The sequence below is a fragment of the Rhipicephalus sanguineus genome, chromosome 1, assembly GCF_013339695.2.
Source record: "Rhipicephalus sanguineus isolate Rsan-2018 chromosome 1, BIME_Rsan_1.4, whole genome shotgun sequence".
In the NCBI taxonomy this organism is placed as follows: Eukaryota; Metazoa; Arthropoda; class Arachnida; order Ixodida; family Ixodidae; genus Rhipicephalus; species Rhipicephalus sanguineus.
In genome coordinates this window covers 68,593,150-68,662,653 of record NC_051176.1, presented here as the reverse complement: position 1 = coordinate 68,662,653, position 69,504 = coordinate 68,593,150, and the positions used below count along the sequence as shown (strand labels likewise).

At 45.7% G+C, this 69,504-nt stretch overlaps 2 protein-coding genes and 23 non-coding genes across 25 annotated transcripts; 24 read left to right on the top strand and 1 right to left on the bottom strand.

Annotated features, from left to right (window-relative positions):
* The first annotated feature begins 35,047 nt into the window (after window positions 1-35,047).
* On the top strand, window positions 35,048-35,129 carry Trnas-cga (transfer RNA serine (anticodon CGA)). The gene has a single exon. It is a non-coding gene; the product is annotated as a tRNA-Ser (tRNA).
* An 85-nt stretch (window positions 35,130-35,214) lies between these two features.
* Window positions 35,215-35,296, top strand: Trnas-cga (transfer RNA serine (anticodon CGA)). Its single transcript has one exon. It is a non-coding gene; the product is annotated as a tRNA-Ser (tRNA).
* Window positions 35,297-35,381: 85 nt separating this feature from the next.
* Window positions 35,382-35,463, top strand: Trnas-cga (transfer RNA serine (anticodon CGA)). Its single transcript has one exon. It is a non-coding gene; the product is annotated as a tRNA-Ser (tRNA).
* An 85-nt stretch (window positions 35,464-35,548) lies between these two features.
* On the top strand, window positions 35,549-35,630 carry Trnas-cga (transfer RNA serine (anticodon CGA)). Its single transcript has one exon. It is a non-coding gene; the product is annotated as a tRNA-Ser (tRNA).
* An 85-nt stretch (window positions 35,631-35,715) lies between these two features.
* Trnas-cga (transfer RNA serine (anticodon CGA)) lies at window positions 35,716-35,797 on the top strand. The gene has a single exon. It is a non-coding gene; the product is annotated as a tRNA-Ser (tRNA).
* Window positions 35,798-35,882: 85 nt separating this feature from the next.
* Window positions 35,883-35,964, top strand: Trnas-cga (transfer RNA serine (anticodon CGA)). The gene has a single exon. It is a non-coding gene; the product is annotated as a tRNA-Ser (tRNA).
* Window positions 35,965-36,049: 85 nt separating this feature from the next.
* Window positions 36,050-36,131, top strand: Trnas-cga (transfer RNA serine (anticodon CGA)). The gene has a single exon. It is a non-coding gene; the product is annotated as a tRNA-Ser (tRNA).
* Window positions 36,132-36,216: 85 nt separating this feature from the next.
* On the top strand, window positions 36,217-36,298 carry Trnas-cga (transfer RNA serine (anticodon CGA)). The gene has a single exon. It is a non-coding gene; the product is annotated as a tRNA-Ser (tRNA).
* Window positions 36,299-36,383: 85 nt separating this feature from the next.
* Trnas-cga (transfer RNA serine (anticodon CGA)) lies at window positions 36,384-36,465 on the top strand. Its single transcript has one exon. It is a non-coding gene; the product is annotated as a tRNA-Ser (tRNA).
* An 85-nt stretch (window positions 36,466-36,550) lies between these two features.
* Window positions 36,551-36,632, top strand: Trnas-cga (transfer RNA serine (anticodon CGA)). Its single transcript has one exon. It is a non-coding gene; the product is annotated as a tRNA-Ser (tRNA).
* Window positions 36,633-36,767: 135 nt separating this feature from the next.
* LOC119396034 (uncharacterized) lies at window positions 36,768-37,976 on the top strand. Its single transcript, XM_037663116.1, has one exon. It carries the CDS (start codon window positions 36,768-36,770, stop codon window positions 37,974-37,976), a length of 1,209 nt encoding a protein of 402 aa, XP_037519044.1.
* Window positions 37,977-41,699: 3,723 nt separating this feature from the next.
* On the top strand, window positions 41,700-41,781 carry Trnas-cga (transfer RNA serine (anticodon CGA)). Its single transcript has one exon. It is a non-coding gene; the product is annotated as a tRNA-Ser (tRNA).
* Window positions 41,782-41,866: 85 nt separating this feature from the next.
* Trnas-cga (transfer RNA serine (anticodon CGA)) lies at window positions 41,867-41,948 on the top strand. The gene has a single exon. It is a non-coding gene; the product is annotated as a tRNA-Ser (tRNA).
* An 85-nt stretch (window positions 41,949-42,033) lies between these two features.
* Window positions 42,034-42,115, top strand: Trnas-cga (transfer RNA serine (anticodon CGA)). The gene has a single exon. It is a non-coding gene; the product is annotated as a tRNA-Ser (tRNA).
* An 85-nt stretch (window positions 42,116-42,200) lies between these two features.
* On the top strand, window positions 42,201-42,282 carry Trnas-cga (transfer RNA serine (anticodon CGA)). Its single transcript has one exon. It is a non-coding gene; the product is annotated as a tRNA-Ser (tRNA).
* Window positions 42,283-42,367: 85 nt separating this feature from the next.
* Trnas-cga (transfer RNA serine (anticodon CGA)) lies at window positions 42,368-42,449 on the top strand. The gene has a single exon. It is a non-coding gene; the product is annotated as a tRNA-Ser (tRNA).
* Window positions 42,450-43,809: 1,360 nt separating this feature from the next.
* Window positions 43,810-43,891, top strand: Trnas-cga (transfer RNA serine (anticodon CGA)). The gene has a single exon. It is a non-coding gene; the product is annotated as a tRNA-Ser (tRNA).
* Window positions 43,892-43,976: 85 nt separating this feature from the next.
* Window positions 43,977-44,058, top strand: Trnas-cga (transfer RNA serine (anticodon CGA)). Its single transcript has one exon. It is a non-coding gene; the product is annotated as a tRNA-Ser (tRNA).
* An 85-nt stretch (window positions 44,059-44,143) lies between these two features.
* Window positions 44,144-44,225, top strand: Trnas-cga (transfer RNA serine (anticodon CGA)). The gene has a single exon. It is a non-coding gene; the product is annotated as a tRNA-Ser (tRNA).
* An 86-nt stretch (window positions 44,226-44,311) lies between these two features.
* On the top strand, window positions 44,312-44,393 carry Trnas-cga (transfer RNA serine (anticodon CGA)). Its single transcript has one exon. It is a non-coding gene; the product is annotated as a tRNA-Ser (tRNA).
* An 85-nt stretch (window positions 44,394-44,478) lies between these two features.
* On the top strand, window positions 44,479-44,560 carry Trnas-cga (transfer RNA serine (anticodon CGA)). The gene has a single exon. It is a non-coding gene; the product is annotated as a tRNA-Ser (tRNA).
* Window positions 44,561-44,645: 85 nt separating this feature from the next.
* On the top strand, window positions 44,646-44,727 carry Trnas-cga (transfer RNA serine (anticodon CGA)). Its single transcript has one exon. It is a non-coding gene; the product is annotated as a tRNA-Ser (tRNA).
* Window positions 44,728-44,812: 85 nt separating this feature from the next.
* On the top strand, window positions 44,813-44,894 carry Trnas-cga (transfer RNA serine (anticodon CGA)). The gene has a single exon. It is a non-coding gene; the product is annotated as a tRNA-Ser (tRNA).
* Window positions 44,895-44,979: 85 nt separating this feature from the next.
* Trnas-cga (transfer RNA serine (anticodon CGA)) lies at window positions 44,980-45,061 on the top strand. The gene has a single exon. It is a non-coding gene; the product is annotated as a tRNA-Ser (tRNA).
* A 3,941-nt stretch (window positions 45,062-49,002) lies between these two features.
* Window positions 49,003-54,419, bottom strand: LOC119395941 (hemicentin-1). Its single transcript, XM_037663002.2, has 3 exons — window positions 54,113-54,419; window positions 49,933-50,162; window positions 49,003-49,017 (listed from the first exon to the last, which is right to left on the bottom strand). The coding sequence occupies exons 1-3, from the start codon at window positions 54,417-54,419 to the stop codon at window positions 49,003-49,005; spliced, it is 552 nt and encodes a 183-aa protein (XP_037518930.2).
* Window positions 54,420-69,504: the final 15,085 nt, after the last annotated feature.

Genomic DNA, 69,504 nt, shown 5'->3' with positions numbered 1-69,504 from the left:
GCCAGCTGTGGCCACTGTCGCTGTAGACCCTGGCTCTGGCAGTAGTGATGATGGCACAATAGCGAGAACCGCGAAGCGGCGTGGCATACGTTGCGGAACCACCTCCCCCCCCCCCCCTCCCCAGTGACAAGGGCAAACCACTGGCAGTCGTAAAATAGTGATAAAAAAATTAGGGTAGCTACACACGAGTGGTGAGAAGAAGCTGGTGACCTTCCCCTGCTCCTTTCCCTTCTCCTCACATTCACTTCCCTTTCCCACCCCCCTGCTATGCTGTAGTATACATGGCTATGCTTTACGCTCTCCCTGCTCATCATCCTCTCTCAATCCCTTTCTATACTATGCATTACATGGCTATGCTATGCTTTCTTTCTGTCTTTCTTTCTATCTCTCTTTGTCTGTTTCTTTCTCTTTCTTTCTGCCTTTCACTCTTTCTATCTTTTTCTCGTCCTCCCGCCTATAGAAACGCAATCTTATGGTTCCCATAAATGCTTCTGCCAGCTGCCTGGATAGCCGAGTGATTACGACCCTCGCCTTCGGACCGTGGATACCCGTATTCGAGTCCGTCTTCGGCTAGAAATTTCATTTTATTTATTTCGTCTGCTCTCCACTTTTCATCTCCTCGCCTTCCTCCTCTCCACTTCGCCGAGCAGCGTTTTCGCTTAACTCTCGCCTTTCTCCTCTTTCCCGCCTCCCTCCATCAGCATTCTTCGTTTTACTAGGCTTTACTATCTCCCACCCCAGGCTCCAACCTCCTTCCCCGCCCCTCTCCATCGCTCTCCTTCGCTCCGCTCTCTTCCTCGGTTTCGCTTCCCCTCGCACTTGTTGTACTCGGTAGTGGGGTTGCAAATTCATGTGGCAAATACCCGCCCGAGTAGTTTAGGCGAACGACACACGGACCAAGCTCAAGCTTAAATAAGGCAGCTTCGCACTAGGGGTGCCAAGCCTGAGTGAAATGCGGAGCTGGGCAGCCTTCTTTGTTTCTCTTCGGTTTTCTCTTTCTTCCGTCTTCTTATCTTCCCTTTTCTCTTTTCCAGTTTTTTTGTCTTTTTGTCTTTATTTCTATTTTTCTTCCTATTTTCCCCTTTCTTTTTCTCTCTTTCTATCTCTCGCTTGCTTCCTCTTTTTTTCATTTTTTTATACGTGGTTTTTCCTACGTTACGCCAAGTGACGACAGCATACGACAGCCCGGACCCCTAAAGTCCTCCGCACTTAATACCATCATCAAGGCGCTAGAAGAACAAGAGGAAGACGACTTCTCCTTGGCGCGAGCTCGCGCTTAATATGTTACAGATGGCTATGCTATACGTGATTTTGCCTGCGTTACGCCAAGCGATGACAGCATACGACGGCCCGGGCCTCTAAAGTGCTCCGCACTTAACAGCTCTGCTGTTAAAAAATGCTGTCAGGATGGTCACATGGTCGCGGCCAACGAATGGTTTCGCAATGCCGGCAACATTCCCTGCAGCCGGCTGCCAGCAACAGATCTGGGCTGGCTGGTAGCAATTTCCTTTAAATGATTTCTATGCGCAGCTGTAAGCATTGTAGCTGGCAGCTTTGGCGATGTCTGAAGCCTTACGCATCGTATATCACTCCGGAAAAATGGCATCGGCAAAAAGAAAAGAACTGTTTGGTGCAATGATGAACCTTCATCATGACGAAATAGTGAGGACTCATTTTGACAAAAGCTCTATACACGAGGCACACTGTGTCTCGCCGAAAAATTAAAAAAAAATTAATGCTGGTTTTCTGCCGCAAGCATACGTTAAGTATTACCCAACATGTGGTATCCATTCGTTTCATAGAGCGCGTGTTTTTTTTTTTTTTTTTTTGGCACTTTACAAGGCTGCTACCATTGCTTAGTGAACAAACTTTACAGTGAAAACACATTTTTAGTGCGCAGAACGCTTTGAAGAAGGTTTTCCTTGTTAAGTATGTTTTACCAACCAGCCCAAGCGGTCACTTTGTTTCCATGACCAAACTTGACTCTTCTGAAACCCCATACCAACAAAAGTTACTGATCTTTGGCTGATACAAGGAAAACAGTCTTACCTGGAGGCTCAGCCTTGATTGCCGTAGGAGAAAGCCGGTTGACAGGATAGCCAGCTTTGTCAGTGCCGACAACCTTGGAGTGGAGCAATAATTCGAAAGCTTTTGTACTGATCACTTGTACCAATGAAACTGTCGATATTATGGTAAAACGTGCAGACACGGACTCAAAACAAATAAACCAGACAACACAGACGCTGACGAACAAGAAAGCCGACAGAAAAACATATCTGCGTATGCTCAGGTACGGCAGCGCCACCCGTCAATAGAGGCACACGGGCGCGCAAGGCATAACTGTTACGGCATTTCACCTTTACACGAGTTAATGACGGGAGGCGCTGCTCCGATCGCCGGAGTGTGCGCACGAGTTCACTTCGGCTTCCGCGTTATTCAACGTTCTTGCCACGCTTTTTTTATGATTTCAACGTTATACTTGTGCACAACGAAATCCCGAAGACACAAGGACTCTGTGGACACTTTTTTGGACGTAGTGAATGTTTATTTACACGTTTTTCAACGCATTTTCTGTCGTCGCTGGGCCGCCGCCTCGCTAGCCCTAATGAGTGCAATCTTCCCTCCGACGTGGCGCGCGCTCGCTAACGCGCGCCGCAGCTGGCACAGTGATCTTTTCCACGTCGTTGTCGCCGCTTCGGCGGCATTTCCTCGCTAAACAGTGGAATATCAAGTGTCGAGGGAGGACGTCACACCAGACCAAGGCTGGCAAACCACCCCGTCTCGCCGAGCCGTAACACGAAATGTAGGCCCCAAACCTACGCTGCCATATGACGCTTGTTGCATATCGAGTCGTTGCACCTATGCCTCGCCATTGTTAGGGCCCACGATGCTAGTCCTATTAGCTGGCCACCTCCGGTTCTTCGTGGTAGCGTGCCGTAGTGATGGCGCTAACCATGGGCATCTGAGGACGGCGATGACGGTCGGGCAGAGACGAAGCGAGGACGTTGTCATAAAACTGTTTATTTTACGAAATTTAGGAAGAGAAGCAAAATAGAGAAGGTACATAAAAAAACAGTTCAGAAACATCATCGAGTCATCTGCTCTGCAGCTGGTTAAAAGCGGCTCTCATACAATAGCACTGCCCTCCTGGCCAGTCACAGGAGTCCTTGAATTTTAGTCTCTGCAATTGGCAGAGTCCGGTCATGTGGTGTAGCAAAGGGAGGAGACATACACATGATCAGTCTAGCAGCGGGCCGCTGTGATCAGAAGATGAAAGCGCGCTCCTCTAGCTACGTGGTCAAGCCTCCCTGGAACACCACCTGCAGGATTGCTGAAGAGGCATCCAATGACCACTTAAAGGAGCAGTGACATCAACTTTGCGCATGTCGCATTTTTTGCGTCCCGTGTAGTTATCGACCCCCCCCCCCCCCCGTACCGATTAACCACTGATAATGCCACGGGGGGATGAATAAACGTATGTAATATTGATTAGTATGACCAGTAACGAGCGCGGTTCAAAACGAGTGCAAAGGCCGCCACTTTGCAGCACTGGCAGCGCTGCCGCGCGGTCACACCCGCGGTCACGCCCTGAAAGGGTCCCCATCTGATCGCGCGGCCACACAAAACGGTGACGCGAGCTTAAGCTGTTATTTCTTCTGCTGGGCGAGCACGTATAGTCATGTCTTCGTCACCACCGCCGTTATCAGTGTCTACAAGTGATGAAGAAAATACTGAGGTATTGGAAATCGCTGTGATTCCCGACGTCGCGAACCATTCTCGTTTTATTCCTCTGCAACGAAGCGTTCTGAAATCCACGCCGCTGCGAGCAGCGACGAGTAGAGCCCGGCCTCATATAAGACAACCTGCTACGTCTCGTACACGCGTTTGTTCTCTGCCACTGTACCTATGTCGCCGTCATACAGAATTCGCTACGCGCCCGAGCGCGATAAACTCAACGCCCTTATTCGAAAGATAGTGAAACGGGCCCTCGGCCTCCCGTTCACCACTTCGCCGCACAGACTCCTCAAGATCGGCGTGCTTAACAACCTAGAAGAGATCACCGAGGCTCAGGAGCGAGCGCAGGTGATCCAACTCAAGACAGCCAAGGCGGGCCGCCACGTTCCGTGGGAGCTCGGCTTCTCCTCGACGACTAGGGACGCCGGTACCCTCCGAGATCTGAGACCTCATCAGGATCGCTCCCATTCCACGAAATGTGCATCCCGACCAGAACAGAGGCAGGTGCCTTGCCCGGGCGACCGCCCTTTTCAAGCGCCCTTCTCAAGGTATATACTGGCGAAAGCTAAAGTTTCTGCAGGCGTTTAAAACATCGCAGACAGCAGAATAATCATACAGCCAAGACCCACGCAGTGACCAATGCCCTCACAGAGCATGCCAAGAAGACGTATCAAGAGATAACGTGTGACAACGCGCGTATCGTGGCGACGTAGAAACGGACAACGAGCCTCCATCTCGAATCACTTATAAGTAATTTATACAATGAATAATACACATCATCTGGCACTTTAAACAACGTGTACCTCCGAACTTTGCGTCATCCGCTCAACGCTGCATAAATGCCTTCAACTTAGCCAATATTCCATTGTGAACAAGGCAGCGCTTAGGAATCCGTACAGACCCCGAAACATCGTTATGCTTTGTTAATAACGTTAACTATGTTAAAACAAAACAAGAGAACACTTCACGATCAGCACGGATCCCGCAACGTTCTTTCACGTTGTTTTAGCATTGCCCAGTGGCGTCGCTATTAACAATGCCTTTACCTGACGAAACGTGGTCCGTCGAATTCTTGGCTGCATTAGCAGTCTAAGACTGCTATATTTAGTATCTTACCCGTATAGACTTTTTAAAAAACACGCTCATTGACACTTAGAGCCAATCAGGGCACTGTATAAAACTAAATCATCATCAGCCTGTCTACGCCCACTGCAGGGCAAAGGCCTCTCCCATGTTCCGCCAATCAACCCGGTCCTGTGCTTTCTGCTGCCACGTTATACCTACAAATTTCTTAATCTCATCTACCCACCTAATTTTCTGTCGCCCCCTCACGCGTTTGCCATCTCTTGGAATCCAGTCAGTTACCCTTAATGACCACCGGTTATCCTGCCGACGTGCCCGGCCCATATCCATTTCTTCTTCTTGATTTCAACTATGATGTCCTTAACCCCCGTTTGTTCCCAGACCCACTCTGCTCTCTTCCTGTCTCTTAAGGTTACACCTATCATTTTCCTTTCCATCGCTCACTGCGTCGTCCTCAATTTAAGTTGAACCCTCTTTGTAAGTCTCCAGGTTTCTGATCCGTAGGTAAGTACCGGTAAGATGCAGCTGTTATATACCTTCCTCTTGAGGGATAGTGGTAGATTGCCATTCATGATTTCATAATGTTTGCCGAATGAGCTCCATCCCATCCTTATTCTTCTAGTTATTTCACTCTCATGGTTTGGCTCCGCGGTTACTACCTGTCCTAAGTAGACGTACTCCTTTACAACTTCCAGTGTCTCGCCACCTATCGCAAAGCGCTGTTCTCTGCCAAGATTGTTCCACACTACTTTAGTTTCACATTACTTTCAGGGCCGTAGATTGGGAAGAATTAGGGATAACAGTTAATAGAGAGTATCTCAGTAACCTGCGATTCGCTGATGACATTGCATTGATGAGTAACGCGGGAGACGAAAACAGCTCATGATTACTGAACTGGATACGGAAAGTAGAAGAGTAGGTCTGAAAATTAATACGCATAAAACTAAATATATACTCCAAAATTATTCTAGAATTGTTCGTAAGAGCAAACTATAGTCAATCATGACGCTACCTACATGATTAGCAAAGGCGGCCAATGAATGGCGAAGGGCAATTACGAGCATAATGATATCGGGATACAGCTCCTGCTTAATATGCTACAGCACTCGCAAAGTGGCATAAAACGTTGGAGCGTTTTAAAGTACACAGACAGACATACTCACACACAAACGCACATAGACACACACAATGACAACCGCACTACATTTGCTTTACAAAATGCTCATTACCGGCTTCAGAAGGATGCGACCAACATGTTTTCTTCACTGGCGGAGCCGTTTGCTAATGAAGTTATGGCGCTATATTGACACAAGAGTGTTCAAACTAAGCTCGGTTCAAACGGTAACACGCAGTTCAAAAACACAATTTAATGAACTAAAGTAAGTTGGGCGAACTCGTGCCTGAAATAGAAACAGGAGATCCCCGAGCAACTCTGAGAACAGTCCTCTTTTTCCTCTAAATCTAAGTCTCTGCTTATTTCGCGTGGGTCGCGCGCAGCTGCTACGGCCTGGGTCAAGCAGGCACGTGCTCTCTGCCACACATTTTGTTTCGCACGGTTGCCACAAACAATAGGGATGGCGTACGAATTGGTCCTGTATGCATGTGTCACACAGTACTCTTCATTCCGCGATGATATGCATGGTGTGTTCTTTTTGCTGAATAATGAGCCCAGTACACAAGTGCATGAGCTAGCTGCAATGCTCAGCAACCTCGGCTAGCCAGGCTCACTGACCTTCGAAACAGCACTATCGAGGCGTTTGCGCAGTCAATTTAGCAATGCCACCGCAATAAGAAAGCTGCTCAATCGCAACGAAATAAGCGTACTTTGAGGTAGAAAAAGTCGTCCGGTGGAACAAACGTGCTGCTAGCGTTGTATAGGGTCAGCCGACGTGACAGCGGGTGAAGGGGCAGCTTGGCGAGTTGGTCACCTCGGATGCTGACCACCTGAAGTTCCTTGAGCACCGTTGTACTGGTGCCATTCACCAGGACGTGTGTAGGAGTGCCTGTTTAAAAAAATAAAGGAGACACATAGCCCCTGCATGGTGCATGTCGGTGTAACACACAACGGCACAGGCAAAAGGAGCAGCAGACACTATAGAAACTATCGGAGATGAAAATATCAGACACAACAGATTAAGTTACCTGGGCAGCAGTAATCGTACAAGCAATGCGTTAGAGACCATCCGACAGGTTTTTTTTAAATGCGAAGCATTTCTTAGCGAACCTCAGGCAGTTTGGCCGTTTCTATCTATGTATCTATCTATCTATCTATCTAGCCGCCTAGGTGTGGGCGCTCTCCAGGTCGTCTCCGTAACTTGTAATATACCAAAATTGGCATAACAGGGGATCAGTGGATGACGAACACGATCCACTGGTCATGACATGAATAACGCAAAATACCTGTCGCGTACGTCATGAAACCCTTTCTCTCAGTCACGTGTGTCACATACCCGCATACCAGAGTTCATGTTTTGCGGATATGCTCCACAGGTGATACAGTGTCTCAACCAACACAGTAACCGCGAACACACACACATGGACACCCAAGTAAAGTGATAATAATAATAATTCTTGGAGTTTTATGTCCCAAAACCATGATATGATTATTAGAGACGCCGTAGCGAAGGGCTCCGGAAATTTTGACCATCTGGTATTCCTGAACGTGTGCCGAGTCGTACAGTACACGGGAATCTAGCATCTTGCCTCCATCGAAATTCGACCACCGCGGCCGGGATCGAACCCGCGACCTTCGGGTCAGCAGCCGAGCACCGTAACCGCTACACCACCGCGGCGTACGCAACGAAAGCGAGGAAGCTGAAGACAGAACAGCCATGGAAGACGCTCAACTACGATCCACTCGACCACGTGGTCCGCAGCGTGGACAACGTGGATTACAAAAAAACCGGGGTCAATGCTTCCTACAATAAATCTGCCGAGAGAACCGGGCCTCTCATCATTACCGGTGATTTCAACGTTGATTTATCAAAACCCAACACGCCTGGTACTTATACTGCGTGAAAGACGGCTTGGATGTCGACAGGGCATCAAAAGACCTCGCTGCCACGTTCAGGACAAGAGGCATCACAGATCATTTGATCGTAAGTGGCAACGAGGATTTCCACCAACTGTACTATACCTCGCACTTAACTGCACTTGACCCCTCGACGAACGGATCCGAATAACAAGCCCGGTCCAGCTGCTGGGGCTCAGTGATCACGGTGATGATGACCTTCTTCAAGAACTGTCAAGAACCCCTTCCGCACATGCACACGGGTTCGTGCGTGCGTTCTCCGTCATAACAGACAAGTACAAGCATAACAAATGTAACTGCAACTGTGACTGTAGGGTACATGCAGTGCGCCTGCGCGTGCCACTCGGCTGTGCATATATGTAGGGAAACTTTTCTGAATGAAGCTTAGTTGCGAGTAACGCCTGTCCTGTGCATCTGTGTTCCTTCTTTGTCTTGTTCGGATTCGCGCTATCCAGTACTGAAGAATATAAGAACTACATATCAGCTTACCGCGTCTGGTGTTGGTAACATCCATGTTGCTGTTGGCACTGTTACGTAAGTGTAAACAACTGATTACATAATACATTTGCAACTCTTCAACATATGAGTGTGCGTATACCACTTGCGCATTTCTCTAGCGTCATTCCGTAACGTTTCGGTCAATGTGAAAAATTACGCTACAGTCACCATCCCGGGCATGCTTCGCATAACATCGATTCCCACGGTACGTGGGATCTGCCGAATTTTTTTATACTCGAGTTTTTAGTCCAAAATCACTTCGTGGATGTCATAACACGAGGCTTCAGCTGGACTCAGTGGGAGAATTGGTCACGTTCGATTCTGGCCAGGCGTTCTTCGGCTCCACGGCGCTTGTACGCGTTTGCTTCGGCAAGTCGGACTTGGCGTTCCTTGTCCGTTACGGCATCGGGCCTATGACACTTGTAGCACGTTTTTTTGGAAATTTCAAGCACGCTTGGCGTTGTACGTGCGCCTCGAATGTACTTTCGCACAACACTGCGCTGCTTGGCAGAGCCAAATCGTCCCTCTTTTTACAGCATAGATGTTATGCTCGGGGTTTGCCGCGTGTCGTACAAAAAAAAAATTACTACACCATCAGCCTGCACGCGCTCCCTTCTTCGTCTGCGTCCTCCTCTTCAGCTTCGCTCCCAGAACTCGTGCGCCGATATCTCCGGCGCAGGATGCAACAACTCTGATGGGTGAGAGAAGGAGCACAGAGAGAGAGAAAGAAAGAGCGAAAAAGAGCGAGAGAAAAAGAAATAAACGTAAAGAAAAAGAGAAATCCTTGGGGACAAATGTTTCTTGGCGAGGTGGGATTCGAACCCGCTTACCCACGATCCGAAGGCGAGTGCGTTAACCACTCGGCTATCCAGGCACTCTAGCAGAGCGTCGCATATAGCCTTGTATAGTATAGCAAGGGCGTAGGAAAGGAAAGTGAGCTTGAGGAGGAGGAAAAGGAGGAGGGGAGAACGAGTACAGAACGAGAAAGAGATACAAAGAAAGAAATAGAGAGAATAGATAGAAAGAACGGGAAGAAAGAGAGAAAAAGATAGAAGGCGAGAGATCGACTACAGGAAGAAAAAAAGAAAGGAAGAAAGAAAGAAAGAGAGAAAGAAAGAAAGAGAGAAAGAAAGAAAATCAAATAAATAAATCGAGAAAGAAAGAAGGAAAGTGTCTAAATAGAGATAACATAGAAAGACGGATGAAGAAAGAGAAACGGAGAAATAGAAAGGAAAAGAAGAAATAGACAAAAAGGTAGAAGGCGATAGAACGACTGCAGAGAGAAAGAGAGAAAGACATAGAATGAAAGCGAAAAATAGACAGCAAAAAGGGAAGAAAGAGAGAAAGAGATTGAAAGACACAGAAAGAAATCGACAGAGAGAGAAAGAGATAGAAAGGCACATACAAGATAAAGATATAAAAAAAGAAAGATCACGCATAGCCGTGGATAGTATAGAATATCATGGGGTGGGAAAGAGAGAGGTGAGCGGGTGAAAGCCTAGCCAAGCCAGGACCAGCTAGGTGCCGACCAGCTCTGCTGTGACCCAGCCTTGCGCGACTTAGCGTAAGCTGGGCTATTTTCTTGCAATTCTTATTTGCTATTCGATGGCATGTACTATCATTACATGAGCAAGATCGAAAAAGAAAGTTGACATTCCTTTTAGCTAAAACTAAGGAGAGCCCTGAAAAAGCCTACGCTCTCACACTTCATTCACTTATTCAAACTTCATTGTCTTTGATCCACTTTAATACTTCAAATGCTGAGTGGCAAGGACATGAATGTGGTTGTAACTTAGTAAAGGAAAATTTCAGTCAATTCAAAGTAAACTTAATGGGAATCAACGGGAGAAAACGTTTCATGCTTAAGATGCATTTTCATTTCTGCACACCCGATGATTCACCGCAAAACTCACCACTGAGCGGTGTCCGATGCGTGTGCCGCATACTGTCAGCGGGCTGCCGCGAGAAGCCATGCCGAAACCCAGCCTCGCTGACTCCCGTAGCGCGAACAGTGTGGCTACCGTCGGCGCTGGAAACGCGTAACTGCCAGCGCCCAGCCGCAGGCTCCCTCACCAGAACAGCCAGCGCATTCTCCACGTCCAGGGCAACGTCCGCGTCGGCACCGGGAATAAGTTCCTTGCCTAAAAAGGGCGTGGCACAAAGAAATACAGGATGACTTATACAAAAATTGCAGAGTTTTGTAGACTATACCGCATTCATTTTCGACACTATTGTTTATTTGGGCTTATGCACACTGCAAGTACAAAAAAGCCCGTGGGCTGACCTATGGTGAAGATTGAAGTTGATTAGCGCACCTCGATTTCTTGGTTTTTCGATCATTTGACGACAATTTATAATTTATAAGGGTTTTTGACAGCTGTATAATATTATTACTTAAATGCCATGTTTAATAACGCAACGCGTTTTATTCGACGTTTCAGTTCAGGAAAAGCCTGAGTGGTCCATTGTCTAAAGCAGGGGCATTAGCGTACATCAAGTAATAGGCATATTCTGGACGATTTCATTATAAAGAAACATAACAATAATAATAATAATAATAATAATAATAATAATAATAATAATAATAATAATAATAATAATAATAATAATAATAATAATAAAGTTGTCTTTACTTCTCCCATGCGAAACAGAAGACATGACCACAGACCAAAAGATACAAAACTGTAATTTGAGTGCGCCTGAGGCCCAACAGAATGCATTCATACGACATACATTCCAGAGAAACAATACGCAGTCAACAACAAACTCGATAACAGTATACACACAGGTGTAAGGTTACAAGAAAACTAGAACTGTGCATGTTGCAACAAAATTGAAATACTGCACTGGTATAACAAAGACACACAAACAAAAAACGAGAAGCCTATACATTGCACCTTACAAAACATTTTTTATGTTCTTTAGGTGGTGAGTATCCGACTGTCATCTGCTTTATATGTGTTTAAAATCGTTGGCAGAAGGGATTGCAGAGTTTGATTTCCGTAAGTGGTTCTTGTACGAGGAACAGTCCACTTATGAGCACTTCTAGTACAAGCAAATTTGTCTTTTAAGGTTAAAGTATCTAAAGACATCAAAAACTCATTTACGGTAGGTGGTGAAAATCTAAAGAAATACAATAGCCGATGTTCAAAAGTATTGGTAATGCGGATAATCTTATATTTAACAAAGAACTCGCTAGTGTGTGCTCTATAACTAATGCCAGCAATATGCCTCACGGCTTTCTTTTGTAATACCATTAGTAGTCTGTTAAGGTTAGTTTTTGATGTTGTGCCCCAAACCAAATAACGATAATTAATGCGCGATTGAAAGACAGCATGATAGATTGTTAGTTTTAAGCAGGCAGAGAAATCAAATCGACATCTTGAAAGAAAACCAATGGGCTGATGCAACTTCTTTTCAATGTGAGCTACGTGATTTGTCCGTCTCATCCACGAATAAAAAACTACTCCAAGTGACTTAAAAGAATCTGTTATGTCTATTCGATATTCGTAAAGCACAAGGTGGTTTGTAGGGGCAACTACTATATTTATGGGCCGAAAGAGGACAGCTTTTCTTTTCTAGTGTTTATGAGCATCCCATTTGCCCTTGACTATTCATTCAACGATTGAAGAACAGCATTTTCACTCCGCACAAGCTCGTCGGGGGTGTGGCCGCTAAGAAATATACTCATATCGTCGGCATAGAGAATGAACTGTGGGTCACTCGAAATGTTAATTATATCATCAATATGAACATTAAAAATAAAAGGGCCGAGTAGGCTACCTTGGGGAACGCCGCATTTGATTGACCGCAGAGCCGATAACTGACCATCAAGAACGACTGCTTGTCCACGTTGCTTTAAGTGCGCCCGAAAAACGTCAAGACAAGGACCTCGTATAGCATACTTATTCAGCTTATGAATCAAAATCTCATGATTTAAGAGGCCAAACGCCTTAGTGAAATCTATGAACATTCCAAGCGTTAATTTTTCTGGTCAATATTACGCAAAATAAATTATTTTTGTAACAACAAAGGAGACGCGGTTGATTTTCCTTTACAAAATCCAAACTAGAAATTTGTTATCATCGTATGTTTTTGAAAAAACTCTCTTCAATACTCTTTCAATAAATTTTTTTCAAAGGCTTGTGAAACTAAAACCAGCACAGAAATCGGACTATAGTCAGACAAAATATTTTGTTCACCACCTTTGAAAATAACAGGAACCTTCGCGGTTTTCATTCCTTTGGGGAATATTGCCGGTGCAATGCATGGATTGAATATATGTACTAAACAAGGAGCTAAATTATGAGCAACAAGCTTGACTGGCTTTAGTTGTAGCCCATTGTAATCTATAGCGGAAATCGTTTTAAGGTTCATTAGCGCTGAAAATACCTCATCATTGTCAGTGTCATGAAATACTACGGATTCACTCACAGTGTTTGAAACGAAACTGAGCGCTCTTGGTGCGCATCCACAAAATGCAAAAGAGAGGAGATAATAAAACGAGAGAAAGGCAGGGAGGTTAACCAGAATTGTAGCATCCGGTTTGCTACCCTACACTAAGGGGAGGGGAAAAAAGGAAAGAAAGATGGAAAGGACAGCGGAGAGAAGAGCAGGCGCGCGATAAAAAAAGAAGATATAAACAAAAGGAAGCTGTAGAGCGGGAGTACTAAAGCCTATTCAATAGGCCACTGGCACGCAAAAAGTTCAGTAAGGCCTTAAATGATTTTCGCTGTGCAGACAGTTCGGGTCGGCATTCTAGCACTGCCTGTTCCGACAGGGCTCTGTCGTCAGGGCGGGCCAACACAGCAGCTAACGACAGTCTGTGTGAGCTGTAGCGAGGGCAGCGACAAAGAACGTGGTCTATCGTTTCTTCGCTGTCACACTCGCTGCAAGCAGCACTCTCTGCCATGCCGATGCGGGAGGCAAAAGATTTGGTGAAAGCAACACCAAGCCACAGTCGACAAAGCACCGTTGCCTCTAGTCGAGAGAGTCCGGACGGAGGCCGAAGTCGACGACACGGGTCCAGTCTATGCAGTCGTGTGTGCTGTAAACTTGGAGTGTTCCACAAGGATTTTATGTCTTCATTGGCAATCTCTCGAATTTTCATCGCAGCATCCGTTCTTCAATGGGATGGATTCTTGTACGCCGTCTTCGTGTGCAGTTCGAGCAGCAGCGTCGGCATGTTCACTCCCCAATATGCCGCAGTGACTTGGAAGCCACTGAAAGGCGATATCATGTCCTTGCTCGATGAGGTGATGGAGCAGCTCAGTAATTTCCAACACTAGCTGCTCGTGAGGTCCACGGCATAAGGCATATATCAGGCACTGCAGAGCTGCCGTGAACATGCTCCATTTCTTGGGTGGTTGGTCATGAATTACTCTAAGTGCGCTATGCAGAGCAGCAAGTTCCGCAGCTGTCGATGTAGTCTGGTGGGATAGCCTTATCTTCACGGTGGTTGTTTTTGCAGGATAGGTCACTGACCCTGCAGACCCAACAACGGTGGTTGAGGCGTCAGTATATAGATGGCTATGATCGCTGTACGTCTCGTACAACAAAAGAAGAGAAAGCTGCTTGAGCGCTGGAGACGAAAGCTGTGCTTTTGACCTTATACCTGGAACCGTGAGTCCAACTTGTGGATGAGTCATACACCATGGGGGAGTTGGAACTCTTTCTGGAGCTGTATATCCTGTTGGTAGGCGTGTACGGTAGGACAGGACTGTCTGACAAAATGAGGCACGAGGTCGGTCTTCAGGCAGAGAGGCTAAATGATTGGTACGGGCGCGACCAAGATGCCTCACGTGTGCTCTGAGCGCTTCCATTATAATATGCGTCTTGGCCGGGCAGTCGTTTGCAATCGCAATGGTCTCAGCTGTTGACGAACACCGCGGTAGCCCCCGACAAACTCTAAGAGCCATAGCCTGAACGCTTTCGAGTGTGCGAATATTGGTTCTGCAGGTATTGGTCAGCACATCCAAGCTGTATCGCAAGTAGCCGTGAAAAAGCGTCTTGTACAGTTGCATCATTGCATGTACTGAGGTCCCCCAGGCTTTCCCTCCAAGATACTTGAACAGATGGGCAATGTCCGTCAGGCGCCTCTTTAGGTAGGCCATGTGAGTATCCCAGCAGAGGTCCCTATCAATGATTACACCTAAAAATCTGTGCGTCCTGACATAAGGTATGACTTGTCCGTCTATAGATATAGCGTATGGTTTCATTGGCTTTCGGCTAAAAGCAACCAATGCACATTTCGCTGGCGAGATCTTGAGACCTTGTTCATTGAGGTACATCGATATCAACGTCGCAGCTTTCTGAACCCTTGCGCGTACCTGAGGCCGAGTCACGCCAGATGCCCAGACGCAGATGTCGTGAGCATACATTGATAGCTCGACCACACTCGGTAGTCGTTCCACAAGACCAATGAGTATGAGGTTCAAGAGAGCTGGACTCAAGACGCCACCTTGCGGAACTCCACGGTGTGTGTGATGTTGGGAGGTTGGACCATCTTCAGTGTTCACAAATAGAGTCCTTCCTTGTAAGATCTGCCGCTTGGTACCGCTTCTTAAGCCTGCAAAAGTCTCCCCTAGAGATTACCTCTTACCAACCCATTGCTCTGGCAAGTTGCGTTGGAAAGGTAATGGAGCGAATGATCCTCGCCAGACTAGAATGGTACCTTAGAGAGAGAGAGAGACTCTTTATTGGAAAAACAGAGATTTTTGCCGGCGTCAGTATATAACCGCTGGCATGCTACTCTGTGTAGGGATGGGGAAGGGGGTTGACAGACTAAAGAAGAGAGATAAGGAAATAATAATAAAAAGAAAGAATATAAAAAAAATGAAATGCGCAAGTGAACCTGATAGAAATTTTTACAACGAGTGTGTCAGGTAAGTGAAGCCTTTGCTGTATGGAATAATCGTGCAATCATTAAAGCTTTCCTACTAGGCCAATGTTTGACAAGTAATTAAACAGGAACTGTAAAACCCGTCGCTGTTTAGAAGGGCCGGGCACTGGGCCTAATATGTTGGGCAACGTTAATTGATCGTGACAAATCATGTCCATTTGTCTCTCAAACACTGCTCTCTCATCGCGGTACGCGGAGCAGTCCAGTAATATGTGCTCTACTGTCTCTATGCTGCCACAGTTATCACAGCAGGGACTAGTGGTGCGCCCTATGCGGTACAAATAACTGTTCGTGTATGCCACGTTCAGTCGAAGACGATGGTACAGTGTCTCAAGTTGGCGAGGAAGTGTTGGGGAAATTTTCGCTCTCACTTCTGGGTCAATGCAACGCAGACAGTTATCTTGTTGGAGCGGCAGATTCCAGAGGCGGTCATTTTCTTGATAGGCATATTTTTTTGCGATGTTCGAGGCGTCGACTTTAGTAAAAAATATTCTTCTGAATTTCCGGTACTGGAGTCCATTTCGGGCTGCTTCGTCCGCTTTCTCGTTTCCTGAAATACCAACATGGCCAGGTATCCATTGGAACTTAATGTAATGTCCATCAATCTTAGCCTTGTGATGAAGATAGGCGATATCAGATGCTACACTTGGGTGATTACCATGCTTGTGCCTGTTCCATATACTTTGTAGGGCTGCTTTAGAATCTGTAAATATCACCCATGTTTTTGGCAGTTGCTGTCGTAGTATAAACTTAAGAGCCTCTTCAATGCCATATAGCTCAGCTGACGTAGAAGATGTCGCTCTCTCAAGACGATACGAGAGGGATTTTCCTGTTGAGGGCACAAAAACTCCATATGACGATCGACGTTGGCTTGTAGAACCATCTGTGAATATGTGCGTTTCGGCTGCGTATTCTTTATACATATACTCCAACGCTATCTGATGAATTGCTGCTTGGGGCATTTTCCTTTTTGCACTAATTCCGGGGATATACGGCACAATTTCTAGTGGTGACAGTGTCCAGGGTGGGATGTTCTTTGGCATAATAGGTGACGTCTGAGCAGGGATCGTAATACGTGCGCCTATGCTTCCGACGGCCTGCCCGAAACTAGATGTAGCACTGGCTTTAGAAATATTCTTTAGAAAGTGGTTCTTGTTGTGAAGAACGTGTCTGAGGTGAATCCGAAGTGTCTCCTGCGAAGCTATCACTTCAAGAGGCAGACATCCGGCTTCTGCTACAGTTGCTACTCGAGACGATCCCTTTGGAAGGCCGAGAAATATTCGAAGACAGTTGTTACGTGCCGCTTCAAGTTTTCTCTTGCTTGTATAAGACATATTATGCAGGATGGGCAGGTAATAACGCAAGGTACCGTCGACGTAGGCCTTTTGAAGGAGCACCATTGTTCGGCAGTTGCTGCCCCACTGTGACCCGGCTAAAAATCGGAATACGTGCGACGCCGACGAAATCTTCTCAGCCAGTTTCTTCACTTGAGGAGACCATGTGAGATTCCTATCAATCGTCACCCCAAGAAACCTTTGTGTCTTCACGTATGGAAGGGTGCGACCACCCAACACTAGTGGGTATTTTTCCATTCTTCTCCTCGAGAAAGCCATAGCAACGCTTTTGTCGGGGGACAGTTTGAGACCTCTTGAATTTAGGTAGGCAGATATGTTTGCCAGCGCTCTCTGGAGACGTTGTTGGGTGTTTCTTCGGGAACGCGCCGCACTCCAAATGCAGATATCGTCCGCATACAGTGTGATGCTGACGCCACGGGGCAGGTTTCTTTTCAGATGGATAAGCACTAGATTAAATAATACCGGGCTCAACACAGCTCCTTGTGGTACTCCCTTTTCGACGGCATGGAACGTTGTAGGGCCCTCCGGTGTACACATGAAAAGTTGGCGCCCTTGAAGATAATCTGCAATCCATGCGTAAAGCCGTCCTCCAAGACCAAGGGTTTCCAAAGCGTCAAGTATTGCTTTGTGATAGACGGAATCATATGCGGCCTTAATGTCTAAAAATAACGCAGTAGGTGTGTTTCCGCAAGCCAATTCTTCTTCAACTGATGAGATCAAGGCAATGACATTGTCAATGGCAGACCTATTTTGACGGAAGCCATTCATTTCCTCCGGGTAAATTTTCTTAGTTTCCAGAAACCAGTCAAGACGTTTGTGAATCATTTTTTCGAATAGCTTCCCTACGCAACTAAGCAGAGATATGGGTCTGAAGGAGGCGTAATTTGTTGGCTGCTTTCCCGGCTTCAATATAGGAATAACTTTAGCAAGTTTCCATTCCTTAGGAACCTCCCCATTTATCCACGAGGCGTTATAGTACTCCAGAAGACGTAGGCGAGATGTGGGGCTTAAGTTTGCGAGGGCTGCATAACTCACGCCGTCATGACCAGGAGTTGATCGCTTGTTCGTGTCGCTGATTGCTGCCTTGAGCTCGTCAACTGTGAAAAGTTCCTCTAAGTCAGGAAAGGTCGCTCGAGGTGTACAAGTCTGATGATTTGCAATGTTCAGAGATGGCGTTGCCCCGCTGGAAAGGAGCCTGCAGTACTGCTCTGCCACCTCTTTCAGCGATGCGCGCTCATGTAGTGACAGCGCAAGAAAAGGGTAAAGCTGTTGCGGCTCCTTGCGAATGCCTCTGATGACTCGCCAGATTTTGCTCAGCGGTTTTCGTATATCCAGCGTACCACAAAAGTCTTTCCATCTTTTTCGGTTCAGTTTGGTTAAGTAACGTCGTATGTGTCTTTGTGCCCGTCGGCAAGCTCTGAGGTCTTCGATACTTTTTGTACGTAGAGCCTTCCTTTCGGCACGCCTTCGAATGGCACATAATCTTTCGAATTCTTCGTCGTTAGTTGGTAGATTACATCGTTTAACGACAGAGCGAGTGCTTTTTTGGAGGCAATGAGCTATTGTCGGTATTAATTCTGCATTCGTAGTCGAGGCTGTGATCCCTTTGTCTACCGCTGCTGTGTAAGCGTCCCAGTCTACCGACTTCAGTGTCACTTTCTTGGGCGACGTCCGAAGATGACGGGCAGAGATTAGGATAGGGTAGTGATCGCTTCCTCGAGTCTCGAAGTCTGTACACCATCCAAACATTTGGACCACTTGACTTGAGACGAATGTGACATCGATGCAGCTGACAGTCTTCGGATTTTTCAGGTAAGTTATGCTGCCATCATTTAAGGGCTCTATATTGTATTTTGCAAGAAGTTTGGCCAGCTTAGCACCACGAGCACATGTATAAGAACTGCCCCAGATCTCATTATGTGCGTTGAAATCGCCACAAATAATATGCGGAGACTGAGTGCTTGTCAACAAGTTTTCGAGTCTTGATACGTCGAACGGTGATCCTGGTTCCAAGTAGACGCCGATTAGGGTAAACACTTGAGATGCAATCATTGTGGTTGCGCAAACATATTCATTCTTGTCATGTGGTCCAACGTCAATCACAGATGCAGGCACATCGTTTCGAAATCCAATGAGGAGTCGGCTAATTCCGCTTTGTCGCCTGGAATGATGAAAATAATAACCTTGTAACCTAAACTGCTCGCCGACGCGAGACTCGGAAATGACCATGAACGGGAAACGGTACACTCGCGCTAGATACTTAAAGTCTGGTAACTTGGACTGCAAACCGCGAGCATTCCACTGGAAAATAGTACATGTACGGAAGTGCTTGTTGGTGGACACAGCTGGCGAGTCGATTGGTAGCGAATCCATGGTTGTTACTCAGAAGAACCACGGCGTTGCGCCGTGGGAGAAGTCGTCACTAGTGGTTCAAAAGCCAGGACTGCCTGCACCTGTGGGATGTCTTTCAACGATGGGTTGGCACATAGGAGAGCCTTGATTGCCGCGAACATCATGGGAATCAGCATACTTGATATGTCCTGTATGGTGCTGCCACCCAACAGCTTTTCTTGGCTCTTCCTATTCTGTTGCGACTTTGGGGACATTTGTTGTTGACTTGCATCTGGATCACTTGAGGACTTTTCTTGGCTCTTTGCAGATGATGGTCTTTTCTGGTTTCCTTTCACGACTGAGGCAAATGACTTTTTCGAGGTTGTGTCGCTGCGCTGGATTTGCTGCTCTTGCTGCTTTTGATTTGTAGATGTGAATATCACATCCGGATTCGGCGGCGGTTCTCGTCGTTTTCGCGCTTTTCCCTGGAATTGCTCCATTGTCCGTGCTAGAGTAGCTGCTTTCTTTTTGGGGCACCCGCCATATGATGCAGCATGGTCAGCTCCACAGTTTGCACATCGAGGCTGAGAACGTGACGTACACTCCTTGTGCGTATGTGCGCCAGCGCATATCTTGCAGCGGATGGGGCCGTTGCAGTATTTCGCTATATGCCCATGCCTTTGACATCTGAAACACTGAGTAGCGGATCCTATATATTCCGTTACAGGATAACTGCAGAATCCAAATGACACTCGGCTTGGTAAAGGGGCGTCTTTAGAGAATTCGAGGATGACCGAACGTCTTCGGGTCTCCGTTACAACGCCATCTTCGTTTGGAATGTAAGCAACTTGCCTTTTAGCAGATATAACCCCTTGTTCGCTCAAATACTCCTTGAGGTCGTCATCTGAGTACTCAACAGGGACGTCTTGTATCCTCCCGTACGTGGCAGAGTAGGAGTACGGAACTCGTGCTTCTACTGCAATACCCGCCAGGTCTGTCACCGCGAGGAGGCGATTAGCTGCAGGAACTGAAGACATTGTCACCATGAGGCTGCCATCCTTGTTGAGACGATGGCTGAGTACCTTTTCTTGGGCTGTTGTCACGACTGCAGAAGCCAGGAGATTTGGGTTGACTTTCCAGAAGCTTCTGTTAGGTTGAGTTGGCTTGAATATGACAGGAACACCTGCAGCTCTTTTCTTTTTGTAGGAGACAACAGTGAAGGCTGCCTGGTCCATCTCTTCGTTGTCTTCTGTAGACGCCCTTGACTGAGCGTCATCCTCACGCAGCCGTTTTCTTGCTTGTTCATCTTCTTTGTGGTCTACAGAATGAATCTGCTGACCTGATGCCTGATTACTTGCGGTGGATGCCATTAGAGCATCATGAAGGGCGGGCGACAACGGAGGGCCGCCGCGCTGCTGCTTCTGGCCAACACGTTTCGGGAGTCGATCGCTGTACTTGCGTCGCAGGACGGTGACCCCCAGACCGTCCTTCGTTGATGTCGAGGCACAAATATTAAAAGATGAACTCTACTTTTGCTAAAAAAGACTGAAAATTACAGACGAGCGTTGAGAAGCCAGCCTTTCATACGTCTTCTCGAATGGTACCTTGAATACTCGTATTATCTCGTAATATCTCGTAGTATGGTACCTTGAATACTCGTATTATCTCGTAATATCTCGTAGTATGGTACCTTGAATACTACGAGATATATCCGAACGCCATGGCTGGTTTTCGACGTCACCGATGTTCCATTGACAGTGTTATCGATCTTGTCACGTATGTCCAACATCAAAAGACATGTAAAAGATTATCTGTTGCCATGTTCCTTGATGTAAAAGGAGCGTACGACAACGTTCTGTATGACGCCATCCTAGAAGCCATGGGATCAGTGGGCCTAGGTGGTCAACTATATCGTTGGACACACAGTCACAAGGTGCAAAGCTTGTAAAGAATCAGCTGACAAGAATCAAACTTGTCAGCTAAATAAGACACGGAGATCGCATTACCTTCGATGATCAGATCGCCAAGGGCGTTTCATTTACTCTTTCTTAGAAATGTGTCGTTTGGACATTTACGAAACAATTTCGATTTGTTTTTGTTTTTATCGAAGAAACGGTTTTGAAATGCAGGTTCTTACTTGCGGAGCTCTTTGTTCAGTTTATTTTGATAAGATTTAAACAGCTTCAGGTCAACAGGATCGCGGGTGACCATAAAACGTTTGAAAGGCTTACTCTTGCGTTTGATCAAACAACAAGAATTCCCCACCACGCACGGACACTTTAAATAAGGAAGCATTTTTGAACCCACTTCAAAACAGTATGTCTCTGGAGAGAATATGAAGGTTCTGGGGTCAATCCCCAATTGTGGAAATTTGTTTTTTCGTCCACTTTAATTTCATATCTTTCTATGTCATATTTATTATAATTCAAATAAAATATAGAAACAACGCCCCCTATGCTTTCGCTGAGTTTATACAGTTGTGTCTAATAAAAAAACAGGCACTTCGATTAATTTCCCTACTTTGTTTTTTAACAGCGGAACTGTTTAAGCTCTGAGAAAGTCGGTAAGTCGCGAACAAACATTATCATCATCATGAACTGGCACGCGATCTCTTCGTCCTCTTCTTCGTCTTCTGCTTCGCTCCCAGAACACGTGCGCCGATTTGTCCGGCGTGGGATGCAAAACTCTGATGGGCGAGAGAACAAGTACAGAGAGAAAGAGAGATAAATATAGAAAGAGAAAAGAACAAGAGGGAAAGAAAGAAAAATAAAGAAATAGAGAGACAGAAGAAGACAGAAACACGGAGAAAGAACTACACAGAGAGAGAATGATAGAAAGAGAGAGAAAAAGGAAGCAAGAAATAGTGAGAGCAAAAAAAAGAGAGAGAGAGAGAATCAAAGAAACAGAGCGAGAGAGAGAGAGATCGAAAGAAAGAGGAAGCGAGAAATAGAGAGACAGGCAGAAAGAAAGGGAAGAAAGAGAAAGAATGATAGAAAGAGCGAGAAAGAGAAAGGACAGCGAAAGATAGAAAGAGAAATAAACATAGACAAAAAAGAGATAGAAAAAGAGAACGAACGAGATCGAAAGAGAGGAAGAAAGAGAGAAAAAAATAAAGAGAAGCGAGGAAGGCCGCCCAACTCCACACTTCCTTCGGGCTTGGCTCCACTAGTGCGAAGCTGTTTTAATTTTTTTTTTTTGCATAGAAAGTACTAGTATAACAGATTGGTTTAATGAAACGGAGACGCATTAACATCTCTGTTTATTGATTAACATTTAACATTCAAAGAATAATTTACCCGCGCTTTCGAGAATTTTGGCTAATATAATGAAGTTAGGGTTGAAACGTATTACCATAGGCGATGTTTAATGGTCCTTCTATGTCCTTTTGTGAAGCTCAGTGCTTCTCAATTTAATAAGTTCTAGGGGCATGTGGATATTCGAAAATTTGTAACAACGAATCGAATAGCGTTCTATTCGATTCTGTACTCGGATTTATTAGTGCATATTCGAAACATCGATTATTTTCCGAATAATCAGCACCGACGGGAAAGCTCCAATGAAACAAAACGTTAGAACAGCGAGGTGTCACTTTCGTTGTTTTCATCCCTGTACGACCAAAATGCCTGCAGCCCAAGCTTTTACGGGATTATCGATGATCTGTTGATCATCGGACGTAAGGCATTTTCGTTTAAATCTCTATTGTAATCAAAGCGATAGTGTTATCAATCCACTATCATCACCATAAGATTGGTGGCTTTGTTTCTATTTTTGGTTACACATAAGAATCTTCTGTCATGTTGCAATGAATAACGACAAACGCAAGTGTGGTGTTCGTATAAATTTTTCATACAGATACAGTAGACGACATTGATGATTACCTGCTTTTCGCAACACTGATGGTTACCAGCATGGGGCGCTAAGCCCACTGCTGTGATAATTTCTTTATCTCTTTGATTACATATTAGCTGTGTGTGTGGAGTTCGGTTCAACATTGTTTAAACTTAATATCTTAGTACTATTTAAAAGCTGATGTAAAAGTAGCCCCTCGAATACTGTACTCACTGCTTTACTCCCCCCTACATTTACAATATATCTCGAAGACTCTTGTCGCTTATGTATGCGACCTTGCATCAGTTTTGTAGATCAAAACAATCGCAATATCCATGTGTTAAAATCTGTTGATATTTGCTTGAAATAAAATATTCTGGAATTGGGCTGTTTCCTTTACTATTCGAAAACTATTCGAATAGTATTCGTTATGTATTAGATTCAGTGTCCTCATTACTCGATTAGTACAGTAAAATTTCGTTAATTCGAACTCGAAGGGGACTATAAAATTGTTGAAATTGAGCGGAGTTCGAATTAGCGGGGGGCAGTGGGGGGGGGGGGGGGGTGGCAGTGCTAGAATGATCGGACATCGCACCACACTGCGCGGGCAGAATCCAAAGAAGCCACCTCTGGACTCGTCATCGCGAATTAGGCGCTACTGCACGTTTGTGGCAGGTTATTACAAACCTGCCTAAGAGCTTTGTAATGGTTTCTTTAGTTACATTATTCGGATAATATTGCTAAAAGAAAATGCACTAGAATGTGTTGTCAACTCTGCTCGGCTAATATGGACTGGGCGCGTAAATAACTAAATAAATATACTGAAGGGTCGACAGTTGTAGCGGCAGTATATCTGTTTTGACGAGAGTGGGTGAAGCTAGGGAACAAAAATGCAGCCGCAAAGCAGTTTTTCGTTTTCCTTTTTTAACGATCCAAATTTGTCAGTAACGTTACGCGATACACATCACAAAGTGCGATATCTGTTGGTTTCATTCACAAACCGACAAGTATTGCGTACTAACGTAAACATCGACTTCAGCAGGGCAGAAAGGAGAAGAAAATGCGAGATTTCATTTTTAAAAAACGCCAGCTCTTATTAGGGTTAACAATTTCGATGCACTAATTCGCAGTAGTCAAAAAGTACAATTTGGTGGAGAGAACGTTCACGCTGCTTTCAGATACATCAGTACCTATCAAAAAAAAAAAGTGGCGGCAAGCTCACCAATGTTGCCTGTGCTATCTTCCTTAATGTCTAGGTGCCGTTCCTTTCGTTTTCTATGCATCCACAATGCGGTCGATATTATAGAGTTATCACAGGCTCTAGAGGAAAAGCTCCCCATAGGGCCCATGCATTACAATCTCTGACCACCAGGGCTCCGCCATTGGCGCCTTTTGCACTACGCTGCGAGCATTCCCAGCCCCTGAGACGCGTGCTTGAATTGACGGTATAACTCCGCTTTCCTCGCAATTAATGAAAGTGAATGCACGTAAAGCAGATCTAAGTACATGTGAACAGAAAGCGCAGGCGACAACGCACTGCGACTCACAAATCAGCCACATGACGCGCAATCGCCCGTGTTCTCGATCTCAAGTGGATATGGTGGCGCCATCTAGCAAAAACGCCTGCAAACGCACCTTCCTGTACCATGAGTCCTGGTCAGAGTAAATTGTCTAAAGAGCCTTGAATCTTTCCTAAAAATATTCGAAATAAACATTAAACGCTTTCCGCACGCTTCTAATTCGTCAAAATGCCCGTATTTGATTTGTGTTGCTGACGCTGAATAGCGCTAATGCTAGTCGATTTGTAAATAACTGCAAAGGCGACAGTGACAATGGTAAGGTAATGGCGGTGTTGTTGTGGTCAGTGCTCTTTCGGGCCAGCTTTTCCTTAGAGTCTGCACTAACTCTAAGGTCGATATATTAAAATACTGAGAAAGAAAATTATCGCAAATCATGTACGCTCAGATAGATTTATACGTACCGCGCGTGCGAATTCACGCAAAACTTGGTAACGGCAGACGCTGCATAATAATTCCATCATCTAAAACAAAGCCCTTCGTGCAGTCGGTGCTAGCCATCCTACTTCCACACGTGTTTTATTTTTATGTACTCGGATTCAGCCGCCAGAGCTCAAGGGCTCGTGACCGACGCCTAGGTGGGGATATTAGCCCAAATCCCCGAAGAACTCGCCGGACTTTCTTTTTTTAATAAAGTTGCTCTCTCTCTCGGATTTCACCCGCAAAGACCGTCAGCAACGCTCGGCGCAGGCCGCACCGCAATGCTTCAGAAGCTTCCTGATTGTGTGAGATCATTCCGTTAAGGTTGCGCGCAGGACGCGAATAGTCTAGTTCATCCGAGAGCTTACGCGACCACCAGAGATAACGCTAAAATCTTCGATAGCACATGTATAAAAGCCGACGCGCTTTTCCGCTTGGCAGATTACTCGACGGCCGACAGCTGACGGCCGACAGCTGCTCACGCCGCTATCAGTCCACAGCCTGTATCGCTTGTATGTTGAGCTTCCATTTTCCGGGCACAAGTTCGCCCAAATAAAGAGTTTCGTATTTCACCGTCTTTTAGCCGCCTTCTTCAGCGTCACGACACGTCAGAATACATATGAAAAATTGGACACAGAGAAAGTTGGTCTGAACAAGCATAGGTTTGTTCATAATAGCAACAAAATACGAAACGTAACCACCACACAAACACAAAGTACCAAGCACAAACCCTAAAGTGGTTACTTTTCATAAACTATATGTTACACTTACTGAAATTCAAAAAATAATGCGTAACCATCAAGGAAGGACTCGAGACAGAAAAGAAAAAGGCTGCCTAGAGTCCTTCCTTGATTGTTACGCGCCTCTTTTTGTATTCCAGTAAGCATGCACCAACTTGCCCAACAACAAGGTTTAATATGTTGCTCATGTGGCTAAATCGAGCATGTGCCTTCCAGAGACTACCGATGTCATCACTTGTTACTGATTGAAGCGATTCTCTATTTTGCATAGAGAAAATAAAGGTGCGCTGTTCCTTGTGACATGAGGGGCAACTTTATAGGTATAAGCTTTGGATATTTCAGTTTTTTATTTCATTGATGTATACTTATGCACCACATTCGCCCTGCCAGCATTGGTTAGCTCTCACATATAGCGTAGTGCCGCGTGACATGTGCCGGTGCTTGTAGCAGACAACAGTTGTGTCGCATTTGCGGCTCCCTTCATTCATGCTACGTTTCATGCGGTGCTTATCTCATACAGCACTTTCGTTATGTAGTTACATATCTTCTCTTGCGTACTTCATAATTTTCTGCTCTGTTTACTTCTCCGCAAATAGGCTTTAGTGTTTGTCATGTGGACAACATCTGAATTTCGCCATTTGCAGAAGTAGTTTTCAGATGGGCGGCACGAAGCTGTGCACGTGTAGGGCACGGTGACTAAACAGGCTGGAAGCACATTGGTACCCGAGGTATTTGGTAACTTTAAATTTTCGGTCACCTAATTTCGGGCAGCAATCATTAAGTAGTAATTGGTTCTAGTAATAAAAAGCTTTCAAATAAACGTTATCTGCAAACGCGGTGGAGGACGAGAATAGTAAACTACTTTTTTTGTAGTATGGCACATTTTTTGTAGTATGGCACGTTAGAAGTACTACCGACTAATCTTTCAATATTACGTTATTTATATTTGAACTACCGGCACCAATGATATAAACTTCTATGCAGTAAAGTGAGTTTGGCGAGCACACTCACCGGCGAGTGCGTTCTACAGCAAGTGTCGCTGCGTTACCGTTTGACAGCGTGTGTATGACACTAGCGTCAAGTGTACTCGCTCAAGGTGCACTTTACCCGTGTGGCAGTGTTATTAAGTGACCGTCATCTCCTGCTTTGCTTCGCCCAAATGCATACGGTTCCCGGTGTGCAATACTATTTTCCCACATTTGGACTATACGGTACGTCACGGCGACGGCAAAACATTACCAGAAGTATTCCTACAATTGATGTTGCAATGAAATCTCAAAATGGCATATTCCTAAGGCAGATGATTGAGGCAAGTCCTTTATCAGCATATGTCGTGCATACACATAGGCTTTCAACAGCTGAAGCAGATTACTGTAGTACAAGGGGGTTATTCGCCATTCCGAACAGATTCAACGTGCATGGTGCACAGCAGCAATCTGTTTACTGGACAAGAAATCTGTGTAATGCCACAAAAGAAAATAGATTTGTTGCATTAAACACGACGTAGGGTTGAGGTAAATTTTATCCAGAAAAATTGATAGCTTTGTAGCCTACCTTGGGGATCGCTGAGAACAAGGTGTGGACGATCTCCAGAAACGGAGACCATGAGTTCACGGAGCGTGCTGTCAACGTTTAGTTCCAGCAGTTGTGTGTCTTCAGAATGCGCATCCACTGACACCAGACTGACTTTGTTAGGCTGCATTGATGCTTTCACGAAACTAATCACCTAAAAAGAAGAAAACAGGGAGCACATAGTAACCTTTACGCAACTTAGAATAATAGGTCGAAGCTTCATTGAATTCATAAGCGTCGGCGCATGCGCCGTGATACAGTCTTCAGTGCGCTCTTATCGCTACATCAAGCGCAAAGCAATGTGTGTGTTTATGCTGCCCACTTTTTCATATCTTTTGTTAAGAATAATGTGCAGCTGCAGCACAAAACAATATTCAGGGTATGATTTTCTTTTAGACCGTGGATATTTTTCATAAAAAAGCTATGACCATATGGCGCCTGCGGTGTTCGCACAAAACTCAACAACAAAGTGGAAATTCGTTGGCCCTGATAAAATATACCTTTGGCCCTGATAAAATATACCTTAAGAATACTAATTAGCAAAAATTGTTAATAAATTTTTAATACGAACTCGATGGGTGTTTCTTATTAGAGAATTTTGTAAGGCGTCACAATTCACGGCATATGACCAACTTTGCTCATGTTGATAGCAATTAGTTAAACAATAAATTGTCTTGAATTACTCTCTTCATTGCAACTTTAGCACGGCCAAAGTATTTCCACCTCGCCGTAGGGCTTGTCTGCGAGAATGGCAGCTTGCTTATGGTCATTCCTTCTTTTATAAATAATTGGCCTTGTTTTCAGGAAGCACGTCTAAATAAAGGAACGAAATATGTCTGCTGTTTGAGAACCAATAAAGGGCTAGCATTTTTTTTTTTGCGAAATATGACCAAGTTTTACTAATTTCCTTAAGTGTGCCCTGATATTCTTATTATTGTTATTAGGGGATTTATGCTTACGACTTGAGTGTTATTTGCATGAATGTATAAAAAAACTTTCTTTTATTTCAAGCCGCTAATTTTCTTTAATGAATTGCAATGCGCTGTTTTATCCCTTCAATTAAACGACAACAGAAGCGAACACTGCTTGCCTGTTAAAAAGCAATGTTAACATAAAGAATTAGCAAAATTTTGCTAGCGAAGTTTAGGTAATCAAGTTCGGCCGCATGCCGGAATAGCCGAAATTTTTCTTCGTCTCGCTTTGTCCTTCTCGTTGTTTAAGAACGTAGAAGCAGGCGTCCTTAACGCAGGATTGCTCAAGACAGCAAAAACGCATTTAACAAAGTGAGTCTGTTCTCTACAGAACGTTACAACGTATGCAGCATACACAAACATAGAAACTCTTCTATAAATTTCAACGCATCAGAATAAGCAAGAAAAAGGAAACTAACTTTAATATGATACTAAAATGACCGAAGCATGGCATGGTCTCCTACCACTGATACATAAATAAACCGCGTGTCCCAGCTAACTCGGACCGAGATCAAAAAAAACAGCCATACGCTTTGGGAAAGCTGTACCTTGTAGGAGGATCGAAAGGTGGGCCAGTTGGTAATTCATTTTCTTCGTTCAGCGAACTGGGAGCGCGGAAAATACACAACGGACGAAGCGAGGAACCACACAAGACGAGCGCTCGTCTTGTGTGGTTCCTCGCTTCGTCCGTTGTGTATTTTCCGCGCTCCCAGTTCGCTGAACGAAGAAAAAAGCTGTACCTGCTGTATATTGGCGGTAGTCGTGTGTACTTAAAACTTGTAGTTTTTCTTTACTAAGTATTCATTAATTATTTACATTTAATTAGCCAACTTCCTCATTATTGCTTGAATCGGCTAAGCATTACGGAGACCCTTAAATTGGTTTTGAAATTTTGACAGCAGTTACCGTGAGCTGGAAAAATGCCAACATTATACTAATACACAAGAGAGGAGACATAAAATACATAAAGAATTACGTACCCATAGGCTTACTTTCTCTGATATGCAAGATATTTACAAAGGCTTTTTCACACAGGATAGGCGGAACACTTGACTTCGACCAACCTAGAGAACAAGCTGGTTTCAGGAAAGGCACGATGGATCACATTCATGTGAGCATTCAGGTAATGGAGGCAGCTACTGAATACAACGAACCCCTTTATTTAGCTTTCATGGACTACGAAAAGACATTAGACTCACTAGAGATACCAGGAGTCTTAAAAGCACTCAGTCGACAAGGAGAACCTAAAACTTGTGTCAATACCTCGGCGGGCATCCACAAATACTCACAGCTACCTTACTTGTCCACAAAAAAAGCGATAAAATTACGGTAAAAGGGGAGTGAGACAAGGAGATGGAATATCCCCAGTAATGTTCACTGCATGCTTAGAGAAAGTATTTAACGAGCTAGACAGGGAAGGAGCAGGAATCAAGGTTAATAGAGAAGGTATGAGCAACCTACGATTTGCAGGTGACACATTACTCATCAGTAACAATGGCAACAAATTGCAAAAAAAAATGATTGAGCGATTAAAGCGAGAAAGTATTAAAGCAGGCCCAAAAATAATTATGATCAATACAAAGGTAATTGAATAGCCTGGCGAAAGAGAAAAACTTCACGATTGGAAACCATACATTGGAGCGTATAAAGAAAACGTATACCTAAGACAACTACTAAAAGAAGCGTATTATCACCAAAAAGAAATTCACCGAAGAATAAGAATGGGCTGGAGCGCATTCGGCAGGCACTCCCACATAATGCCTGGAAGTCAGCCAATGTCGTTAAAGCGAAAAGTATACGATCACTGCATACTGCCAGTTCTAACATGTGGGGCTGAAACATGGAGGATAACAAAGCAAGTAGAGAAAAATTTGAGGACCACGCAGTGTGACATGGGACGAAAAATTATACTAGTAACATTGAGAGATCGGAGGACGTCAGCATGGGCCAGGGAACAAAAAGGGGTAGCCCATATCCTAGTCGACATCAAGTGGGAGAAATGGACCTGGGCTGGCCACGTAATGCGTAGGACAGACAACCGGTGGACCGAAAGAGCCAAGGGATGAGAGACAGTTACGAAGGGACGGGAACCACAGTCGACGAAGGCAGAGATGGAGTGACGAAATTAAGAAGTTCGCAGGGATAAAATGGAATCAGCTCGAGCAGGGTAGGGTTAACTGAAGATCATTGGGAGATGCCTTCATGCTGCAGTTGACATAAACAGGCTGAGAATGATGATGATGATGATGATGACAACTTTCCTGGAGCGCATGGTTCTTTTCAAATATTGGTGCGAGTTAGCTGGAACACCCGGTACATGAAGGAATTAGCGCTTACTTCGTTTCACACTATTTTCCCGCATTTGAACTGCACTTGGGTTGCCGAGGCTTTTCGCGTTGCATATGTACGCCTGCTTGCGATATGTACCGTGAAATATCTTGTCCTAATAACGCATCATTATTGCCGTGATTTGCTCCTACTCTGGCTATTTGAAGCTTTCTGCATTCTAGCACCATTGATAATTTAAAATGCACACAGTACCACTATTTTGCCTACGGAGCAACGTATCATTATTGCTCTATGAATAGGAGCAAAGGGTGGTTGTTGATGTCGTAACTGACAGTGATTGGCAGAGATGGATAAGGTTAGAGCGTGTAAGACGTAAGACAGATAACTAGCGCTGAATTAAGAGTTATGTCAGAAGGAAAGCGAAGCGCAGTTGATGTTAGGGAATCAGTGCGGTGAAATGAGCAACGCTGTGGCAATTGCATGGTGTCATCAAGCACGAGGCATGAAAAATTCAAGATCGATTAGAAAAACCTGCATGCAGGAGTTGAGTAAACTAGGATGATGCATCTGTTGCTGCTTACAGTGTTTGCAATGATAATAATGATGACCACTATGGTTGCGACATGGACACCTAATGGTCAGCTTACTTCTTTCACGTCCGTCTCGCGTAGGCGAAACACGTGACCAGAGCTGGCTGCTGCAATTCGTTGAAATGCCAGGAGGCCCGGGTGACTGGAATCACCGCAATCCCCCGTTAAAACGAACACCACCTGAAATAAAAATATATGGGCACAACGTTTATTGCGTCTAAGGTAACCGGTGATCTTGTGCACTTCGTAAATAACTTAAGATTAGGAAACACATTATCAAATGAAACACGAAAATCATCATGCGGGTTTTTGCAGAAGCATCAAGCTGGTCGCTCTCAAACTGCATACAAGCTAATGGAAAGGTAATATTTGTCGCTGCCAGTGCATCTCATTTAATTATTGTTATTGCATTTCAAAAAAAGTCAAGTCTTGTAAAAATTAACGTTCATTTATTCCATTTTCCTCTTCAATAAAACTAAAAAAACACGACATCATGTTAGAAACTGTGTAACTCAGTATTCAAGTTATTCCTCAAATCTGTATACTGTTACGTAAATAAATGTGCGCATATTCCACTCTATGAAGTTCGACGAGCAGCGAAGCTGTTGAGCCACACACACAGAGGCGACATAGCGGAAGTCCGTTTGGCATCAATGGCCAGGTTGTGAAAGTGCCCACCAATGTTCAAACCATTGAGCAGAGTCTACTGCGACACATGGACGACGACGCCGCCTTCTACGCGCACATTAAGCGATGTTTGTTCGCCAAGCCCACCTACAAGACCGCATTCTCCGCTTCGTGAAATGAGTAGGCTTCACTGCAACTCGTAATGTGGCAAAGCCAGCTCACAAATACCATACCAAGCTTAAGCAGATCCCTTTAAAGTCGCCATCACTTCTGAACACAAATGCAATGTTTGGACGACATTTTCTCAGCGGCTATACAAGCCGTCTTGCAGCAAAATATGAGGACCCTCGGACTTTTCTTATTATTCTATTAATTATTTGCTGTTGACCCAAGACCCGCGCATGTCTTGGCAGAACGTAGATGCAGCAGCTAGCTGTTGCACGGCCGCTGGGTCAAGCGTTTTGATATATAAGTTCTTCCCCTGCTTTCTAGGGGGAGCTACATAAGCACACACACACACACACACACACACACACACACCACACACACACACACACACACACACACACACACACTACCCACAGGGCGCGCGGTCTATTTTATTTACACATTTTTACGTAGTGGTTCTTCCACTGCTCCCTAGGAGGCGCTAGGGGTTTTCTGTCGGCGGACACGAAGTAACCCCAGCAACGAGTCATACACAGCTTTCCTGTAAAATATTCAACAGAATTTACGTACATTTTAGCGCCCCTCTAAAACATACCTCTTAAGTGAAGACCGGAATTTCCAAGACACTTTGTGAGTATTCTAACATTGCAAGACTATCTAACAATCACACGTAAGCTGCAAGTCATATACCAAACCTTACTGCTTCAGAAACTCTAAGAGTCGGATAATTTCATATGAGAGTTAAATGAGAAAATTTTAAGTAAAAGATATGTTGCTGTTCTTTAAAAAATATTTTCAGCTAGCTTACATGGCCGGACTTTAGCGCTTTTCCTGGATTACTTGTGAAAATGACCGTAAAGATATTTGCATCAAATTTCAATGAATTTCATGGCAATACGCTGGAAAAGAGTAAAAACTAGGTGCTTTTGTATATGCAACGAAAAAAAAACCAAGCATGGGTACAATATTCTGTGATATTCAGTTATAGCTATATTATTCTCCATAATAAATGGAATGTAGAGGCTATATAAATTAAAATTATTGGCAATGACAGGCACTATATTGCCAAAGATATTAAAAACCATAGCCACAGCACTTTCGTTCGAGGGGGAGGGCGGTGAGTGTTTACCAATTCGTAAGACACGGCACGCAGATAACCGCATCTTTAACTCGTCTACCTGAAGGCCGCAACCTGCAAAGGTTAATTCAGTACAATGGCGATAAAGTGTGCCAATATTAAACTTGCAAACACGTTTAAATTCTTTTGTACACTAATTGTTTAAAATTCAACAATGTACTAAATGCATTTTCATTCGGTATATTAAGTCTCCATCCTTACTTTCATATGTCTTGTACGTCACAAATGCGTTGCTACTGACGCAGTTTGTTATATCGAATGTACAGTACGGTCCACTGTTAAAGGGAACACTCGAATGAGCACCTTTCATAGTGCTGGTGCCCTAACGGCAAGTGGATGTGGAATGATTATTCGTGCACGGCGCTAGTCTCTCAAATGTAACTTGATAGAACGGTAGCTTGGGCAAGTTGGTGATTTGGAATCGAGATATTTGCGCAGCGTAAAATGAACGAGGACACATGAAAAGACACAACACCAGCGCCGGTGTTGTGTCCTTTCACCTGTCCTCGTTAATTTTGCGCTGTGCAAGTATGTCGAGTCTGTCGAAAGGAGTCAGAACTGTCAACCACCAGTAGTCCTATGCAAATATGAGCCACCATGCTTTTGTAGGAGAGTGAGATCCGGACATGCCCTGCACGCAAGTGTTCCCTTTAACAGCAGACCCGTCTGTACATGGAACGTTGCACTTCTCTTTGTATGTGGGGCTTCTTTTCTTAGACATTTCTGTTTTTTTTTCAAGCACATATCACAGTTTTGTATATATGGAGATCTTATTGTATTTCAATTTATTATTATTTGTATTTGTTTTATTTATAAAGCTGCATTGGCTCTTACGTTATGAATGCCCCTGTGTAACTTATTCACATTACCTGTGCTTATTCACCAGGACTGCATTAACTCGTGGATTAGACTGGACTAATACCTAGTCATATCGGCTAACGGTACATATACATGTGTAAAAATGTATTCTGAGTTGAGTGACAATAAACACCCAGTTGATTTAGTACGAAAATGAACTTTAGTCCGTACAAACAGGCTTCTGAGCTAGCGCTTCAATGTCGCTAGTTTTAAATCACGATATCTTACCTACATGATTAAGGATGATTTCCCAGTTCTTAGAACTCAGGCAACAGAGTGAAATTTCTTATTAAACAGTACGAAATATCATCGCGTCAAATCGCAACTTCACGTGGCGATTGGAACTTTGAAAAAAGGCACGTCGCAACAGAATCTGGTCGCGGAAGACGGCAAGTCGTCTGAAACACACAAGTGGACGTACCGCTTTTTCTTCGCGTTTGGTGTGAAGTGCTTATCAGTTTCATTCTTAACCTCAAAATAAGCGCAAAAAACTCTCGTTTGTGTTGCAGAAGAAGCGCCACGATGGCTGCCCCCTAGTTTCACGCTATACATTGAAAAAAAAAAGAACCAAAGAAGAAAAGAAGTGAAAATTGTGGTTTGCTTCGGCATGGTGCGCAAGAATTAGATAAGCACGAAAGATCAGACGCAGTGAATAAGCTGTTCACTTCCGTATTTCAGATGACTTTTCGTTTCTCCTGACCTGATTCTGCTGCCACGTACCCATATTTTTAAAGTTTGTCGCACTAAGCACCAGTCTGATGTAACACAGCGGCGGCGTTTCCTACGCGCCTGGCGCGCTCAATTGCGATATCGCATGGATCGTGGCCTTCAATTTCGGTTACTCATATCTCAAATTACCAATCCTTTTTAGGATTTCTAAACAATGAATATGCCATAAATTGCCAGGTCTTACAACTTTCCCATATAATAATATCTGGGGTTTAACGTCCCAAAACCGCGATATGATTATGAGAGACGCCGTAGTGGGGGGCTCCGGAAATTTCGACCACCTGGGGGGTTGTTTAACGTACACCGAAATCTAAGTGCACAAGCCTCAAACATTTTCGCCTCCATCGAAAATGCAGCCGCTGCCACTGGGATTCGATCCCGCGACCTTCGGCTCAGCAGTCGAGAGCCATAACCACTAGTCCACCCTGGCGGGGCCAACTTTCCCCTATAAACAACTGCCCTGCAGCTAATAATTCTTTAAAAGTAAAATGACGAGTTTTTCTAATGACTCATTTTAATGTATTTTTAGGCGCAGCAAAGAATTTTCGCCGCTCCCACGGAGCTATACGTATACGATCGAGCTGTTGGTCCGCATGCGTGTGTGGCGCAGTCGTGGCCGAGTGGTTAAGGCGATGGTCTCGAAAACCATTGGGGTTTCCCCGCACAGGTTCGAATCCTCTCGACTGCGTGTATGTAGCCTATTATTTTTCTTTAGCCTAGTTCACGGAGCTATACGTATACGATCGAGCTGTTGGTCCGCAGGCGTGTGTGGCGCAGTCGTGGCCGAGTGGTTAAGGCGATGGTCTCGAAAACCATTGGGGTTTCCCCGCACAGGTTCGAATCCTGTCGGCTGCGTGTATGTACCCTATTATTTTTCTTTAGCCTAGTTCACGGAGCTATACGTATACAATCGAGCTGTTGGTCCGCGTGCGTGTGTGGCGCAGTCGTGGCCGAGTGGTTAAGGCGATGGTCTCGAAAACCATTGGGGTTTCCCCGCACAGGTTCGAATCCTGTCGACTGCGTGTATGTAGCCTATTATTTTTCTTTAGCCTAGTTCACGGAGCTATACGTATACGATCGAGCTGTTGGTCCGCAGGCGTGTGTGGCGCAGTCGTGGCCGAGTGGTTAAGGCGATGGTCTCGAAAACCATTGGGGTTTCCCCGCACAGGTTCGAATCCTGTCGACTGCGTGTATGTAGCCTATTATTTTTCTTTAGCCTAGTTCACGGAGCTATACGTATACGATCGAGCTGTTGGTCCGCAGGCGTGTGTGGCGCAGTCGTGGCCGAGTGGTTAAGGCGATGGTCTCGAAAACCATTGGGGTTTCCCCGCACAGGTTCGAATCCTGTCGGCTGCGTGTATGTACCCTATTATTTTTCTTTAGCCTAGTTCACGGAGCTATACGTATACAATCGAGCTGTTGGTCCGCGTGCGTGTGTGGCGCAGTCGTGGCCGAGTGGTTAAGGCGATGGTCTCGAAAACCATTGGGGTTTCCCCGCACAGGTTCGAATCCTGTCGACTGCGTGTATGTAGCCTATTATTTTTCTTTAGCCTAGTTCACGGAGCTATACGTATACGATCGAGCTGTTGGTCCGCGTGCGTGTGTGGCGCAGTCGTGGCCGAGTGGTTAAGGCGATGGTCTCGAAAACCATTGGGGTTTCCCCGCACAGGTTCGAATCCTGTCGGCTGCGTGTATGTACCCTATTATTTTTCTTTAGCCTAGTTCACGGAGCTATACGTATACAATCGAGCTGTTGGTCCGCGTGCGTGTGTGGCGCAGTCGTGGCCGAGTGGTTAAGGCGATGGTCTCGAAAACCATTGGGGTTTCCCCGCACAGGTTCGAATCCTGTCGACTGCGTGTATGTAGCCTATTATTTTTCTTTAGCCTAGTTCACGGAGCTATACGTATACGATCGAGCTGTTGGTCCGCGTGCGTGTGTGGCGCAGTCGTGGCCGAGTGGTTAAGGTGATGGTCTCGAAAACCATTGGGGTTTCCCCGCACAGGTTCGAATCCTGTCGACTGCGTGTATGTAGCCTATTATTTTTCTTTAGCCTAGTTCACGGAGCTATACGTATACGATCGAGCTGTTGGTCCGCGTGCGTGTGTGGCGCAGTCGTGGCCGAGTGGTTAAGGCGATGGTCTCGAAAACCACTGGGGTTTCCCCGCACAGGTTCGAATCCTGTCGACTGCGTGTATGTAGCCTATTATTTTTCTTTAGCCTAGTTCACGGAGCTATACGTATACGATCGAGCTGTTGGTCCGCAGGCGTGTGTGGCGCAGTCGTGGCCGGATTCCACTTCCGGCCACCGTAGTGAACGGACGCGGAATGTTGTGCTCCTCGAAAGGGGCGGTTTCAGCGGCCCAGCCGAGTCGCGGTATCAGGCTTATGGAAACGTCGACACAGGATTATCAGCTCGTTCTGCCCCAGCTTCCATCAGGTACAACTGTCGGCAATACTGTGTTTCTGCATGGTGATTTAAAAGCCCGCCCCTACCGAGTTGAGCATTTTCGCGATGCGCTCGATCGTCTCAAGCTGATGCCGGAGGTGACGGCCCTAGGGGCGTATCAGATGAACCACGTTTGGGCAATAACTTTTAAGGACGAAGAGGGAAAAAAGAAGCTTTTGTCGGCGAAAACGCTCAGCGTTAAGGACCACCGGTGCGTCGCTATTGACCCCTGTCACCAGGACATTAGGATGAAGATGTACTGGCTGCTTCACACGACGCCCGACGAGGAAGTTCGAACAGCCTTAGCGCCATACGGCACCGTGACTGAGATATGCCGGGAGAAGTGGCGTGTTCCAGGATGCGGGGACAAAGGCTCTCACACTAGGCTGGTGTCGCTGCGCTTGAAAGCTGGCATGACCATTGAAGACATACCACATCAGCTACGAGTGGGGGAAGACCATGCGCTCGTGTTCGTGCCTGGCAGAGCCCCGCTCTGCCTCCGGTGCCACGGCACCGGCCATATCCGGCGCGAGTGCCGTGTGCCACGCTGTGGGCTCTGTCGTCGTTACGGCCACGACGAGACTCAGTGCGTGAGGAGCTATGCCAACGTGACCGGATCTGGCAGGGGTGAAGCCTTGGAGGAACACATGATGGACCAGGCCGACGCGGAAGCAACTTCTGGAGGGAGCAGCGACTCGCCTGCTTTGCAGGTGAGGTCCGATCAGAAGGCTAGTGGAGAATGTCAGCCCAGCGGAAGAAAGGACGAGAGTCAAGATAACAAAGGTCAAGACGTACCGGGAGCGGAGGCGTCCATGGTACGTCCAAAGGCGGTGGCTACTAAGGGGGAGGCTCCTCGAAGCTCCTCTGGAGTAGACGCTACTGAAGAGCCTGTTGAGGGCATGGATTTAACGGGTGCGAGCTCAAAGAGGCCCAGGGACCCGTCAGAGGGAGGAGACGGACATGAAGGTGATGACGGTAGCTGCGAGGGTCCTCCTCCGAAAGCTACCCTTCTCAGACGCGCAACCCTGAAACCAAAACCGAACATTCCGCCTGACAAGCGGAATTCGCCGCTGGCTGCCCCGCCGTAGCGGGGTCGCTGTCTGGGAGTGATCTATGGCTGTGGACGGTCTTCGTGCGGAACTTCCTGACCCTAGTGCTAGTTTGCAACGGAACTGGTGGGCCTACAAACTATGCGTCAAACATGAAGGGAGAGCAGAACGATGTAAGTTTGTTTGCAGTATAATTCGTTGTGCGAGTGTACTTTGAGCTTTCTCTTCTGTTTTCATGGCCAGTAATAATAATGTAGCACTTCGTATTGCCACGTTTAATGTTCGAGGGTTAACGTCCAGGCGGCGACAAGTGCAATTAAATCGCCTGTTGATGGAAAACGACATAGACATTCTTGCTGTCCAAGAAACAAAGATTGAAAGTGAAGAGCAAACAACGAAAATGGTTGATATGTTTAAATCACGGTACAATGTTTGCGTATGTCATGCGGTGGGCAAGTCAGGAGGGTGTTTATTAATGCTGCGTAATTCTGTCGGTATCGTTGAACAAAGTGTGTTAACAACCCAGGATGGACGATTTGTACTGTGTGATTTTGCTTTACATGATGTATGTTGGCGAATAATATGTGTGTATGCTCCAAACATCGTACATGAAAGAACTGAATTTTTTGATTATGTGGCCAACCTTTTGACACCTGACAGAAATGTGGTTCTCCTAGGAGATTTTAATTGTGTTTGCATGCCTGAAGACCGTGTACAGAATACGAGAGGTAGAGATACGAGTGCAATCAGACTTCATGAAATCGTGTCGAATTTTGAGTTAGCCGATGTCGGAAACATCTTAAGTGGAAATGAAGTATTTTACACTCACTTCCAAGGGGAGAGCCATGCTAGGCTAGACCGGATATACATGTCAGCGGGTCTTGTGCCAAGGCTCACGAACTACGCAGTGAAACATGTGAGCTTTAGTGACCACAGCATAGTGGTGTGTACGGTCGGGAAAAAATACAGCGGCTCGAAGTTTAACTGGGAACTCTGGAAAATGAATGATAACATCTTAAAAGACGAATGCTTCGTGAGAGCTATAATGGAAAAAATCCAAACTGTAAGAAAGGAGGCTGTGTCAAACATAGCGGAGGCATGGGAGAATTTTAAAAACGAAGTAAAACTACTTGCGATCGAGAGGACGACGGTGATACGCCGCAAAGCAAAACAAAGGGAAAAAGAATTACAAAACATGCTAGGTTACTTTCAAAACGCCGAGTGCACTGTACCGGGATTATTTAGTACAGAAATAAAAACGATCAAAAGCGAACTTGAAGCGATGGATGCGGAGCGTTATCAAGGCGCAGTGATAAGGGCACGAACGGAGCGGCTATGGCAAGGGGAAGCGCCAACAAAACGCGCGCTCAGTGAAGAGAAAGGCTACGCCTCAAGTAACCGTATTAAAGAAATCTGGTACAACGACGCTTTGTCGGCAGACCAAAGTACAATAGAGACAGCCTTTGTTGAGCATTACCGGACACTGTTAAGTAGACAGGTCAAAGTATCGGAACAGTTCGTAGATACCTTTCTGGCGCTCCTGCCAAAGGTAGATGACGAAGTGAAAGAGGGACTCGAAAGGCCCATCTCAGTCGCTGAAATGTTACACGCTATAGAAACCCTTGGTAGCGGAAAGTCGCCAGGACCTGATGGGCTGGGAGCGCTCTTCTACAAAACGTTTAAGATGGAAGTTGCAGAAATACTTCACAGTGTTATAGCAGAAGCATACGAACTTAAACAGCTACCACCCTCATTTAGAAGAAGTCACGTTGTGCTAATACCTAAAACAAATGACCCAATCAAGCTACAGTCAGTAAAGGGATATAGACCTATAAGTCTCACGAATGTGGATTATAAATATACATGAAGGTACTAGGGAAAAGACTACAGTCTGTTATTAACACAATAGTTGGTCCTCATCAAACTTGCGGAATAAAGAAGCGAACAATATTCACTAATATTCACGTCGCTAGAAGTATACTGGAGTGTTGCGACTCGAGCCTCGGGTGCGTTGCAATGGTCCAGCTCGATTTGGAAAAAGCTTTTGACAGAGTTGCTCACAGCATTCTTATGGCCACGTTAGAATACATCAATGTAGGTGGAATCATTCACGACGGTGTCGCCATGGCTTATGAAAAATGCTCTGCTCAACTGATAATAAATAACGACTGAGTGACAACATACCGGTGCTTTCAGGAGTGCGTCAAGGATGTCCCCTGTCGCCGTTGCTCTTTGCTATTTTTCTTGAGCCTTTCTGTCTAAAGATACGTGAAAACCAAAATATCCGTGGCTATCGTCTAATAAACCAAGAGGTAAAAATACTAGCGTACGCAGACGATATTGCGCTGTTCTGTACAGACCAAGAGAGCATTCGGGAGGCAATTAAAGATGCTAGACAATTCTGTAGCAGCACTGGTAGTGCCATAAACTGGCAAAAAAGCTTAGGCTTCTGGCATGGCCAGTGGAGTAGTAGGCGGACAGTTTTCGAAAGCATAGCGTTCACCGACACCCCGACCAGTTACCTCGGCGTGCCTTTACAACATTACCAAGATGCGAATACGCAGTGGACAGAACAAGCTGAACGGGTTCAGGCGCAAACAACCAGGTGGGAGGCAGGAGCCTCTCAATATTTGCGAAATCGGCAGTGTGTAATGTGTTTCTTGTCGCCAAAGTGTTTTACATGTTACATGTATTATGTATGTCCCGAATGAGTGTGCAGAAGATGCACAGAATTTTTGCTGTTTTTGTGTGGGGATCTAAATGGGAGCGTACAAGTCGTTTGAATTTGTTTCATTCGGTGAAAAATGGGGGACTGGGATTACAAAACTTGTTTTTCAAGCAGATAGTGGCTAGATTCATGTTCCTGCGTGATCAAAGTAACGGTTTCTTGCGATGTGTCATCCAGACGCAACTGAGTGACGCAATGCCAGATTTTCTAGTTACGTCAAGCCCAGCACCAAAAGTGTCAGTGAAAGGGTTTTGGTATGAGATAATAAGTGCTTATCGGTTCCTGAGAGCGCACTTTTCGTTAGAATATTTGAGCGCTGTCACAAAAAAGCGATTGTACAGAGATTTGGTGCAGGTTATGTGTCCTGTTCCAAGATACCGGGCGATATATGTACTCGGGAATGAAAAGAATGTTTTAAAACGGGTTAGAAGAATGCCAGTGAGGGCTACCACAAAGACGTTTTTCTTTATGCTACACACGGGCACGCTTCCTGTCAAGCCATGGCTAAAAGAGAAGGGAATATTTCTACCTTGGGGTGTAAACTGCTACATTTGCAAAAAACCTGAAACCATTGAGCATATTTTCTTGGATTGCTGGGACTCCGTCTTCCTTTGGGATATTCTACAAAGGACTTTAAAAAAAGAGTTCCCACTAACACCATTCGGTATCCGGTTTTTACCATTTGAAGAAACAGGAGGTGTGCCCTACGACATGGTGATGCTACTTTGTATGCACAGCGTGTGGAAAACACGAATGGCTGTGCGAAATGAAGATGTAGATATAAGGCCTGCTAGTGAATACTTTAAAGAAAATGTTCTCTTTATTCGAGAAGTGTACAAATCTCTTAGTGAACCACCAGAGTGGTTACCTGCCTTTGAACAATTGGCTACAATGAAATACTATTAACATAATTCATCAACAAGATACAATCGCGGATTGCACACGTTGATTTTTCGGCTGGGGCCGATGGTGTCTGTGCTGTCCAATGTCTGTATCGCTACGAAAAAAAAAAAAAAAAAAAAAAAAAAAAAAGCGCAGTCGTGGCCGAGTGGTTAAGGCGATGGTCTCGAAAACCATTGGGGTTTCCCCGCACAGGTTCGAATCCTGTCGGCTGCGTGTATGTACCCTATTATTTTTCTTTAGCCTAGTTCACGGAGCTATACGTATACGATCGAGCTGTTGGTCCGCGTGCGTGTGTGGCGCAGTCGTGGCCGAGTGGTTAAGGCGATGGTCTCGAAAACCATTGGGGTTTCCCCGCACAGGTTCGAATCCTGTCGACTGCGTGTATGTAGCCTATTATTTTTCTTTAGCCTAGTTCACGGAGCTATACGTATACGATCGAGCTGTTGGTCCGCGTGCGTGTGTGGCGCAGTCGTGGCCGAGTGGTTAAGGCGATGGTCTCGAAAACCACTGGGGTTTCCCCGCACAGGTTCGAATCCTGTCGACTGCGTGTATGTACCCTATTATTTTTATTTAGCCTAGTGCACGGGGCTATACGTATACGATCGAGCTGTTGGTCCGCATGCGTGTGTGGCGCAGTCGTGGCCGAGTGGTTAAGGCGATGGTCTCGAAAACCATTGGGGTTTCCCCGCACAGGTTCGAATCCTGTCGACTGCGTGTATGTACCCTATTATTTTTATTTAGCCTAGTGCACGGGGCTATACGTATACGATCGAGCTGTTGGTCCGCATGCGTGTGTGGCGCAGCCGTGGCCGAGTGGTTAAGGCGATGGTCTCGAAAACCATTGGGGTTTGCCCGCACAGGTTCGAATCTTGTCGGCTGCGTGTATGTAGCCTATTATTTTTCTTTACCCTAGTTCACGAAGCTATACGTATGCGATCGAGCTGTTGGTCCGCATGCGTGTGTGGCGCAGTCGTGGCCGATTCTACTTCCGGACACTTTCGTGAACGGTTGGGGAATGTTACGCTCCTCTGGGGCGGTATCAGCGGCCATGCCTAGCCGCGGTGACCGGAATGCTGCCTTCGGAAACCAGGAATATGAAGTTATTTTGCCTCCGCTTCCAACCGGTCGTATCGTTTTGAATACTGTTTTCCTTCATGCTGATGTTTGAGGACGGCCATACCGAGTGGAAGACATACGTGACGCACTTGAATACTTGGGTATGTTGCCTGACGTTGAAGCGTTAGGCGCATACGAAATGAATCACGTGTGGGCGGTGACGCTGAAGAACAACGAGGGGAAGAAGAAACTGCTTTCGGCATCTCAAGTGTCAGTGAAGGAGCGGCGCTGCCTCGTAGTGGATCCGAACAACCAGGATATAAGGCTAAAGCTACACTGGGTCCTTCATCATGTCGACGACGATGTACGGACGGCGTTTGCACCGTTCGGCAAAGTCACGGAAGTGTCAAGGGAGCGATGGCGCACAGGAGGTCTATCCGAGAAAGGGTCAACGACGCGGCTCATAAGTCTGCAGCTCAAAGCAGGCTACACGAAAGAAGACATCCCGCATCAGCTGCGTGTAGCAGGTGAGCTGACCTTAGTAGTGGTTGCTGGAAGAGCTCCCCTCTGCTTACGATGTAAACGAACAGGCCATATCAGACGTGAATGTAGAGTGCCACGGTGCACGTCGTGTAAGCGCTTTGGCCATGCTGAGGAAGAGTGCGTAAGAACTTATGCGAAGGTTGCGGGGCCCTCTGCATAGGATGATAAAACAGAACATCAGATGGATGAATCAGAAGCCGAGGAAGTTGCAGCTCGCAAAACGAGGGAACTTGAGCCTGTTGACACGTTTCCTTCGTTTCTACCAGCCAGTAGCGACAAACCGGAAGAGCATGTAAGCGTGCCCGCTAGACAACGCACTCCGCACTCTGAGAAGTCAACGGCAACGCCCACCAAACCGATGAAAAATACTGTGAACTGTCAGCAAACACCAGTAGTGAAACCCGAGCGTCAACTTGACGACATGATGGATACGAAGACTACCCCGTGGAAGAGAGCACGTGAGGAAACAGAAGCTGAGAACAAGACCCCGGTTGAGTCCAATACCGGCGAACCGCCTACAAAGATGGCCCAAGTCCGCCGCATGTCCTTGAAGCCGAAGCCCAACATACCCCCGGATCGCCATACCTCGGGAGGCTCATAACCTCCTGGTCCAAGGAATTGCCATTGCTATGCATGAGTGGCGCAGTCGTGGCCGAGTGGTTAAGGCGATGGTCTCGAAAACCATTGGGTCTTCCCCGCACAGGTTCGAATCCTGTCGACTGCGTGTATGTACCCTATTATTTTTATTTAGCCTAGTGCACGGGGCTATACGTATACGATCGAGCTGTTGGTGTGGATGCATGAGTGGCGCAGTCGTGGCCGAGTGGTTAAGGCGATGGTCTCGAAAACCATTGGGGTTTCCTCGCACAGGTTCGAATCCTGTCGGCTGCGTGTATGTACCCTATTATTTTTATTTAGCCTAGTGCACGGAGCTATACGTATACGATCGAGCTGTTGGTCCACATGCGTGTGTGGCGCAGTCGTGGCCGAGTGGTTAAGGCGATGGTCTCGAAAACCATTGGGGTTTCCCCGCACAGGTTCGAATCCTGTCGACTGCGTGTATGTACCCTATTATTTTTTATTTAGCCTAGTGCACGGGGCTATACGTATACGATCGAGCTGTTGGTGTGGATGCATGAGTGGCGCAGTCGTGGCCGAGTGCTTAAGGCGATGGTCTCGAAAACCATTGGGTTTTCCCCGCACAGGTTCGAATCCTGTCGACTGCGTGTATGTACCCTATTATTTTTATTTAGCCTAGTGCACGGGGCTATACGTATACGATCGAGCTGTTGGTGTGGATGCATGAGTGGCGCAGTCGTGGCCGAGTGGTTAAGGCGATGGTCTCGAAAACCATTGAGGTTTTCCCGCACAGGTTCGAATCCTGTCGACTGCGTGTATGTACCCTATTATTTTTCTTTACCCTAGTTCACGGAGCTATACGTATACGATCGAGCTGTTGGCCCGCGTGCGTGTGTGGCGCAGTCGTGGCCGAATGGTTAAGGCGATGGTCTCGAAAACCATTGGGGTTTCCCCGCACAGGTTCGAATCCTGTCGACTGCGTGTATGTACCCTATTATTTTTATTTAGCCTAGTGCACGGGGCTATACGTATACGATCGAGCTGTTGGTGTGGATGCATGAGTGGCGCAGTCGTGGCCGAGTGGTTAAGGCGATGGTCTCGAAAACCATTGGGGTTTCCCCGCACAGGTTCGAATCCTGTCGACTGCGTGTATGTACCCTATTATTTTTCTTTACCCTAGTTCACGGAGCTATACGTATACGATCGAGCTGTTGGCCCGCGTGCGTGTGTGGCGCAGTCGTGGCCGAGTGGTTAAGGCGATGGTCTCGAAAACCATTGGGGTTTCCCCGCACAGGTTCGAATCCTGTCGACTGCGTGTATGTACCCTATTATTTTAACATGAAAGTGTTTTATGCCGGGGTCCACCAAGACTTTCATACGTATTTCCGCCACGGAAGTGCGTCAGCAAAATGAACGCCATCAGATGGCAAAGAAAAAGAAACTATAGGAAAAAGTTCCGTTGACGGCAGTCGAAACCATGTCCTTTCGGTCCGCTACGATGGCAGGCGGGCGTTTAGCCTACTGAGCTACCGCTGAACACATCACGGAGGCTACATGAACGCGCGTTATATCTTCCACATTTTCCTCTCGCAGTGATTTGGATTGATGGATGGATACTATGAGGGTCCCCTTTATAACGGGGCGGTGACACCTGTGCCACCAGGCTCGAAAAAAAAAAACGCGCCGTTGCTACGACCGTCCCATTCGGCGCGTTTCCAATACAAGTTTAATTTCGGTGAACGCTTTAACACACGGTGAAGTGGCAGCTTTAGCTCAAGCATCACTCATAGCATCCATCCACATCGAAAAATAGCTCTCCGACGCTCGCCTGGCTGTCGCACCGCGTTTCCCCGCTCACCCTGTGAGGAGTAACGACCAGGCTAGAGGGAAGACACGACGCGCGTAGCGTTTCTCTTCGCATTTCACGACGTTTTGAAGGAGTGCATATCGAGTATCAGTGTTTATTATGTGCTTGTTGACGCCATCTTTGCGCGGGATTCACTATATGCGGTGTCGACGTATATGTTAAGAACTTCAGCTACCGCAAGGGTTAAATCATGATCATGGGCGTTAGTCGTCGGTACGGAGATGCGTACGTGAGTGAGATGCGTCCACATCAAGCGGTGCTATATCTGCCAAACAACAGTGGACATTGTACAAGCTCTCATATACTAATGCACTATAAACAATCAACTACTTCTGTGACGACACGTTTCACTTTCGTGTTATACCGATTCCTATGATGGAGGGATCAGCCATCATTTTTCTTCAGTCTACTGCACGCAGCTATACGTATACGATCGAGCTGTTGGTCCGCCTGCATGTGTAGCGCAGTCGTGGCCGAGTGGTTAAGGCGATGGTCTAGTAAACCATTTATTTATTTATTTATTTATTTATTTATTTATTTATTTATTTAAATACTCTCTCTGCGATTTTGCGGCGTTACAGAGAGGAATGGTGTTACAAGTTAGAACTGGCAGTCTTGAATGATGCATGATCAGCGTTGCTGGTGATGGGAAAGGAAGGTGGTTCCATTCGGATGAAGTCTTCGGCACGTAGGAGTGGAAGTACGTTGGTATGGCAGAATGGCACATGAACTTTGAAATTATGGTTGATGCAAGATGAAATGTAAGAATGTGGCGAGAACAGTGTGCGTTTTATTTCAGTATTCAGGAAAAAAATTTTGTGGAAGAGGCATAGGGAAGAGGCATTGGGTGTTTCCACGCAGAGGTTCGAATTCTGTCAACTGCGTGGATGTACCGTGTATTTTTTTAGCGTAGTTCACACATCTATGCGTGTATGATTGAGCTGTAGGTGCACCTGCATGTGTAGCATAGTCGTGCATATGTCATAAAATACAGGTGACTTTGCTGTGTTTTGTCCAGATAAAGAAACCGTCACTGGTGAAAGCGATACAGGATGTGGTCTCTTTTTGTCAGTTCACAGGCAGTACAGTAAGCGGGAGCAAATTCCTAGGCTTGTAGAACAGTTCTTTTCTAAGAGACCAGCCCGCAAAATTTTGGAAATATGAATTTTTTTCAACAGGCGAACAAAGCCGCTTGGTGTTGCCCCGCTTTGTTACATATATAGGAATGATTATTGGAATGAAATATGTAAATGTTCACGCGGTAAAACTCGAATTTTGGGTGGGATGGAACTTTCTTTGCTTACTCCTGCCTCTGCTTGTACTTGCGTCATTGTTTGCAAAGTGTGGTACGTTCGTCACTTTCTATTTACGTCAAGGGCAAGTTTGCAAGAAGTGCCCAGTGTTTTAGCAGTTTTTTTGTTTAGGGATCGGTGTAGGAGCGAACGAATCGGATAAACTTATTTCATTCTCCAAAAAGTGTCGGTATCGGTATGGCTTAGCCGTTTTTAAAACAGTGTCGATATTTATATTTTACGCAACCACTGTAACCCTTTCTTGAACATTTTTATGCAACTTTTACTCTGTAATGGAATTCTAGATTTTGTACCGCCAAGTAGATCTGTAAAATCTACCCTGGGTGAAAGTTCAAGGGAAGTTGTGATGACTTATGCAATATTAAAAGCGAGGTTTTGACAAAGTATTTACGTGGCATTGCAATATTTACGTGGCATTGCGTTGCCCAAGCTCATCTACAGGACTATATATCGTACTGGTGTTGAAATAGATGTATTGGAAAGGGTAAAAACTATGACCGTTCGTGCATACGCAGACTTCTTTCAGCTACACAGTGAGACATTGCTCGTGAAACCATGGCTACTAGAAAAGGGTTTGTGCGTTCCGTGGTCGATAGATTGTCTTATCTACGAAAACCAGACTCTATAAACCACATTTTCCTTGACTGTTCGGGTGTGGTCTTTCTTAGAGACACATTGCAGCGCGCCTTGAAAGAACAAATTATCACGCCATACAGTATCCGATTTTTGGCTGTCGAAAACAAGAATGACATGCCTTACGACATTTCTATGTGCTGGATCTTCACGGCGTATGGCTAATAATAATTGGTGTACGCCATGCTTATAAAAATAACCGATCTGCGCAGGAATACTTCATAGAAAACGTTATACCGGGTGTTACAAGAAATGTGTCCAAAATTCTCATAAATTAGGGAACTACGATATTTGTTCGATGCCTTCACAATTACTTCTTTAACGCGCATTTAAATCAACGTAAACGGGCTCCTATAGCATGTTCGCCTCCAATCATTATATACATAAGCGATGTGTGTAATTCTATGAGAGACCCGAATGAATTCTGTTGTGACATAACTTGGTTAAGTTAAAACGCTTTTAGGCCAAGGGAGCAGCAGCGAGACGTGTTTCAAGCGTTGTTCGGAAGCGTTTGTAAATTTTGTTGGTGTGCAGCGGTAGCAGCAAAGAAAAGAAACTTCAATAGTTCAGTTGATCGAGAGCTGAACAGTAGAGATACTATTATGGCGATGGTAATCTATGAGAACTAGTTCGAACTTGGCTCGCCACCACATTTTTTCGTCCTGCAATAGCCATATTCCCCTCAGCGTTATTCGTTTCCCGTTCCTTGTTTAGGTTTTCGAGTAGGCTAGAACTTCTACAAGCAATTCTTGGCGTTGTATTGTTTATGCACGTGATAATTAGGGCTCTGAAGGCGAGCGCGCGATGTCGCCTTGCTCGTGACATTTATGACTCAGGAATTTCACTTCTGGCCACCGCAGTGTTCGAACGTGGGCATCGTGCGCTTCTCTGGGGCATATAGTATAGTGGCCCAGACGGGTCATGGGTCACGGAAACAAGATTTTTGCCAAAGAAAAACGGGACAACGGAGTCGCTTGGTGACAGTTGCCTATTGGCGCGTGTTATGAATACCGTTTTCTACACTGACATGTCAAGACGTTCGCGACACGATGGTTCATAGGGAAATGCTACCAGAGGTTGGGCAGTGACCTTCGACGTTAGGGCAGTGACCTTGAATAATCGGCTTTTGCACAGCGCGCATCCGAGTGTAACCATGTTGCTGGTTGTGTCAGGGATAAGCGCGGGTGCGTTTACAATATCGTCAAATGAGCCATGCTCAGTGTTACTGTCACAAACCACAGTGTTGCCAGCGCAGGCTAAGTAGGGAATCTGCTCGGAAATATGCCTGAGGGGCAGGGCCTGTAAGAAGTAGTCTCCCGGATAGAGTGGCACCATAGATAAAAGATAGGGCAGCAGTTGCAGTAATAGACAACTGCATAGCAAAAAGCCCAAACAGTGTGAGACCTGCAGAAGGTAGCAGCCCAGAAAAGAAACTTCAATAGTTCAGTTCATCGAGAGCTGAACAGTAGAGATAATATTATGGCGATGGTAATCCATAGGAACTGGTTCAAATTTGGCGGGATAGTTGACGTAGATTCATTACGAAAACTTGGCAGCGCAAGCAAACAGAATAGAAAAATATACTAATAATTGTTGAGGTTGAATGTCCCAAAACCATGATATGATTATGAGGGACGCCGTAATGGAGGGCTCCGGATATTTCGACCACCTGAAGTTCTTTAACGTGCACCTAAACTAAGTACAGGGGCATCAAGCACTTTCGCCTCCACCGAAAATATGGCCGCAGCGGCCGGGATTCCATCCCATGAACTTCGGGTAATCGGTCGAGAACCATGACTACTAGACCACCGTGCGGATGAGACAGAGAGAGAGTAGAGCACAAACAAGTGCTTGTGTGTGTCTTGCTCTTTCTGTGTCTCGCGTTTGCGCTGCCAAATTTCAGTGGAGACCAGCTGGGCAGGTATTTTTAGCGGCACAAATTTCCGCTGGCAATACGTCTTCGTGCCTTTCGCGCTTTGTCGGTGGACAGCACATCATTTCGACAACATTATCAATGATATCAGGTGGCCGTGAGCGTTGTGTAAGACTAGCATATCGTCGACTATAACGTTTCCCTACAAAATACCGGTCCAGATCATCTCGCTTGGATTATGTAGATTACACATCACTCGTTATCCATACATTGCTTCAATGGTTTGCCTACGATATCACCAGAACAGACAGGACGAGAGTGAGTGGCCGATCTTGCCGACAAAAAAAAAAAATCCTACACAACACTGGCCAGGCTGCCTTGATTTAATGGCCGGCGGCAAACACGACGTAATCGTACTAGTGAGCACTGTGCATAATCGTGGTTTCAGCGCTCCAGCGAAGTGTTATAACTGATGGATAGGACCAGTGTGTTTTGCTTGCCTGCGCCTCCTTTCTCTGCACAAGGGATAGTACGGCATCCAGCAGATGGTAGTCCTTGGCACGAGCGTCTGTGAAGAGGTAGACGTGAGCGCCACGAAGGGAGAGTCGCAGCGCCTCGCGCAGTGCGGTGAGTGCCATTTCGGGGCAGTCGCCGCCTCCGCGCAGCGTCAGGGCACGCAGACGCTGCTCGAAGTGGGCCGGCTCGCGGGTCACCAGCGTCGGACCAACGACTGCGAAACAACAGTGGTGTGCAACAACAGTGGTGTGCTTTTTCAGGGGCGAAATATTCGATGAGTACAACTCTCACCCTTATAAAGTATATGCATACTTCGCAAAAAGGGCATACTACATATTCATACATTGAAAAGCGGAGCCAGTATCTTCATAAGAAATATAACAAAAACAAAGCTCAGCGCTGGAATTGTTTATAACAGCCTATGCTAGATATTCCTGTTGTACGACATATTATCAGTAACCAGAAAGTTCGCAAATTTCGAACTTGCCCTGCCGATGCCCATTTCTTCGAATTTCGACTAATATGTCCAACTAGCCTAACTCGCGATTCTGCTTAAGATGTCCTTAACACACGCTTGTTCCCTGACCCACTCTGCTCTATTCTTGTCTCTTAAGGTTACAGCTATCACTTTCTTTTCCAAAGCTGACTGTGTCGTCCTCAGCTTAAGTTGAACCCATTTCGTAAGCCTCCAGGTTTATGCCCCATAGGTAAGTACCGGTAAGATGTAGCTGTTATATACCTTCCTCTTAAGTGATAGTGGTAAACTAGCATTCATAATTTGAGAGTGCTTGCCGAATGTGCTCCATCCCATCTTTATTCTTCTAGTTACTTCAGTCTCATGGATGGTATTCCTTTATAAATTCTCTTGCCTCGATACCTATCGCAAAGCCCTGTTCTCTACCGAGATTGTTAAAAAGTACTTTCGTTTTCTGCGTATTAATGTTCACGCCTACCGTTCTGCCTTCCCTGTCCGATTCGGTAATCATATTTTGATTTTGCGTTGCAATTCGTCCCCTGAGTAACTCAGCAAGGCAATGTCATCAGTGATCTCCTAAGGTAACTACTATGGTCTACATTGGCTGTATATATATATATATATATATATATATATATATATATATATATATATATATATATATATATATATATATATATATATATATATATATATATATATATATATATGCAGCCAAACCCGCCTATCTCGAACTTCGAACTATTTTCGAACACGACAATGCTTTAATGTCAATACATAGGAAAATTTGCGGCTACATGGAACAAAAAAATCAGATTTTCACCGCAAGGGCGAAGTAATGAATTCCATAGCAACAAATTGTAGTATTTTACGAAGTAAGGCTGGCAGCTAACCCTTGTGGTCGATATCGCCTAACTCTACAAAACCCTGGTGTCAGAGAATACGGTCGCTCCAGGAAGCGATGCCCTTTTCGCACAATCTCTTCGCGTTGAGAGCGCAGCACGTAGAGGGGTATACGAGCTGATGCCTGCCGAGATAGCGCGCGCGCCAGTGATCACGATCGTGCCCTTAGAATTGAAGTTGACAGTTGCTGCTCGAGCGAGACCCTCCCCCCTCTCCGCGTCCCTTCATGCTCGTTAACGACGGGCGGGACGTTTCCTCTCTGCTTGAGCATTCGACGGCAAGTCTAACACGCGAGGGGATGTTATCGCATGCGCCCTCCGAGCGACGGAGATGGGCCGCTTCGTTTTATCTCTGCTTCAGCCGCGTTCATCGCCCCCGCTAGCGCGCGTTTACCCGCGGGTAAAACCTACTATGCGCGGGGAGATGTTATCAATTTAGACTTTATATGGAACATGACGGCGACGCCGATGGCAAAAACCCGCGGAGAATGAATTGCTATCGCAATAAAATAGCCGGAACACTCGATATATCCAACATCGGGCAGTGGAAAGGCCCCAAGAAGTTGGCTTTCCTTCACAAGAAGTTGGCTTTTTTAGAAGCGAAGCATCTCTTGCTCGGGGCTTTGTCCCGCGGCTTTGGACTGGTAGTCCGCACTCACACTGCGCATGCGCAACTCTCCTCCTTCCCTCTCTCCAACAGCTGCGCGTTACTCTCTCCACTTCTCTACCAGCACCTGCTTGCGCTTCTCCTGCGTTCTCGCTTCTGCTTTCGAGGCGCATGCGCTACTCTCCTCCTCCTCTCCTTCAAGTGGTAGAGCGCTGCGCGCGTTCAGTCCAGCGCTTGCTTCTGTTGACTCCTCTGAAATGCGGGTTCGACATGCCGAAATTCTCTACGCGCAGCGCCGCGATGAGCGACAGCTCATGCGCGTCCCCTCCCCCTCTCTCTCCTCTCCTACGCTGCCCCTCTCTCGCGCGCCTGTCGACCGCGTTCCCCGCTCGCCCTGTGAAAATTAACGGCCAGGCTAGAGGGAAGACACGATGCGCGTAGTGTTCCTCTTCGCGTTCTACGACGCGAGGTCGGTAGCATGCCCGAGGTCGGTAGCATGCCCAACGAACGCCAACGGAAGCTTCGTATCGCCCCATGGTCCCCTTTAGCGTGAGATGGTGTAATTTTTTTGTCAAGGAAGGGGACTTTGACGCATGCATTTGGGAGAGCGAACAGTGTGGTTAGGAGGGCGCCGCGCAGAGCAAGTTCAAACTACCGCTTGCCATTGCGTGCTTTTTCGGATGATTGCTCGCCGTCACACCCGTTGGCCCGTCGAAGGAATCGCTGTTCACTTTTCTGTTCACTTTGTTAACGCAATGGCTGCCGTGAAACGGAAGAACCTGGCCGTTCTCCGCACGGCTGGGAATAATCGACAGACGAGCGTAGAGAAATGAAGACTGACGTTGCCGCTGCGTACAGCATCCCAAGAAGCATGCTGAGCATGACAGTGAAAAACATGGCCAACTATTAGGGCCAAGGCGTACTTAGGCTTCCGGCGCCCGACGTGTACTCACAGCTGTGTATGAAGACGTTGAGGCGCTGTTAACATCGATGCTGTATTTTTGCCCGTGTAACCCGCCCCTGCACAAAACTCGCACGTCCCAACTACAAACCACAGACAAAGAAAAAAAACGTGCCTATTGCCGTGCAGCCGCTTTCCTCAAATTATCGTGAAGAAATGCCATGAAGGCAACTCACGCACCGAAATACGCATTGAAAATACTGTAAATTCTTTACAAGTTTTATATCGAACTAATGCCAGTGTTCCAGTGTGCCAGTGATATATATATATATATATATATATATATATATATATATATATATATATATATATATATATATATATATATAATATGTATATGTGCGTGCGGCAGTGAGTTCGCTATCCAGTGTATGTTATGGAGAGTTCCTGACGAACGCAGCCACTTTCCAGGCTGCGCTTTGTCAGACGCTTGCACCTGTACAGTGCGCTTAGCATGCAGAATATAGCGTGGCATATAATAAATAGTGGAAAAATTACAAGGTGACCCGTGCGGCAAAATGGTTAGGATTGTTGCAAGAAGTGTGCCGGGCAAGCGGTGCGTTGGCAATGCCTTAGACGTATTCTAGATATATTCTAGTTGTTAAGAGACCACCACAGAATTTCTGAAGGCTGACAGACCTCCCTCACACTGCTTCGTTGTTTTCAATGTACAAGCTTCGGGGACTACCATTCACATGCGGAGAATTGTTTGGGGTGCTCCATTCAAATAGTTACACGTTGTCTTCTCGTTTTTATTTTTTATATGCTAGTAGCCTCGCTAACTGAAGTAACACACTTGTGAGTGGTATGCTGCCTACAAGTCGTGTCGCTGAAGACTGTTTATTACCTATCGACGCAGAAATCAGTTTCTTTTATATCATTTGCTCTTCAGGAATGGGACTGTTGTTTGATATTTCATATATGATCTCGCAATGGCAAGTGACTAGACTCTCATGATTACAAAAATATATTTGTTAAGGCAACTATGGCATTATAGGTTCTGGCTTCATGTGAAGACGCAGAATGGGATTAACAACTCGTTTCATTCAACGTTGTAAATCGGGCTGTGATTCGCCTGGTACTATTAATTTCGTTACACGTGCGTTGACTGCCTAGTGGCGGCTGCAGGCCCGAATATCGTCATTCTTGGAGCTTAGCATTTTCTGTGTAGAAATCATGCTTCCACAGCAGAAACACGGAATATAGTGCGGATGCTTACCGGGATCGTGGAAAGGAACCAGCACGTAGTTGTGGAAGAGTGCGTCGCCCTGTGAAAGCGTCGCGTTCAGTATCTTCTGCAGACCGTCGGCCACTTGCTGGATGTGCCGGTGCATCGAACCGCTAACGTCCAGGACGAAGGCGAGAGACGTCGCTCCGTCCGGTATGGCAGCGCTGGAACTTGCCCCGGAGCCGTTGTCGGACCAGCCGTTGTCTTCACTGCCAGCCATCTCACGGCCCGTGACTCCCCTTGGAAAGCAGAACAGGTAGGCCAGGCACAAGACGTACAAGGCACCATGATGTGGCATAATGCACTGTGTTTGCTGCATTGCCTTGCGAAGTTGATGGCAGATTGGAAGCCGACGTACAATATTGATGTCACGTAATATCGAGGTACTACCTGAAAGAAGTAAAGAGCATCGACGTCGTTTGGCAGGTGCTCCCTCTCAAATCAAAGACAATGTGTTTCTGGAATCTCAGCGCTCAAGATCTGGGACGACCACTGACACTTGTGGTACGCTCGTTGACAATATATTGACTTGTGACTGTTACTGACGCTATACATATCCTTATATTTCTCCTTAACGCTATTGTGCTGCGGTTCTTAAAACCAACGCCAAACGCGGAACAATCTGCGCGCCGAAGACTGTCTGAACGAAGGCGCGAGCGTGACGGGACAGCCCGCCGCAAGTTGCGTTGGCGTGCGCTTGTAGAGCGTTTGTGCAATATCCGAAGCCTGTTCTCCTCATTCCTATGCTCCATACTCTCTTGAAGGTGAGTATGAGCAAGTCCTAGAGCAAGTTCCAGAACAAGTCTCAGTAAGCGCCACCAACCTGGCCGCCGAGAGGACACGTGACCCCAATAGCGGACCTACCCCCCCTGCCATGCTTTCTATTTATACGCATTAGTTCGGTGATAAAAAGGAGACATATTCAGCTGATGACGATGTATGGAGGATGTTGGTTTAGCGGGTGTGATGTAGTTGCTTAGTAAAGGAAATCGTGGAAAGTGCATCAGAGCATAGGAAAACTTCAAAGATTCGACGTGACGACGAGAAGAGAAGCTAGTAAGCTGATAAGATGGGAACTAGATAAAAAAATACGTGTCATAGCGACAATATATGAAGCGTATAGCTTTCTTCTGCAAATATTCAGTTTTGGTGATGTCAGATATTTTGTCAGGGTTCCATTGACACAGCCATACTAGAATACTAGACGGATCGAAGTTTTATAAGGGAGGCGTCTTGTGTTACTTTGGACCGAACGTTGTGTACGTTGCAGGTGCCCTAGCCTTCTAAGCGCATGGTTGCACATGAGTTCAATGTGACATGACCAAGACAGGTCTAGTGAGTACGAGACCTAGATATTCGTATTAAGACACATTTTCAAGAGGTGAACTATTACACGAATAGGTAAAAGAAGGGAGAGAACGCTTGGAAAATGACATGGAAACAGTTTTTCGGAAGTTATTTTGTACCTGCCAAGTATCACACCATGTTTGATTGATGCAAGTCAATCATTAAAAATGATGCGATCATTTGGAGCTTTAATCGTATGGTACAAAACACAATCGTCAGCGTACATGATGATTTTAACGGGTATGTTAAGAGGTAGATCATTTTTGTAAATTAGAAAAAGGAGTGGATCTAATATTGAGGCCTGAGGCACGCCAGACATTAAAGCGGAAACAGTTGATTCAAAGGACTGAAAGTGTACGTACTGAGACCGATTCGCGAGGAAAGAATAAATCCAGTTGATTAATGCCTGGTTGTGAAGGATGACACTCCGCTTTTTCAATAGTTTAGAGTGTGACAGACAAGCTTTTGGAGATTCAATGAAGATTGCCTACATCGATAGCCTTCATGATATCATGAGTGAATTCACCATATGCAGCTTTTCTGGACACCAGCGGCCTAGTTCGCGTGAACGACACCATGTGGCGTATCGACCTTAAAGAATTCAAAAGTCCCGCCATGACGTATGCAGTGACGCGGCACTAAATAAAAGAGAATCAAAAGAAACAGTACACACGCCCCGAGACTGTCGCTTCACCTCAGTGCGCAGAAAAGAGAGCGCTGTGTGTCGGCGTTATCTCGACGGCGACGACTGGCAATGAATCGGCAGTTTTTCTAGACGTGCCACGCCAAATGTCTAGCCGTTATAGACGCGCCCGCGATGCATCAAGAGAATCGTGCTTTTATTTGTTTGTTTAGTTCCTTGCGCTGCCGTACTGGTGGGATATTGAAGCAGCATGCTGCTTTCCGAGATTCTTTTTTCAGCTAGCGGGAACCATTATGTTTGGGTACGAGCAGGATATTGTGGTTGCATAATAACCAAATTTCCTTTGGTGTAACACTTGGGTGATGCTTGTTTGCTCCTTGCGTTACCTCAAATTAGAACTGGATAAGTTTGAGATTGCTAGGAATGAGAGTAAAAAAAAAGGAAGTTAAAGATTGTTTTTATTTGTTTTCATTTAGTTCTTCTTGAAATGTGGCTGCCACCGCAAGCTTGGCGCCGTCAAAGCGGGTGTGCAAAAATGATACAGTCGTTGAAAGATGATCTTGTACACCGGAAAATGTGAACAAGCTTGGTTAGTTTTTTTGTTAGGAATGAACGTATAGTAGAACATATACGACTGACGTGTTGTGTAATAATCTCTAGATCAGCCGTCTATCCCGCTAAAAAAAGGCACTTATCTATCATAATTGCATTTCCTCTTTCTCTGTCTTTTCTTTCCACTTTTTTTCTCACGGTCGACTGACTCATATGCTCGAGGTGATTACCTTGAATGCTGTTGGCGCAGATACACCAATAGGTTACTCTAATGGGCTGGAAGTTCTCCTGAAGCTCTCGTTTCATGTTCTGTAGGCGCAGTCTCTTTCAACTTTGCACTACAGCAAGCACAAAGTCGATCATGAATCACCTACTGGCCCAATCGTCCACTTTGATCAGCACAAAGAAATTCAGAAGAGCGAATTTTGGCGTTTTTGCGCTGACAACGATTGTTAATGCAATATAATATAGTAACTGTTCCTACAATCTCTCGAAATCACTTCTTTATTCTGTATCACTCCTGATGTAGAATACAAAATGCATTTGACTTGCTCAACAACGGGTCACAAGACACATCAGGGAAAAGCGAACCCTTTAATTCCTCCTTCTTTCGTTCACCCAGCATATGAAAATTTCTTCAGCTGTGAGTGGAGCTCCTTCTGTTGCCACGAAGATGTGCAGCCGTTCCAAAGGAAATCTTAAGCCTTTCTTTTCAGGAGGTTCCCTTAAGAGAACAATGGTGTTTATGCGCACAGGAATTTTGATTAGTAGTTTTTCGCTCGTAGCAATGACTGAAAAATACCAGTCTTCAACCAGATAAAGCCTAGCGAAATCTGCTTTTTCCCTTAATATGTACTGTTTTTCAAGCAGTAGTCTTCTTCCTCTGAAAGCCCAACGGGAAATGACCCATGTCGAATAGAATGATTACAGCTTCGCTCCAGGGTCTTCAAAACCGGAGCTTTTTTTTTTGTACTTCATGCTGCAAAATATCAGCCGCGTATTGAATCCTGGAATCTTCTGGCTTGATAGGAATGTCAAAGCTGCGAAGACATTCCTGGTTGGGATTCCTTTTTGGCTCAAACGTGTAGGCCCACCTTGAAAGTCCCTTCCACTGTATTGGGTAGTTTTGTCTCTATTGTAGATAAGGAAATCACAGTAAAATAGATAGTAAGAAATATATAATTCAATATTAAATTTTACTGCAACATAAAAGTTGCAGTAGAAATACGCGCGAAAGCGACTAAGAAAAATTAATATTTCAGAAGACACGATAACTGGCATGTAGCCTCGACTGTAATAATAGGGATATCTGCACACAGGTGTGAAGTCTGGTTAATGCGCATCAATAGCACAGTGCTATCATAGATGCATGCGTTTTAGAAAACACCCTCTAGACATGGTATTCCCTCTCAGCTTTGTATGAGTGGAAATAGCTCAAAGAATTGAATTCCTGTCAATCTGATAACATGGTTTTTTTTTTTCTTAGATTAGGCCCTAAATCTGCCCTGAATGGTGGCTCTGCGCCATTTAGGGCAGATTTAGGGCCATTTAGGGCCCTAAATCTGCAGGGCCCTGCGCTGTGCCATTTAGGGCACAGCGCAGGGCCCTGCAGATTTGGGGCCCTAAATGGCCCTAAATCTGCCCTAAATGGCGCAGAGCCACCATTTAGGGCAGATTTTGTAGTGACGCGGAAATTACCTCCTTGATAGTGAGAAAGTTCAAATATGTATACACAATAACCTTCTCAATATTTACTTATGGACAAATATTTGGGATCCTGGAACATGAGGTGAGCATTAGTGAGGTCACGCCTTTTTAGAGTAAATACTTACTCCACCACTATATATATTCGCGATGTGCTTTCTTAAAGGGACTGACAACCGATCGAAATGTGTCACAAGACCCTGGCTGTGAATTGCAGTGACATAAACGAGCTTTTTTTTTCACCATATGATTAGGATTTGCATTGTTGAATTGCGCTTTGAAAGTCACAACGGCATGTCGCGTTGCCTGACGGGCAAGCCTTCATATTGCACGAATGAGATGTGCAGAATGCTGTACGCAGTCCGCTGCTATTTACTAAAGAAAAAAAATGCGTTTAAAATTAATCCGCACGTTATTAGGCATTCTCGATTTATTCTGTGCTTATAAAAGAGTAAAAGGAGTTGACGTTGAGAGGTGGCGTTGCCTTCGCGACTACTAGTGAACGCATGTCGAGCAACGGCGCATGCGCGCGGCGCTTTCTACATTGAATGAACTTCCATGTAGCACACATCAAAAACCGCAAAAAAGGCATTCCATACCGCTGGGGCTGTGGCATGGGCTTCGCAAGACACTGACCTACGTAGGCGGTGTCACGGCTGAAACGTTAGTAAAGGCATCTTTTCTTTTTTCTTTTTTCAGTGAGTACTACCCGCAAGGCATTCTCTACACACACACACACACACACACACATTATATATATATATATATATATATATATATATATATATATATATATATATATATATATATATATATATATATATATATATATAGTGCATTACCGACCACGTTAGTCATAAACCTGAGGCGAACAAGCAAGACGAGCTTGATCTGTTCATTAGTTTGATGAACCGTAATTAGGCTTGGCTCGGGAACACAATGCGGAGGGCAATCTAGTGAGCATCGAATACTTGGCTCATTGAATCGGTAAGCAGAACTTTAAAGCGAAAAGCGCTTGTTAGTTTTGAAGTCTTCTTCCTCGCTGTTTTCATTCACTCTGTTGTACTACATTGCTGCTAACATGGGTACCTGTTAAGGGAAAGTCATCAGTAAAGACAACATGCATGTGTCCATGCCTGGACTTCCCTCTTAGTTACTCCCTCTTATTACTCTTTCAACGGCGTGAAGTGGCGTTGCGGCAACAAAGGCAGTGTGTACTCAGCTAATATTCCCAATGAAATTACCTATGCTTTTCAGGAAAGCAGCGTACACTAAAGAACGTGTTGAAAAGGTGTCGTTTCGCCTCACAAAAACAGTCCTGATATCGTGCATGCCTCTCGACTGCATTATCGCCGCGCGCCCGGCACTTCCAGGTCACAAATGGCATGCACGTTATGAGCGTGAGACAGCATTCTTCATAGGAAAGTGGCGAGTGCCGAGAATTCAAAAAAGGAAACGCAAGCCAGCAGCAAAGCAGCCGGTTGAAGATCTCTCCGTCGTTGCTATGGCAACGGCGCGCGCGGCCGCGCTCGCTTCCGAGTCTGCTTGCCTACCGCCGTCTGTTCCGTGCACGCCGCTCCCCGCCGCCGACCTTCTCCAGTCAGCGAGCGGGGGGGGGGGGGGGGGGTGTTGGGTAAAGGGAGGGGGCACTTGCTGAAGGCCTTGACAGTTTGAGAGAAACACCTATTCTCATTATTCTTGTCAGTAAAACACCGCCTCCGTCAAACTTTTGGGAGGGAAGGCGGGCCCTTGGGACATACCCCCTAGCTACGGGCCTGGCCTCTGGACAACTAGGTGGCCCCGGTCGGTTGAGGTTAACTAAAATCTGGGTTCCTTTTCTTCGTTATTAAGTAATGGGTTGTGTGGTAATAAAAAATAAAACATTAGAAGTTTACTTGCTCCATTTCCAAAAGCGAAACCGAAACTGCAGCAAATATCTTGGTTGCAATGCTCCAGCGAAAAAAACAAGCAACTAAATCATCAACAGCGTTGTACTAGTAATAATAATTGCTGGAGTTCTACGTGCCCAAACAATAAAATGTTTATGAGGCATGCTGTAGAGGAGGGCTGCGGAAATTTCTACCACTTCAGATTCGTAACGTGCATCTAAAACCAAGTACACGAGCCTCTAGCATTTTCGCCTCGTTCAAAAATGCTGGAGCCGCCGTCAAACCTGTGCCCTTTGGGTCAGCAGCCGAGCACCGTAACCACTGTACCACCGCGGCAAACATGAGCAATTCTGAGAGAGACAAAAAAAAAAGAAAGAAAAAAACGCATCGGGATTCGAACCAAGGCCCCAGCGATTGCGCGCAAAGAGCCAGCACGGATGATCAACCCACTCAGCCACAGCGCGCGGCGGCTAGCCCGTGATAAGATAGCTATTAAAAAGATACTACGGTCAAACTCTCCTTTCAACGCTCCTTGCAAGTGTCCCCACCTTTCAAAGAGCAGGAACGGAATGCAAAAGTAAAAACAGCTGCTTTCTGTTTGCGAAAATGCGCTGTAGACCATAACTCGATGTTTCACAGCGCAAGGAACGAGGACGACATTGGAAAACACACACAGCGCTGAACTTAAAACTGACTATATTTTCAAACTTACAGCAATATATATGCGCTCTTCACCAGGAAAGAAAAAAGAATAGAGCAAATGAAGCATACAAAAAATTCCAGAAAAAAATCGTAGAAGCCCAAACAATTTTGAAACGTGATAAAAAGTGCACGAGTGCAGTTTCACTTGCTCTTTCGAGCAACGAAAGTGAATTTCTCGTAATCGTAAAATATATGTGATATCGATGATGGGTTGTTTTTTCCTGCGACTACAATTTTTTGTACACCAGGCCTGCAATTGTCGCGTGACCAAAATCACGTAACATCGCACATCTACTTATGTGACTACAATCACGTAACAACTAGCCACGTGACTAAAAATCACGTAAAATCAAGTAATTAGTCTCGCCACTAAAATCCCGTAACGTCACGTAACTATTGACGTGACGTGTTGGCGCCAAAAACTTCGGAACAACCGGGTGGCGCAGGGCAACCTCAGCGTCCGCACTAGATTCTAATAAAGATGTACTTTCTCTCTCACGTGACTAAAATCGTATCACGTAACTACTAGTGACGCGACATTTCCCCTTCAGTACCACGCAACAAGTGCGTAGTCTGGGGAACCGACCGAAACCTGAGAAGAATAGATTATCCAAGCCTAGCCATATCCTATAATACTATACTAGCAAAAACTTTGCACCTCTAGCAATAGCTTGGTATTACTAGCAAAACCTTAGAAGAAGCTAGGTCGAACGCTAGCTCCGCTTTCGGTTCGAGCCTTGCGCAACCAGTACATGCTGCGCACATTTTCATTTACAGATGTTTAAAATGGCATTTTATTGCGGTACGTTGAGGTGGGCTGCGAGTGCGTGCTAAAAGCTACTGAATCAGAGGATTTTCGTTTTGTAACTGGGAGCACCAGTCCCTGGACTTCCCGAAAGCTTTGATCCACACGTCATATCCCATGGACCTATCCGATGCAGCGCACGGTGCTTTGTGATGTTAAAGGAGAAGGCATGCTGCTTTTTTCTGTTCACGTAGGGCGATAGATATGACAAGAGATGAATAAAAATCCCAGTTTCACCGCAAGGACGATGCAATGAGTGCGATAGCAACAAATGAAGTAGAGCTGGCAGCTAACTCTTCTAGGTCCAGTCTCGCGTAACTCTACAAAATGGTGCTGTAAGAGAACACAGCCACTCCAGGTATAGAAAGGGGATTTCGCCAGGGCTGGGCAGAGATACTCGGAAAAGTATTGCGGAATACAGATATCGAAATACATGGTCCGGAAGCCTAAAATACAGATACTGAGATACATTTGTTTTTAGCGTAACGGGATATTTCGGAGATACTTTCGCAATATGACGAAAAAAGTATTCCGGAATACAGATACTGCAATACAGATACTAGAATACTCTTTTTTATTTCATAGATGCTCGTACTCCGCAAAGACATTTACAAGTGCAGCATAATGGTGTAAATAAAGTTGCAGTGCTTCGAAACTTTTAGTTTATTTGTTTATTACAGTACCCTCAGTGCTATTAAGACATCACAGAGGGGGGGGGGGGCACACAAAGTACATAATTAGTATTAATTACATAATTACACAGATCAATCGCAATAAAAAGTACACTATTCCACAGCAACAGTAACAAACATTGGGCAGCGAAATCGACATGCTTGCTGACAAATAAATCAGCTATGCTACAAATAGCATAGTTTAAGAAAATCACTCGAATCACTAATGAACACCAGTGAATTGAGAAAAAGTATACATTTACTTTGCACATAAGATCGGCTTTGCTGAGTAGGTTACTGTGTGAGCTTTTGAAGCAGGCTGTCTTCTAGACAGCGTCGATTCGGCCTCAGCACAAGACTCGCGAAAGAAAAAAAAGTCTATCTAGCGCTGCAGACGGCACAAATTTGCGTTATAGTGAATAAATATCGCCTTCGTAGCCGGATAGCCCTGGAGCGCGGCGACATCTCTTCTCGGGCCATCTAGATACCGAAACACTTCCTCCCTCATGTGGGTTGTTCTGACCGCTCAGAAGCCCAAGTCGTTCCCCACCTTCGGAATCCTCAGCCGTTTGGCCTGGTCGGTGCCGGGTCAGACGACTGAGGATTCCGCTGCCCATACAGGCCGGTCATAATTCCATACGCGCAATGAAGCCCAATATGTCGAAACTGCACAATCCAAAAATTGGCTTCCTAAAATCACGTTCTTTGAGGGTGAGAGGGGGTGTAAGCTCTCTCAAGTGGCTCCTGCAAGCTCTCTAAACAGACGTGGAATCACGGACAGCTGCTGAGAGCAGCCCATCAGAAACTACAGCAAGCACTCGTCGCCTGGGACGAAAGGATCACTCTTGAATAAAGGCGTCACCACCACCGACGCTACCAGCACCCATTTCAGCAAGCCGCAACAGGCGAAGTGGCCTCCGGCGGTGGGGGAGCCTGGTACCACAAAAGACTGTTTCACGCTTGTGATCAATTAGGAACGCACCCTGACACGCCGGAGAAGTGGCTGAAAGCGCGACGAAGATAGCCATCTTCTAGTCACTTCCGCCGTGACTATGGCCGCCGCTTTGAGAACTGAACGCACGCGAACCATTGCAAAGCCTCTGCTCCAAGGCGGTATCCGCGTGTGGGGTCACGAAGTAATGGTTTGCCACCCGAAAAAAACTAAGCGAGCAGCACTGGCCTTGAGAGACATTGACTTTCGTCGGCAGAGGCCGACAACACTGCTTCCGCGATTCTGCCGTCTGCGACGTCGCGCGCTTTACCACATGGGCCATTCTGTGCTTGAGGGGAAACCATCGCCGCCCTTTCTGTCGGCGACTGGCGGCGCGCCTTTGCTTGTCTTGGGGCAAAAACAAGGAAAAAAACCGCCATACCCCCTTGGAAACACCCGTCAATTCATTTCCGACAAAAAGAAAATGTAACGAGGTACCCGTGTCCTGCATTGTATTGCGATACAAGCGATACATCTAAATGTATTTCACTACTGAGATACAAATACATTTTTCAAATGTATCTCGATACAGAAATACAGATACTCAAAAGTATCTCTGAAATACTATCGCGATACTCTTGTATCGCGATAATGCCCAGCCTTGGATTTCGCACAGTCTCTTCGAGTTGAGAGCGCAGCATGTAGAAGGGTATATGAGCCGTCCGCTGATGCTTGTCGAGATAGCGATTTTGATTTCATTTAAGTTAGGGCGAAATCATTGCACTGCTGTTTGAAAAAGAACAAATAATTTTTCCTATTCTTTGATTGGCTTAATTATCTGTTGGTTTCATTAGTAGTGTCTAACAAAAAAAAGAACCCCTCGAAAAATTCCCCTTCGTTCGTTAAGATTACGACAGACACTTGCGTTAGGCCTAAAGTAAAAAGCAACTGCAAAAACGTCTAACTTTGTCATTTTATTACTATGCCTCGCTTGTCTAAGCTTAGTTCACTTCCTTTACGTTGCTGAATTGTAGGTACCTGAGAAGATCGTAACGACATCATGAGAAGGGAGAAATAAGTTTCCACCACAATATGCGTACAAAAGTTCGAAAGAGCTTTGTTCACCATAACTTGATCGGGCGTTCTGTTCCTTAGGACGTTTATGAAAGAATAAAGTAAGAATTACAAATGTAGATCTGAACGATGTGATACGTGTGTAGTGTTTAAACATACACTAAAAAACTCATATAATAAAGAGAAAACGAAACGGCAGCTCAAGACTACAGCCAAGAACCGAAACCGAAACGAAAGCTCTTTTTTGTTTCGGCGGCGACATCCTGTGCGAAGCTGTGGAACTAAGTCACGGGCTGAAAAAAAAATGCTGACCCGTCGCCCGGAATCGAACCGATGACGGGGCGGTGATGCCGCGCTCTGAACTTGAGCGATTAGCTTGCTCGGCCATGGTGGACGCCTTGTCGCAGGTGGTAAGCAAGGGTTTATCAATTTACCACAAACATTTGAACGACCACGCTTCAAAAAACGCGTTAGGGAACAATGTTATGCCAATTGCGGCAAGTTGAGAATGGCTTCAAACGAAAGCTGAGTGTCAGGACTACATGTGATTTGCTGACCATTACCATAACTTGCTTAGTTTTACGACAGTGACCGTTTTTGTCTCTAAAAACAGGCCACATTTTTCGCCGTTTCCATAGGCTCCCATTGTACAATCTTTAACTGCTCTGGGAACAAAATTGAAGCTTACTGCAACACGATCGCTGCAGTCCTCTCGTGCGTTTAGGTTCCCAGAAGCGCTCTGTGGTCTGCGTTTTTCAACATTCACCATCTACACTTAATTACTCGGGAAAAACTCGCCAGTTCCATTGAAAACGCGCTAGCTTCGCGCCGGGGCCGCCAGGGGCGCTGGCTGTGATGTGTCCACAAAAGCTGGATATGCTAAATTGGGTTATGATGCTATAACGGTGTAGAAATCTATGTTGGTAATCAGATAAATATTATTTGGCTATAGGAATTCAATAATGTGTTTGTATATTATGTGTTCAAGTATTCGGCATGAACGAGATGTGAGAGAGATTGGTGTATAATTCAGCAAGGACTGTTTATTGCCGGATTTAAATAGTGGAAAAATTTTAGGGGATTTCCAGGTTAGAGGGATAATTGAAGTTGAAAGAAATTTTTTGGAAGATCATAGTTAAATAGCCACTAGTCCATAATGAGTTTCCAGTGAGCAATGCATAATCTATATTGTCAGGACTACCTTTCTTTCTGGAGTCTAGCTTTAAAATAAAATTCGGTACTCTTATGCTATACCTATTTAACAAAAACTCCAAGCCATTCCGGATGCTAGCTACATTTTTAGCGAAGGTGACCAGCAAGTACTACAAACGCTATGCACAAGAATCCTTCCAAGTGACGCTGTCACGCTGTCACGCGGGCAGCGTGACGCTGTCAGATGGGAGGAATAAAGAGGGGCTTTCGGTGAGGTTTTTTTTTTTTTTGTCGTACGGTGCTACGGTGTCGCGAAAGCTTCACAATGGTTGCACTTGCATGTAAAAGTATCAGAATTATCGCGTTACAGTGAGGAAAGCCACGAAAGCAGAACCAGTACTGTCGGGACGTGGTAAAAGTGAGGTAGGCTTAACTAGGCGCGATTTAAGAGCGAGAAATACGGAAACCAACCATATTGGAACCAGAACGAGGATTGACACTTTATAGATGTACGAGCGCAGGTGGGGTACATGTCGCTATCAGTCAGTCGCATACAGAGACGCTCTAGTAGCGGCTACGACATCACCCTTCTCTACAGCCAGCGGGACACGACAACACTTTAAGGTCAGCCGGGTCGATAGCACAACGCGGCGATCGCCTTTTGTGCGATGCACAGGGTCACTACAGTCAGCATACCATTGGGCAGTCTGGCCCATTAGTGACAAAGCGCAGGTTTCGGTACTCTGCGTGGCTGGGGTTTGGTTGCACCCGGAGGTTTCGTACAGTAGAAAGACAGGGTAATGCCGGTTATCCTGTAGTAATGTGCCTTTCTCCGTCTACGCGACGTACAGGGTTGGTCAGAAGTTCCGTGGCCGCTATCCCATTTCATCCTATGGCAGCGCGGCCTGGGAACTTTTGATCACCGCTGCACCTATGACCTTCGAAGTTGAGCGGAGCTCAGTGGTGTAGCCCGTAGGTGATCGGGGTGTATATAAACCCGGTTCCCTGCCTCTTTAGGTGGCGACTGTAGAGAACGATGATGGATTTTTTAAAATTTTCATGACGATTTTTGTAGACTTTGTCCCAGCTACTTGTTCTTGAGCAGGCCACACATGCTGAAGGAACTTTTCTTTCTTCGGTATCCTCGCCCTCAATTTCTTTTTTTAAGAGAAGCTGAGCAGGACTATGTCAAACAGCACCCAGATGTGTCTCGATAATAGAGATGAAAAAATTCGTAAACAAGTGGACTTGCCTTCTTCAAAGCTGGAACTGAGCGTTGAAGAAGGCAAGCCCACTTGTCGAAACGTGGGCTCGAGCACCCACCGCCTGTTTACGGATTTCTTCATCGCAAGCTTCTATATTCCACTTCCTGCCGTTTTTTTCGATAATAGAGAGTACGATGGGAGGTCAGGGCACCTTGAGAAAAGGTCCTTGATAAGTGGAGCCGTTATGTCGGCTACAGCATCGGATTTAGCGTACTGAGGGCTGCTCGTTCTGAAATTAAAGCTATGAGACTTAACAAGTGAAGTTATCTCGTGTGAGGAAAATGGCAGACCGCCGTTCGACCTGACCAGCTAAGGAATATCATGGCGAACGAACACGATTTTGAGGACCTGTACGACCACGCCCTCAGTTATGCGTGGGAGCGTACGGTCAACTCATCGACGACGGCTAAAAGGGTATGCCCATTCCAATGGAAAAAGTTCACACTCAATACTTCTAACGGTGTTCCAATTATAGGAGTCGAGATTAGAGGCTTGCTCGCAGTGAGGTGGTTTGTTTGCACTTCGAAACCACTTCAGAATTCCGGCGGCGATACCACGGGGTCACCAAAGGCACTCACGGGCCTTAGCTGTAAAGCGATTTCCACATTTTAGTCCATAATGGAGGACCTCCAACATAGACTGTCTGCTCCAGCAGAAAGACAATATCGGTGCCTCTTTGCAGAAGGCGATCCCATATTGAGATTTCTTTGACAACTGGACTATAGTTTGACAGACAAAGTTGCATCTTGTTTTTCTGGGGCCATCATCATTGGACGTAAGAAGTCGTGATCTTGAACTCACCGTCAGAGCTTTCCGCCTTTCACAAATGTGCATTTATCGGCAGATACACTGAAATTAGCGTTGGTTTCACATTGCGGAACAGTCTTCCTGTTGTCATAAAACAACGTAAACCTTCTTCTGTTAACCTGAAACACTATTAAAAAGAGCTGTATTAATGTTTAAATATAATTCCAACACATTGTCAGCTACCTACATAAACGCAAAAAACTGTTAGAATCACTATTTTGTACATATATGTCTGTGTATTTTTATGTATATATCCAAACTAGCTTGATGCAAAGGATGTAGGTGTTCCTTATGTATTTATCCATTTTTGCATTTTTTCCAAATAAAATTCAATTCATATCTACTCACGTTTAAGTGACAGTACTGGCTACGAGAAGTTACATTGTGTCTGCTGGAACTGACCTCATCGATTGTGTCTGGGACGGTGTGGCAGCAGAAACATAATGGACGTAAAAATGGTTACGCATGTGTTTTAAGCACCATCCTTCCGTATGGGGAGGAAGCATGGCGATTTCAGTTTTGCCAAACCGCAATCCAAGTGGCCAGCGGTACTTTCCATGCCAACCTTGATGCAACCCACGAACTCGTCCAACCATTGCAAGGCGCATATTACTGCACACCCACTTTTCAGTTTCACTGTAACGTTGCTCAGTACGTGCCCTGGATCTGTCTGCAAAACCCGCAGGTAGGCGTTCCCCTGAACGTTGAATGTGTAGCAGCATTACGCCCAGACTCAAAGTACGGCTCATATGGTGGGCGAGTGAGCAGGGTGATGATGATGAAATGAACTTTATTTGGTTCTGGAGAACCCCGATCAGACAACCCCCGAAGGGGGGTCCGCCGCCGTTGCTGGTCATACGCCAGCCGCATGCTATAGCTTTGCGTTTTGGTAGGCGGCTTTTGTTTGTATCGCCATGTCCCTCTAGTATTACTCAGTAGGAGTGGCATGGCAACCGTAACATCCATATGTGGAGAAGAAACCAAACCAGGTGGTTTACTGTGACAAGGAGACAGCGAACAGCCGCGAAGTCCACTGTTGCCTCCATTAGGTGTGGAGCTTCAAGCTTTGAAGGATCCCACCTCGTGCCTTCCGCCTAGATGATGCCCTCAAACAAAGGGACCTCGGGGATAGGTTTATTCCAGCCTTTTCAAGGCGAGAAAGTACTTGACGGAGATCATGCCCTTTCTCGTAACGCCCAAAGACCCGATTGACATCTATTATGGTAGCAACCTTTGCCTGCCCGTCTAGAATTCGTGCCGATTGTTTCTGAATATACAGAACGGCAGAACTGATACCAAGAGGGCGACAGCACAAGCAGTAGCGGCTAAATTACGTAAGAAATGTGGTGAGTGCTTGCTTGTCCCGTGCCAACCTCACTTGGTGAAAGTCGGCCGTAGCGTCTCACTTGGAGAAGAGAGAAGATGGCGGAGCCACCAAGTAGACCGAGGACTTCCTGGGCAGTAGGTACTATGTATCTTTCGCGAAGTACCCCTTCATTAAGGGGAATCATATCCACGCATAGTCTATGCTCTCCTGGGGACGTTGGGCCAGAGGTAGTATATCACACCAAGGTGAAGGCTTGTCAATACGTCGAATGATCCCATAGGCGTCTATCTTGTACAGGTTGTCCCACGTAATTTGAGCCAAGAATTCAACAATGAAAGGCGCGTCGTAAGCGATCTCGCTCGACTTTTTTGCTAACGTTTTCTTTTTCTCTTTTTTGTCGTAGGGCTCGCTATTTGGACATCATTATTACCTGCGCATGATTAAAACTCTCAAAAGCGATTTCAAAGCCCAATAATGGCCCTAGTTCCGCTATTTTTTCTCAAGGTGGACTACT

What these genes read in the sequence shown, in the direction of transcription:
- LOC119396034 (XM_037663116.1), top strand. Translation starts at nt 36,768, where the DNA reads ATGTTGTGCTCCTCGAAAGGGGCGGTTTCAGCGGCCCAGCCGAGTCGC.
- LOC119395941 (XM_037663002.2), bottom strand. Translation starts at nt 54,419, where the DNA reads ATGCCACATCATGGTGCCTTGTACGTCTTGTGCCTGGCCTACCTGTTC. An exon ending in GGTTCCTTTCCACGATCCCG is followed by an intron (nt 50,163 to 54,112) that starts GTAAGCATCCGC and finishes GTTGTTTCGCAG; the next exon opens with TCGTTGGTCCGACGCTGGTG.